General features: G+C 39.6%; 3 protein-coding genes and 1 pseudogene across 3 annotated transcripts; 1 reads left to right on the top strand and 3 right to left on the bottom strand.

Moving 5' to 3' along the window:
- Positions 1 to 20512: 20512 nt before the first annotated feature.
- Positions 20513 to 21359, bottom strand: LOC144466748 (uncharacterized). Its single transcript, XM_078174164.1, has one exon. It carries the CDS (start codon positions 21349 to 21351, stop codon positions 20563 to 20565), a length of 789 nt encoding a protein of 262 aa, XP_078030290.1. The 5' UTR covers positions 21352 to 21359; the 3' UTR covers positions 20513 to 20562.
- Positions 21360 to 37112: 15753 nt separating this feature from the next.
- On the bottom strand, positions 37113 to 43017 carry LOC144466896 (uncharacterized). The gene is made up of 6 exons (XM_078174821.1): positions 42800 to 43017; positions 39378 to 39551; positions 38835 to 38975; positions 38343 to 38498; positions 37971 to 38063; positions 37113 to 37166 (listed from the first exon to the last, which is right to left on the bottom strand). Exons 2-6 carry the CDS (start codon positions 39453 to 39455, stop codon positions 37113 to 37115), a joined length of 522 nt encoding a protein of 173 aa, XP_078030947.1. The 5' UTR covers positions 39456 to 39551; positions 42800 to 43017.
- A 12063-nt stretch (positions 43018 to 55080) lies between these two features.
- On the bottom strand, positions 55081 to 57219 carry LOC144466796 (uncharacterized; annotated as a pseudogene).
- Positions 57220 to 58966: 1747 nt separating this feature from the next.
- Positions 58967 to 61152, top strand: LOC144466914 (coiled-coil domain-containing protein 106-like). The gene is made up of 3 exons (XM_078174834.1): positions 58967 to 59180; positions 59739 to 59912; positions 60587 to 61152. Exons 2-3 carry the CDS (start codon positions 59750 to 59752, stop codon positions 60907 to 60909), a joined length of 486 nt encoding a protein of 161 aa, XP_078030960.1. The 5' UTR covers positions 58967 to 59180; positions 59739 to 59749; the 3' UTR covers positions 60910 to 61152.
- Positions 61153 to 72089: the final 10937 nt, after the last annotated feature.

Raw genomic sequence — 72089 nt, 5'->3', positions numbered from 1 at the left:
CAATGTTTCTTTCATCTTCTTCATAAGCATAAACAATATTTCTAATTTCATTGCATTTTTATACACTTTTTTCAGTCATATACCTCTGTAAATTATTTATATTCAAAGAAATACAACAAGGTTAATAAAATCCCACAAAAAAAAAAAAACAGAACAAAAAAAAGTAAAACAAAAACGGGAAAAAGAAAATAAAAACAGAAACCATACAAAGAAAATCAAACAAATAAAAAACAAAGAACAAATGAGGTGGGGGTGGGGGGACTGCAGGATCACACAATTTCTGCAAAACGTAGTGGAGCAATGGCCAACTTAGATGCCATATATCTCCACCCCCAATATGCAGTGGGCCACATATGTAAACAGGGAGAGAAGCCTAATTGTTTAAAGGTCAAAATTGCACACACTGACAACGAGAATGCACTAAGGGAAGAGGTCTGTGTTTGACTATGATTTGTACATAGGTGGCGCGACAGTAACCAACTCAAAAGCCGACAGGAGAAGAGAGTGGATTAGGGAAGGAGGGGGACTGCAGTTCATTTAGCTTCTTTGTTTACTGTTGCTACAATAAATGCAGGACACAATAATAAGTAAACACTCTTTCCTTCCATGCATTGTTTTCCTACTACTTACGTTAAATACATGATAGCAGCATGACATATTCATTCAATTTACTTTATTCTGGAACTTGTGCAAGAATGAAAAGAGCATTTTAGAACAATGTAATAACAATGAACCAGCTAAAAGTTCTTAAAATGTAAACACAGCGTGTCAGGACACCCAAATAAAAACATAAGTCCAAATAAATTTAATTAAACAATATGCATAAATAATACATGGCCATAAATTATAGCTGCCAACAAAAAGTCCAGGGGGCTTCATTTGTCAATGACTATGTCAGTGTTCACTCAGATCAAGGCTTAATGAGTGAATGGGATTTTAAAAAAAAAAAGAAAAAAAAACTTTACTTCTTCCAATAAATGTCTTTAATATGGAACCATCCGAAGGATATATGTTGAATCATGATCCAGGCTGTAATCCACCTGGCATTTTGGCTGAAGAGCTCCCTGATATTCGACGCAAGGCTACTATTGTGTCCAGCTGCTCTGTATAACCCACTAATATTTATGCAGCAGTCTTCATCCGTCACAAAACTTTCCACCAAAGTATCAAGAATATAAATTCTTGGTAGGAATGGCAGGGTTAGCTCTCTGAACAAGTTGGAAACTCTGTTGAAGGTGCCCAGCATTGTAAAATCCATCAACAGGCAATACTGGATAATGGATGACAGTACAAGCAGAAGCAAGTTAGGGCTAGCAACCAAGAGAGTGTCAGGGTCAGCATGAAAGATACATTTTGGCACTGTAGGACCTGCAGAAGAAACAACATCAGGGCCAGTGTGACATACTGTGTTGGAGTCACAATGATGGACAGAGTCAGGGTTTGAGTGGTCAGAGTCCAGGAGAAGATGACTGTTGGGGTCAGAGGGATGGGCAGAGTCAGGAACTGCATCAGAGCCAGTATTATAAACAAGCACACTCTGCTTCTCTGTTTCCTGAATTCTTTGAATGAATGGTCTGACTGATCCATCAGGGCTAACATAATGGTCCCCATGACCTTCAGCAAAATGGCCTAGAATCAGCAATGGCAGACTTTCATCATAGTGACCATGTGGGGATACTATTGCTGTTGCATCCACACCCAGTGTTGATACAATCATAAACTGCACATTGAATATGGTAGATGCTCTTTGTAGAGTCAAACGATCACCATATGTCACCAAAATAACTAGCATGGGTGCCACCTAGTGGCTCAACTTTATACACCTTACATAATAAAATGTGAGAGTGTAATTAATATTAAATAATTCTTGCTTTCACAAATTTTGTTTAATAATGCACTGAAACCCATGTCATTTGCTTTATTTGCAGCTTTAAGAGGTAAAAATGATGATAATGCAGCACTTTTCTCACAATATGAGCCATTATTACATTTTGAGCTGTTATTACATTATGAGCGGCGCCAGTAAGGCTCATAATGTAATTATTACATTATGCGCAAAGCTGTTATTACGTTATGCGCTCATGATTTTATTACATTATGAGCCGATTATTACATTATGAACTTTTATTACATTTAAGTTATTACATTATGAGCCGTTATTACATTATGAGCCATTATTACATTATGAGTTGCTACATGCTAATCAATAATGAAATCAATTCAATCAATTTTATTTATAAAGCCCAATATCACAAATCACAATTTGCCTCACAGGGCAGGGCAAATGATTCATAGCAGAGATAGGCCTATTTGTAAAATTGTAAATGCACCATTACAGCTTCATTTTAAAAGGAAATCAACATTACTTTTCAGCAGCAAAACTGCACAAATAAAATAAAATTAGGCTAAGCAGAAAAAAAACACTTGTAATTGAAATGTTAGGCCCTATGTGTAGTTTAAATTCTCATTAAAATAAAACTCTAGTGTATCCTGTTGTTGGTCTCAAAACAGCACAGCCAAATTACTCTTTCTAAATCCCATACTGATGTTTCTTTTTATAAATATGTTTGTTATTCTGTTCCCTGTAGCTTCAATAACATTGTTAAACACTGATGTCTGACCCAGTACTAAACCAGCAGCTCAGTGGTCCCTTTCTTAAGAAGTCATAATCTATTTCATCATAAAACACTGAATGCGTGGTATATGTAAAAACCCATGTGAAAAATGTAATACACACACATACTAAAAACAAAGCATATCACAACATAGAAGTTACATCATATAATTATGGCATGCCCTTCAAATTGTGGATGAGTGGCTGAAGTGATCAGACTCATAATATACAAAGGAAAGAAAAAACTCAAGAACAAGAAAGTAAGAATAGCATTAACTGCTAGCAATTATGAACAAACTGGCCTGATCTAGCTTAAAGTTAAACATTATCCGTGGTGACAAAAATGAAAACATTTTTTAAAATGTAAAAGTAGCTATTGGATAGACTCTGCATATTGACTGATAGCTAAGCCAAATAAACAGGGAAAAGTGTTGATAGTGTTGAAACTGCCTGGATCATAATTATATTAACCCTGGTAGTCTCTAATCCTCATAGCATGATGCCTGAACATAGGACTTTCACATTAGAATGTCCGTTCTGCCTTAGTTGAGGCTTGAACTCACAACTTCTGAGACTGAGGTCCGTCTTCTATCTCACTGAGCTAATTGGCAAGTGACAGTTCATGTGTGGCTTCACAAATTGACTAAGCTAAGCATCAGGGTGCCAGACAGTAGCCATCCATGCCATGGAAAAGCAAATTTCAAAGTGAAAGTTCCAAAGCTGTAGCACATATGGTTGATTTGTTATGAATTTTCAAAGTTTTGAAATTTAGAGGCTTGCTGTAGCGCCACCATCAGGACTATTGTCTTGTGTTTCCAGTTGAGGACATCTGGCATGGGACTGGACCTTTATGAAAAGTTTGGGTAGATTTCTCATATGGAAATGTTGCACAAGCTGAGGTTTGAACTCACAATCTTCAACACCAAGAACCATCCTCTCTCACTGAGCTAATTGGCAAACAGAAATGTCACATGTAGCTTTACAAATTGACTAAGCCAGTCACCTGTGTGCAAGACAGCAGCTGTTAGTGTGTAAAGGCAGATTTCAAACGGCTGTCAAAAATTCAGCTATTAAGACAAAAATCTGAAAATACACAAATTGCATCTAGACAGCATGGAGATGTTGGTAATTTGTTTTTAACAATGATTTATTTGCACCATAAGTGAAAAACTGATGTTTAAAAATGCCATTTTTGCATTGACTCCAATTGTTAGCATGAGAGCGAAATTCAAAATGCTGTAAAAAAAAATTCAGTTTTTGAGATAAAATTCTGATATTTTCCAAACATCATCTACCATGACTCCAAAATTTTGTCATTTTTTTAATGAACATTGAAAATGTATTTAGCAAGAATTTGCAAGTACATGTTTACAATACCGTTTACAGTCAAACATTTTGATGCACTTTGGGCTCAATTTTCGATAAATCAAAAATCTGTGCGGATAGTTTGTGTAGGACAGTCTGAGGATGCTCTGTAGCAAGTTTGGTGTCAATTGAGCAAAAACTGTGTTCTCAAAAACTGTAAAACTTATTAAACCTATCTCCTCCCAGAGTGATGGACTTCATAATTTCCAATAGGTTTAAATGTACAAAAGTTTCTTCAGTATTGGGGTTACATTTTTCAAAATTTTGAACTTTAGAGGCTTGCTGTAGCGCCACCATCAGGACTATTGGCCTGTTTTTGCAGCTGAGGCAATCTGGCATGGGACTGGACCTTTGTGCAAAGTTTGGTGATTTTTCACGCATGGGAAGTAGGATTTCCTCGGAAGAAGAAGAAGAAGAAAGAAGAAGATGCAGGATAACAATAGGGTCCTGGCAGCTTAGGCTGCCCGGCCCCTAATTATAGTTTTTAGTCTTTTGGCTAATATTGCTGATATTACTTTGTAATCAGTATTGAGCAGAGATAGAGGTCTATAGGAGGAACACTTTGTGGTGTCTGTCCCTTCTTTATGGATCAAGGTTATAATAGAGGATTGCCATGTTTGTGCCCAATTTCCTGTTTCTAATGCGTGATTATATGCTTTCATGAGTAATGAAGTTATTTGAACGGTAAATTTTTTATAAAATTCATTTGTGAACCCATCATCACCTGGAGATTTCCCTATTTTCAGTCCCTGTATTTGCTGATTAATTTCCTCTATAGTAATTACGTTCGTCAAATCACTATTTTTTTCCTGTTGTGTTTCTCTGGCCCTTTTTTTTGCAGATGCATATGAAATTATATGTCCCCTCATAACTGCTTCGGCTCCTTCCCATAATATACTGTAATTGGATCTATTTTTTCAGTGTCATTTATTTCTACATATTCAGTTATTATTTTTTGCATTTTTTCTACAATTTTTTTGTCTTGTAGGAGAGAGTTGTTTAATCTCCAAATTGTTTTTCTTTTTGTAATTTTAAGCATAATTGTAAGAGAGACCGCTGCATGGTCAGATATATTTATGGAACTAATTGTACAACTTTTAACATGCGATACATAATTTTTAAACATAAAAAAATAATCTAGTCTGTTGTACACTGAATGTTTCCCTGAGTAACCTGTATATTCTTTCCTATGTGGGTGAAGCATTCTCCATATGTCCACTATACCTATCTCTGTGCATACTTTCCTCAGAATGCTTGCATTTTTCTCTGCTCTATGTGCATTAGCATTAGACGAGTCTAGCTTTGGGTTCATTACCAAATTTAAGTTTCCCCCTATTATTACAGTAAAGAGAGAAATAAGGAAGGAGAGAGAGAGAGAGAGAGGAAGAGAAAACAAAAAAACATTGTTTCATTCAGTTGATTGTCTCAATCCAATTGCATCCAGTGTTTTTATATTAAGTCTATGTCGCTATAGCGAGACAAGTTAATGGGTGAAATAGTTCATTAAATAATGTTTTCATCACTTACAGCTTAATTTGTTGTCTTTGGCAAAAGTTCTTTGTTCTATTTTCTTGTTAAGATGTAGGCCTATTCCACTCTTGCGCTTTCCCCCTCTGCCTCTGTCCCTTCATCGGAGGTATAGATGCCTTTCTGCTCCAAATCCTTTCTTGCTAGCTCTACATTTCTGTAAGTCGTTGTGGAGCCATCCTCATTGAACACCAAAGGGTCTGCAGTTTCCCGGCACAGTGCAGGGTGGCGAACCCCGCGCAGAGCTAGGCCTCTAGTTTCGCAGACCGGGCGAGGCGCACCTGCGCTTCACCAACTGGGTATGGCCAGGCGGATTTTGCAAGTTTGGCACACCGTGCACGCTGGCGCAGCTACTCCTCTTTCCCACCTCTGTTCCTCCTACCTGCTCAAGTCGTAAAGAGGGAGGAGAGAAGGCATGGAGTGGGTTTTACACAGCCGATTCACATCACACCAATCAAATGAGCCCCTCTCCTCGCCCTCAAATGCGCCGCGCAAAGGCATAATAAGAATTTATTCAATTCGCCATTGCAGAAGAGAGCAGCAGCGTCAGATGGCCAAACGATGGAGAGAGGAGTAGCGCGCACGGTGTGCCAAACTTGCAAAATCCGCCTGGCCTCACCCAGTCTGCGAAACTAGAGGCCCTTAAGTCTTGCTGGAGCCAGGATGTGTGACTTGATCTGTTGCTTTCATAGTTGTTCTCACACCCCTCTGTATGCCGCTCGCCGTTGTTTCACTCTTGTCGTGAAGTCATGGTCCAACTAATGCGTGCTCCATTGAATAGGATCTCCTTCTTTGATCACGCTGCTTTAAGGACTTCTCTCTTACTATCATAGCTCACCAGGTTAACTATGATTGGTCTCATGAAACGGCCCGTTTCCTTTAGCATGCCTATTCTGTGAGCTCTGGTAATTTGGGGATCTCTTTCCATCTGTAAAACGTCTTTAAACAGTTTCTGCATGAAAGCATTAATACTGTTACCTTCACTCTGTTCAGCGACGTTGTAGATGCATACATTATTCTGCCTGGATTTATTCTCAATATAGTCCATCCGAACCCCCCTCTCAATGATGCGAGTCTTAAGATGTTTCACTGTTTTTGTTGCATTAATCGGTCATCCACCAACTCACTCACTCTGGTCTCCAGCTCCAACACTCTGGCGTTTATTGTCTCCACGTCTTGTTTAAGTTCCGTTGTTTGTTGCATTATTTTCTGAATATCCCGTTATGTGTCAGCTCGAAAATCTTCGAATTCTGCCCTGAACGCTTTAATCTCCTGTAAGATAGTTTAGCTCAAGTGTCAAGGAAGGTGGTCGGTAGGCAGACTCAGCAGACTTCTTGGCTCCACCAAAGTGTAAATTTATTTACAGTGCTCGCCATTACACGTGTAAATTAGGCAAAAACAAACAAAAACCCAAACAAAATGCCAAGCAAATAACTGAGGAAAATTAACTCATAACAAATCAAACAAAAGGGCACATGTTCACAGCAGCACGGCCTCTCCTCACAGCCTCGAACACTTCTTCTTCTTCTTTTCATTTTATGGCGGATTGCAATCTTTAGCTTTCAAGGTGCATACCGCCACCTACTATATCGGAGTATGCAGACACGGTGTTATCTATTCTATTACTGTATTTATGCAAAACAAACAAAACAAATAAACAAAAAAAAACAAAACACACTAACTACAACCTAGATCTTGTTATATATTTGTGTATTCTTCAAGAACTGTACAATGGCTTTCTGAGCACCAATTACCCCTTCTCCAGATGTCCCCAGTATTCCCTCTAGAGTCCACTCCCTTCCTGCCTCCCTAATCCTTCGCTTGAGTCCCTCCCTCTCTGCAATGTACTTATTACAATGCATGATTATATGTTCGGCATTCTCTGTGACCCTGCACTCAGAGCATTCATCTGATCGTGTCTTCCCCATCATGAACATAGTCTTGTTTAGTCCTGTATGATCAAACCTTAGCCTTGTTAATTTGACTTCCTCCCTCCAGTTTCTCATCTTTACTACACCCTTTGCATTTATGGATTTCTGTATTTTGTAATATGTTTGCCCTTTATTGGTTCCGTCCCATCTTTCCTGCCACTTCTTCATCATCTCTTTTTTAATAATTGCTTTTCCTTCTCCTTTTCCAAACGGGACATCTAGAATGTGTTCTATATCAGTTGCCCTTTTTACAATGTTATCTGCTCCCTCGTTTCCTCTAACCCCCACATGTGCAGGTACCCAACAAAATCTGATGTCTTTACTATTGTATTTAATCTGTACAGGCTCTGGTGAATTTCTAGTACTAGATGTGGTCTAATAGAACTCATTTAGAACCGTCTGTATAAATCTCTAACTGTAATATTTACTTCTGATATACTGTCCTGCTGAGAATTTCATACTCAGCCCATTCCTTCTTGAATTCCATGATTTTGAAATCTACTTCAGGTTTTGGAAAAAACCATGGAAGCATACCACTTATAGGTAGGGGTGCTGAAATTGATATTATCCAGTCCATACTTTACTGCTTTTCTTTTTGCTGTCCATCCAAATCCATTTCCTTGGATTCCATACTCCCAGCAATCCTGTATCACTCCCTTGGCTACGTTCTCTTTTCCACACCCCTGTAGCTTGATCCAGTATGACATCATCAGTTTATCCCTTCTCAGATCTACCAGTACCTCTCCAGTTTCTACTTGTACCGCATTGGTAGGAGTTGTTCTCATTGCTCCAGTGCAAATTCTTAGTGCTTTGTTTTGGACTCTGTCTACTCTGCTCAAATGTGTCTTAGCTGCACCACTGTATACAAAGCATCCATAATCGATGGCTGATCTCATTAAGGCCCTATTTATGAGTGAACCCTTATCTGCTCCCCAGTCCTGTCCAGCTATACAGCCTCAAACTCAAACCTCAACTGCCTTTATATAGAGAGACTGACTAACACTTAGACTGCCTCAGCCCCTACCAAAACAAAAGGAGGTTGCAATACACAGTAACCTTAACACAAGGAAATCAAATAAACACCTAGGACTAACTTACAAGCACATTTACATTACTAAAAGTAAATAAGCCTTAACTGGTTACTTTAAACTGCAATAAACAAAACAAATATTCCTACAAAAAGAAAACTCCTCCACTTAGTTCAGCCCAATGATGTCATTGATGACATCACTAAAACTATAAAAGACAGGAAGTGCTGGGTGGCAGCCTTTCAAACAATCCTGCATGGTGGGTCTGAACAAAGGAACAAACAGAGGTAAATACAGACAAAGGAACAAACAATTCAACTAAGTTCAAACCTGAAACACAATAAAAGTAACTGAAACCAACTTATGACTGTGTGTTTGTTTTAATTTACTCATGTGCATTGATGTTAATTGTAACAAAACAAGAACACAAACAAACCCGGGATAGTAAGTGGTGTAATGTTACGAAAGCAATGGTAATGGTAGTTATAGCAAAATAAACGTATGTAAAAGTAACATGGTATACTGTGTACAATGAGCATGTAAGGGACAAGTGGTGAGTGAAGGTGCATTCTCACCCACTTCGTCACATCTCCCCAGAAACTGAGTCCTTCAGTTCAACGATCAGCTGTTTTATCTCACTGGCGTCTGCCATTGTATGCTCCTGTGATGTTCGGGTCGAAGTTTTGTTCAGTTCAGGGTTATTTTCTCTCAAACCTCGCGGTCCTCTTCTCGAAAGCATCCCCTTTGTTTTCTTCATTACACGCTTTCTTTCGTTTTGAAAAGTTTCAAGTTTTTTCCCAAAACTTTGGATGCGCAGTGCGCACTGCACGGCTGGAGCCTGGACAACCTGATCTCAGAAATACGTGAAATGACCACTACCTCTTAACACCGCATTCCGTAGTGGCAGCATGTAATGACTTAAAATTACATGCCGGTACCACGGAAACAATGCCAATGTAAAGTCAATTAGGATCCATTGTCGTGGTGGACAAACGGATTCCCTGACTCAACAATGTCACGTCAACCTCGTTTTCCTCAATGATATCTTTAACATTCCTGTATACACACAAAAACACGAAAGTGTCCTTGATAACTCAACAATATGACAGGTTAATGTCAAGGCCATAAAATAAATGTATTTTGCCAGCGTAGGGCTTTAACAGCATTGTGCTGTGGGTGGATGGGGCGTGTTCAACTACTGTTTTGTAGCTACTGCCTGCCATCTGTGGGCTTCATTCCATTTCAAAATGCCGTCCGTCTGCCATAACCGAATCCAAACGCCACTAATAAATGAAAAAATAAGAAGAAAAAAATTAGGCTGAGCATGGAAGAACCAGAGAGGAAACACCATCACACGGAGCCGTCCACATTGGGAGGCGGCCGCCGTCCCCGGCAACCCGGCCACCCTCCACTCCACCAGGGGAGAGCGGACCCCAAGCCAGCGCCACAGAACCAGCGGCCGCCCCCCGGTGCAGATGGCTCCCACTGAGGAAACACTGGATTTTAAAACCAAACTATGATAAATGACATAAAATATTAAGATGTAGGCCTAACATAAAATAAATTTGTTATTAAATAAATGAAAATATATAGCCTACAGTAGATAAAAGTAGAACATGCTAAAAGTAAATACAATAACAGGCTAAATAGTATCTGCAATAATAAATACTGTCTAAGTTATCTATTAGGCTACTATTCCACTCTGTAAATAGATTTTAAAATTTCATTATAATTTTAATATCATTTTTGCTTATTTCATTATTGTTATAATTGGTTTCCATTTTAGTAGTATTGTATTGTCTGAGAATGACTCATTTTAAATCAGCTAGACTCTTGTCAGTGTGGAAGAAATGAAAGGGGAGCTGTGTAAGTTGTGAGTCAGTCTGGATAATGTAGATCTTTGGATTAGGATAACACTTCAAAGGTGAGTTATGACTGTTTGTTTGTTTTTTGTCTGACAGACAGTTTATTGAGCCTGCTGTGGTGTCCACAGTAATGGTACCATGATATGATATGATATATTGTGTGAGTAAACCACTTAAACAACAACAAATAAAGCAGTTGTTTTACATATTATAATCATCAAATATCTTTGGAAGACCCACAGACGACAGAATCACTGGAGTGCTGTTTCATTAATGTATCTGATATGTTTTGACATATATGCTTGGCCTTTTTCTTTTTGTATGAGATGAGACTGGTGACCAGGTGACAAGATGCACCTGCTGTTAAAAGTGTATTGTTGATTATGGGATAAGTTGTGAAGGATCCATTTGTGATCAAGTCAGAACTTTCATTAAATGATTGGTTCATCCAATATAAAGGAACACAAAACACGCTTACTCATTTAAGTTGAGTGCAGCGTAAGCAGTTTTGGTTTTACTGGTTCATGTTTGGAGATGTCTCTGAGATTTCCACCTTTACTTCCTCTACTGTATTGAGGTATAATGTAAGTTCTGACATGTAAGTTCCTGTGGCCATGTGAGGTCAGTCAGCAGTCTCACCTCACACAAGGAACACAAACTGCTAAAAAGTTTGCTGTTGTTCAGGCTGATGTTGAGACAGCTCTGAAATCCCTTTGTGTTTGTTATACATTGGCTTGATTCCTGACAGATCCTACATAATCTAGGCTCTGGTTTCAAATTAATTCAAGCTCAGGGGTCCCTCTCTGGAGTACGCCAGAGGTCCTTTGAGGCTCTTCCCTGCACTGCACCACCACATTTAGCTTCTGGGTGAGAAAGAGCCTCTACAGCTGAGGCCATTCAAAAGTTGGCTGACGCCTATTTTTGATTTCACTTAATCTGGTACAGAGGCACGATTTGCTTTCTGTTGTCAAGATCAGCTAATCTTTATCTCCACAGATCCAGGATTTAACTTCTCCTCATATTCTCTTGTCTCAACAGGCTAAGCTAGCAGCTTTCAAAAAGCCTGTGTCTATTCCCAGGAGCTCCCCCACCCTGCTGATGAGCATGAGACACATTCACACACACATGAGAACACACAAGAACAGATACAAGTGCTGCTGCATAACACAGGCAGATCCATGAACACAATCCATTCAGACAAGTTTACTGACACACAAACAGAAAGCCACAGAGCCCCTACAGTGTTACCACACTCCCTGATGGGCACATATGAAATCATTCTATGTTGGTGATTAGCATCCTTGTGGATTTGAGAAAAGAGTTGAAAATAAAACAGACTCCCTCCCAGCTTGATTTTTCAAAACTGAACGCATAATCATTGTGTGTGTGTGTGTGTGTGTGTGTGTGTGTGTGTGCGTGCGTGCGTGCGTGCGTGCGTGCGTGTGTGTAGACATATTTTATGCATTTAGACAAAATTATTCCTCATGGTTAACCAGAGCTAAGGGAAGGTGAAAGATGGTTTTGATTCAGTAACAGCTTGGGCTTCCTCTCCTCTACGGTCTCAGTCTGTTTAAGATTCTTCATTCTGGGAACATAACAACCTGAAAACAGGGTCCCTTTAGTATATCACTACATTACACTCTATGCTTGAAATCCTTTTAAGTATGGCCATAAGCACCCATTCCGGGATTCAAGCCAGCATGGACTGTTAGTAGTTGAAAGCTGTGAAGGATCAGGACCTTTCACAGTTTACAGCACCCACATTAAAGAACTAATAGGTATTATGATGAACAGACAGACACTCATTCATTTACGTTCATATCTTTTCTGGGCGATACTGTTCTTTAGCAAAAAAAATGTCCTCTAGGTAAGATTAGTCCTGTAATGATCCACAGTAAATGAGGTACAAATCGGACCTATGGAAAAAGGAAAAATAAATAAAGAATAACAACAAAGTAGAAGGATAACAACAACAAAGATGAAGAACAATAAAAAATAAGACACAGAACAACAACATCAAGAAAGAACAAAAATAAAGAAGAAGAAAAACAGCAAAGAAAAAATGAAAGAAAATGACAACACAAAGAAAGGGGGCAACAGGGAAGAAGAAGAAGAACATTAAAGCAGTACAGCAACAATAACAACACTGAAAAGGAAGAAAAATAACAATAAAGAAGAGCAAAGCCATAGAAGAACAAGAACACAACAAAAAGGTGAAGGAAAAGAACAATGAGAAAGAACAAAAACAATGAAGAAGAACAAAAAAAAGGAACAACAACAATAAGGACTACAACAATGATGAAGAAGAACAAAGAGGAGGAAGAAAAACAGCAACAAAGGTATGAAAAAGAAGATAAACAAAAAAGAAGAGTTAGTGGAGCGGATAAGTGACATAATCGTTCAGCTGGTGATACAAGCATGGAAATTGGCATGAGCAGTCTCCATGTGTCACTTGACAAGAAAATTGCCGGAACCAATTGAAATATCAAGATGACGGCCATTTTTCAAGATGGCCGCCACCTTAATGGAACAATTAAGTGATGTAATTGTTTAGTTGGTGATATAGGCAAGAAATGTGGCATGAGCAGTCTCTATGAGTCACTTAACAAGAATATTCTCCCAGCCACTTGAAATTTCAAGATGGCAACCATTTTTCAAGATGGCCATCTTTTTGGAGCAGTTATGTGGTGTAAATCTTCAGTTAATGATACAAGCATGAAAATTGGCATGAGCAGTCTCCATGGGTCACTTGACAAGAAACCGCTCACAGCCAATTGAAATTTCAAGATGGCAGCTGTTTTTCAAGATGGCTGTCACTTTAGTGGAGCAGTTAAGTGATCTAATCCTTACGCTAGTGATACAAGCATGAAAATTGGCATGTACAGTCTATATGGGTCAAATAACAAGAAACTGCTCACAGCAAATTGAAATTTCAAGATGGCAGCCATTTTTTTAAGATGGCCGCCAGGCCGCCACCTTAGTGGAGCCGTTAATATAAGTATGGAAACTGGTGTGAGCCACCTACTGGATCATCAAAAGATCCCCTTTCTCATATAAACATATTGGGTTAGGGTTAGGGTTAGCTCATACCAATTTTCACTCTTGTATCACTAACTGAACAATTTGGCCTAAAATCAACTCTTAGCCACTCCACTAAGTAGAAAAGAAGAAGAAGAAAGAGGGAAGAAGAGGAACAAACAAAAACAACAAACAAAACATGGCAAACACCACAAAAGAACAAAAAGGAATCAGAGTAAGAACAAAGGAAAGCAAAAGAACTACAATGTTGGGACCAGACCTCATGGCGGGTCACCAGTTTTCAGGAACTCATGGTTTAAAGTATCAAAATGGCTATCAAAAATAATTTATAATTATTGATAATAATTAATAATCATGTTAATTAGAGTGACTTTATTTACATTAAATCAACTCGTTAATGAATTCAGTCTCATCAAATAAAATAAACTATCAGTTTGCAACTCTGATTAATAATTGAATTAATAACTATGACCAAAATACTATATTAAAAGTAGAGATTGAGGGATTTTGAAGTTCTTGACATCTGCAAAAGTAATTTCCAGGTTTTTTAAATAGAAAAGCAAGCCTTTGTGATCCCATTTATCTCGAAAAGCATCCAAATCCTCCATTTTTACATATTATTTATATTTTAATAGTACTTGTGCTCTAACTTGACTCTTGATTAAAGAATCACACATCTGCCCATTTTCTCTTTCCTGCTTAAATAAATTGCCAACTTTGCTTGACCCAAAAGAAAGTTCAGCAGTCGACCTTTTTTTCCTCTTCTTTTTACCATAGTAAAAAACAAATATAAACATCTGTTCAGTGAAATTATCTCCAAAGGATGACAACAAAGTGCTAAGTGTTCCATATAATCACATTAAACAAGAACATTGTGTGAAACAATGAAAAATGGTCTCTTGCTGAACAAAATGGACAACCAGCTGAAACGGATGGATTTACCACTGGCACAAATGCGTTCACTGCCACAATTCCAATGTAAAATATGGCATTGAAAATCAAAAGTATTTTTGGTCCATGGTGGTTTCTAAAGCAAATTTCATACGGGTTTAACATCATGCTGGGCCTTTAAATTGTCTCTCCATGATGTGTCTACTCTATTTTTAAGTTTTTCCTCATTTAGGGCTTTGACACACCTTTGACACCCAAGAGGAGAAGCCTTCACATGTCCAGTTCAGATTTTAACAAATGACAAATCATCTGGGGTCCAGTGAGTCCCAACAACTGTTATTTCCTTATCAGCTGAGAAGGTCCAAAGACAGAGGGATATAAAATGCAATAAAGCCCTCTGAGGCAAAAAAATAAAAATTAAATTGAGTTTACTTGTTAGCATAGCCTACCTAGTTAGCTAGCTAAGTCGCTGACCCTGCAGTAGCTCACAAGGTTTTTGTTCATTGCTACTGAGGATTTTGTTCAATTGTATTAACTTCAATTTGGAAAACTAGCTTAGCTCTTAAGAAGCACAAAAGAATTTTTAAAGAAGCACAGGGGCAGCACACTGATGATGTCAGAGGGCTGTCACTGGTTGATCGCAATGTTAGTCCAGGAGTGTGATGTGGGATGTTGATCCAGGGGCATGTCCTACTTTGCAAAATCATGTTGTGCCAAAGTGGAGGCCACCATATTTTTAATAATAAGGGTACACCCCCTGTAGGACATCCACAGTAAAAGCCAATGCCATTTTTTAACCTTCCTTCCATCCTTTCCACAAGACCCTCCCAGTTTTTCATAACCTCTAAATGATCACCTAGGTGAACACCTAAATATTTCACTCCATTTCTTTCCCCATTTAAAACCACCAGGTAGCCTGGGCTCATTTCCTTGTCATTTACCTACTAACAAAGCAGTACACTTACTACAGTTTACTTTTGAGGAGGAATTTTTTCCAAAACCATCTGTAATGTGTATTCACTTTTGGGCATCACTATCATCCATTACAGCCACCATAATGTTATCAGCATATGCAGAGAGGCGAAAAGGTGAAAAGTTATCTCTCATTTTTACATTGGTTCTATGGCTAAGGTGTAAAGCATGCCAGACATTGCACAATCTTGCCAAATACTTTAATTGTAAAGGAACACTTAAACAGTGATTCATCCCTCTGCTGTTTGCAAATACACATTTTCCTGTTATGTTTGAGGATATCTGAAGAGTAAAAATTGGCATTTGTAATAAAGAAAGATGTCAATAGCACTGTAACACTAATAGGAATCACCGTCATAGTAAAGTTGGCAGTAATTATTATTATTTCAGTGGGCTACCATTTCCATCTCCTGCATTTGCATTTTGACAGGTTTATTTAAAGCCAATTAAGTAGCTTGCATCCAACAGTAAATTAATGAATAATCCTTCAAATCTAGGGCCTGCATTACGCGTGGCAGACACACCGCGAGTGTTGCAGTGTGTCACCACTGAGTAATAAAAGTAAAACTGACTAGAACTGAAAGAAATTATGAGGGAAAAGACAATAGAGAATTTCAGCAAATCAACTGCTGTCTATGCGGGATATAGATATGGGTGATTGCTGTGTGTTTTCTTTAACATTTCTAAACGCCCTTTAACATAAACTCCAGTAGGTTACTTACATTTGGAACCCATTAAGTAGATACTAAAAAGTCCTCTGGGCAATGTTCAATGGAATAGTGTCCGATCAGACGTCTCGCCCGTGCCGATGTAAGAAATAAAGAAAAACAGTCCTTGGCGTCCTGAAAGGAAAAGGTCCAGAAGAGTCTACTTTGCTGCAAACACAGCAGTCCCCAAGTGATGTGTAGGTCCACTTTAACCCCGTGTCATGAAACAGTAAGAGTCGGCTCCGGTGCCGACAGGCAAAAGAGAAGAAGAGGGAGGAGAGGACATCCAAAGCTAGTAAAAGTCAAATCTGTCCATCAACAGTTGGCCCTTTCCCTTTTTCCCAAACTATAAAAAACAGAGAAAACGTGAAGCGCTGCCGGAGTTGGTAACTGTAATATCCAATTAGCTGCTTAATCCTGGGATAGCACCTCTGGATGATGTTTCCTCAGGTAGTTTTCAGCGGCTTCAGCGGGTTGTGAAGGTGCATCTCCCTCCCTCCAGATCCACAGTAAAGGTGGTTGGATGTAGCAGCCTGAATCAATCAATCAATTTTATTTATAAAGCCCAATATCACAAATCACAATTTGCCTCACAGGGCTTTACAGCATACAGCATCCCTCTGTCCTTTGGACCCTCACTGCGGATAAGTAAAAAAATCCCCAAAAAAACCCTTTAACGGGGGAAAAACGGTAGAAACCTCAGGAAGAGCAACTGAGGAGGGATCCCTCTTCCAGGATGGACAGACATGCAATAGATGTCATACAGAACAGATCAACATAATAAATTAACAGTAATCCGTATGTCACAATGAGACAGAAAGAGAGACAGAGAAAGAGACAGAGAGAGACAGAGAGAGAGAGAGAGAGAGACGCAGGACAGACGGTAATGACAATAGCTTACAACAACATTAATGAAAGTAATAATATTATAGTTATAGTTCTGGCTACTGTGGTACAATATGTTGAAAGTATATATTAATATCTGGCAGTATACATGTGTGACAATAATCATATGTGTATAATAATAGTAGAAGTATGACTAATGACTAATGATGGCAGCAGCAGCAGGAGGCATCTGGCAGGACCACGGCAGCAGCACAACCACACACGTCACGCTATCCAGGCACTGCTGCGATATGAGTTAATCTGAGAGACAGTGGAGCACAAAGGCTCCGGAGAAGAAGCCAAGTTAGTGACATCCAGAAGATGATTCCACAGGAGAGGAGCCTGATAGCTGAAGGCTCTAGCTCCTGATCTACTTTTGGAGACTTTAGGGACCACGAGTAACCCTGCGTTCTCAGAGCGCAGTGTTCTGGTGGGATAATATGGCACTATGAGCTCACTAAGATATGATGGAGCTTGACCGTTTAGAGCTTTATAAGTTAACAGTAGGATTTTAAATTCAATTCTGGATTTTACAGGGAGCCAGTGCAGAGAAGCTAAAACAGGAGAAATATGATCTTGTTTCTTAGTTCCTGTTAGTACACGTGCTGCTGCATTCTGAATTAGCTGGAGAGTTTTTAAGGACTTACTAGAGCTACCTGATAATAGAGAGTTACAGTAATCCAGCCTAGAGGTAACAAAAGCGTGGACCAATTTTGCTGCATCTTTTCGGGTCAGGATAGGCCTAATTTTCGCAATATTACGCAGATGAAAAAATGCAGTCCGTGAGGTTTGTTTTAAATGAGAATTAAAAGACAAATCTTAATCAAATATTACTCCGAGGTTTCTTACGGTAGTGCTAGAGGCCAGAGCAATGCCATCTAGAGAAACTATGTCATCAGATAAAAAGTCTCTGAGTTGTTTGGGGCCAAGAACAATAACTTCAGTTTTGTCTGAATTTAACAACAGGAAATTGGTGCTCATCCAATTTTTTATGTCTTTAAGGTAGTTATGGAGTTTAGTTAATTGATTACTTTCTTCTGGCTTCACCGATAAATACAACTGTGTATCATCCGCATAACAATGGAAATTTATAGAGTGATTTCTAATGATGTTACCTAAAGGAATCATATATAGAGTAAATAGGATTGGTCCAAGCACAGAACCTTGCGGAACTCCAAAACAAACTTTGGTAAGTAAGGATGATTCATTATGAACGTCAACAAACTGAAAACGATCAGATAAATAAGATTTAAACCAGCTTAGTGCAGAACCTTTTAGGCCAATTAAGTGATCCAGTCTCTGCAGTAGAATTTGATGGTTAATTGTGTCAAACGCCGCACTAAGAGCTAATAAAACAAGTACAGAGACAAGTCCTTTGTCTGAAGCAATCAGAAGGTCATTTGTAATTTTAACTAGTGCTGTCTCAGTGCTATGATGCACTCTAAATCCTGACTGAAATTCATTCATTCATTCATTCATCTTCTAACCGCTTCATCCTCTTGAGGGTCGCGGGGGGGCAGAAGCTTATCCCAGCTGACATCGGGCGAGAAGCAGGGTACACCCTGAACAGGTCGCCAGACTATCGCAGGGCTGACACATAGAGACAAACAACCATTCACGCTCACATTCACACCTATGGACAATTTAGAGTTACCAATTAACCTAGTCCCCAATCTGCATGTCTTTGGACTGTGCCCGGAGAGAACATGCAAACTCCGCACAGAAGGGCTCCCACGCCTGGGATCAAACCGGCAACCCTCTTGCTGTGAGGCGAGAGTGCTAACCACCACACCAACGTGCCGACTGAAATTCCTCAAATAAATTATTATCATGGAGAAAATCACTCAGCTGGTCTGCGACTACTTTCTCAAGGATCTTTGACATAAAGGGAAGATTAGATATTGGTCTATAGTTGGCTAACACCTCTGGATCCAGGGTGGGCTTTTTTAGTAGAGGTTTAATTACAGCTACCTTAAAAGACTGTGGTACATAGCCTGTTAATAAGGATATACTGATCATATCTAATATATGAGTGTTAACTAAAGGTAGGACCTCCTTAAGTAGCCTAGTTGGGATGGGGTCTAAGAGACACGTTGATGATTTAGATGAAGAAATCACTGCGGTCAATTCTTGAAGAGAAATTGGGGAGAAGCAATCTAAGTATATATTAGGTCTTACAGCTGTGTTTGAGGTTAGATAGGTACTATCTGAGGACAGGAGGTCATGAATTTTGCCTCTAATAATTAGAATTTTGTCATTAAAAAAGCTCATAAAATCATTACTGCTAAGGGCTAATACAAGGAATACAAGGCTCAATAGAGCTTTGACTCTCAGACAGCCTGGCTACAGTGCTGAAAAGAAAACTGGGGTTGTTCTTGTTTTCTTCTATTAATGCTGAGTAATCGTTTGCTCTGGCATTGCAGAGGCCCCTCTTATAAGTTTTGAGACTGTCTGTCCAGATTAAACGAGATTCTTCCAGTTTGGTTAATTGCCAATTCCTTTCAAATGTTCGCGATATTTGTTTTAACTTACGGGTTTGAGAGTTATACCAAGGAGCGAACTTTCTTTGCTTTGTTATCTTCTTTTTAAGAGAAGCTTAACGGCGCTATCGACAAGATGATCAATTCGGGAGAGGTTAAAGTCGGTACGGGAAACCTCTGTTACTGAAGGACTTGGTATTGAATTTAACGACAGAGTAATCATTTCCTTAAATTTTGCAACAGTACTATCTGATAAACATCTAGTATAGTAACTGTTGCTGAGTGGCGTGTAATCGAGTAAAAAGAAATCAAAAGTAATCAGATGATCCGATAGCAAGGGATTCTGTGGAAAGACTGTTAGGTTATCAATTTCAATTCCATATGTCAGAACTAGATCAAGGGTATGGTTAAAACAATGAGTGGGTTCATGTACACCCTGACTGAAGCCAATGGAGTCTAATAATGAGATAAACGCGGAAGCCAGGGAGTCATTATCAACGTCGACATGAATGTTAAAATCGCCTACAATAATAACTTTATCTGATTTAAGAACTAAACTGGATAAAAACTCTGAGAATTCAGATACAAATTCAGAATACGGGCCAGGAGCACGGTACACTATAACAAATAAAAGCGGCTGCGAGGTTTTCCAGTTCGGATGTAAAAGACTAAGAACGAGGCTTTCAAATGAATTATAATCTAGTTTAGGTTTAGGGCTGATTAACAGACTAGAGTTAAAAATGGCTGCAACTCCCCCTCCTCGGCCGCTGCCTCGAGGAATGTGGGTATTATTATGACTGGGAGGAGTGGATTCATTTAGACTGACATATTCATCTTGACACAGCCAGGTTTCAGTGAGACTAATGAGAGTAAATCAATATGATTATCTGATATTAATTCGTTTACTAACACTGCTTTAGACGATAGAGACCTGATATTTAACAGTCCGCATTTAATTCTCCTGTTTTGTCTTTCTGTCACAGAAGAGGTTTTAATTTTTATGAGGTTGTTATGCATAACTCCTCTTTGTTTAATTTTAGATTTAAATAATTTAGGTGGTCGGGGGACAGACACCGTTTGTATAAAATGAAAACTATGGCTGGGTAACTGAACTAGAAGCTCAGAGAGTTGTATAGGACTGCGACTTTGAGTCCTGATCTCAACTCTGGGTTGTCAGGGATTTAAATTACTAATAAAGTTTGCCAGGTTCCTAGAAATGAGAGCAGCTCCATCCAAAGTGGGATGAATGCCGTCTCTCCTAATGAGACCAGGTTTTCCCCCAGAAAGTTTGCCAATTATTAACGAAACCCACATCGTTTGCTGGACACCACCTGGACAGCCAGCGATTAAATGATGACATGCGGCTAAACATGTCATCACTGGTCAGATTTGGGAGGGGTCCAGAGAAAACTACGGAGTCCGACATCGTTTTTGCGTATTCACACACCGAGGCAATATTAATTTTAGTGACCTCCAATTGGTGTAACCGGGTGTCATTGCCGCCGACGTGAATAACAATCTTACTGAATCTACGTTTAGCTTTAGCCAGCAGTTTTAAATTTGATTCAATGTCGCCCGCTCTGGCCCCAGGGATACATTTGACTATGACCGCTGGTGTTGCTAACTTCACGTTCCTCAGAATAGAGCTGCCAATAACCAGAGTTTTGTCCTCAGCGGGTGTGTTGCTGAGTGGGGAAAAGCGGTTGGAAACGTGAACAGGCTGGTGGTGAGCCGTGGGCTTCGGCTTGGAGCTATGCCTCTGGCGAACGGTTACCCAACCTCTCGGCTGAACAGGCGTTACCGGAGGACTGCTAGCAGAGGCTAAGGCTATGCTATGTGGCTCCGCACCGGCTACAGGGGGCTGGCTAACTACCGCAGCTACTGAATGGTTTTCCATGGTGCGGAGCCGCGCTTCTAATTCACTAAGCCTTGCCTCCAACGCAGCAAATAAGCTACACTTATTACAATTACCACTGTCGCTAAAGGAGGCAGAGGCATAACTGAACATTTGGCACACCGAGCAAGAAAGAGCAGAGGGAGAAGCCATCGCTAACTGTAAAGCTAATGTAGCTAAATGTGATGCTCTTTTCTTTAAGTTTATTTTTGAGTGGAGGGAAGGCTTTCCTCTTTTTGTATAGGGCTGTAGACATATCCCTGAAAATCATGGTAGTTGAATTGCCGTATTGTTTCAGATTTTTGCTCCGGGCGGCATCAATAATCTTGACAGTGTCGGAGAATCAGAGGAGCCGTGTGACAATGGCAAGGGGTCTGGCGCTGCTTACTGGGTGCTGTAGCATGATCTGTGTGCCCACTCAACTTCAAAAGTTTCCCCTTCTAAATCAAGTATCTTGAGCAGCCATTCCTGTATGAATGCCATTGTGTTTTCTCCTTCAACTCCTTCTGGAAAGCCGACAAGCCTCAGATTATTTCTACGGGTTCTGTTCTCTTTGTCATCCAACTGTTCTCGCAGCTCTCTTAGCTCGTCATCTGCTGCTTTTTTGTAGACGTCGAGGTCGTGCTGCATGGCGGACAGGGGGTCATCAAACTTGTACTGTTTCCCCTCGATGCCTTTTACTCTGTGACCTATGGCTTTGTTGTCTCTGACAACTATCTCCAGTGTTTCAGAAAGCTTAGATAAACGTATTCTCAATCCTCTGTATTCCTTTTTCCATCTCAGTTATGAACCACTGTGGAGGCTCATCAGGTCTGTCGCCGCTGCAGCTAGCTTGGGGTAGCGATAGCTGTTTATTTTTGTCGTCCTTTGTTGTTGTAGCCTCAGTCTTTTTTGATGGCATGATTCGGTTTTCAGTGTTCCTTCTTCTTAAAGCCAGGTGTGTAGGCCACCACCCTCCTAATGAGGGAGGCGACTAATTAAATTAATAACTCCGTAAACCAATTAATAATCAGTCAGCATGCTTATCAATAATGAATCAATCTCAGTATCTGGGTTATGAATCCTCTATACAGGGATCTCAGCTCCTGTCCAAAAGATATACACAGACAACGACTTGGCGATAAATGAAGATTTATTTAAGCTAAATATGTAACAACTGAATAAATGAATAGCAAGTAATAATTAATAACACAACACAAAGTCAACAGTATATAAATGGAATGAAATGAGAGGTAACACTCGTGTGAGTTATTTAGTTTGGCAATAGTGGGACAGAGTATGTTAAGATATATATAAATTAGGAATGCAGGGATGCGCAAAACCTTTCACCTAATGAAACCTAAATCAAAATCAGGATACTTAACTAAGCCTCCTGCTCAACCTCATTCTTCACCGTACAGCGGCCTACTCAAGTTATGGAAGTTCTTTGCCTATTTTTTAGCTGCTGGGATCAAAGGTGAAGCTCCTCTTGGGGCCCTGGACTGTCGCTTCACAGCTCCCGCACTTTCCAGCAGAATGAAACCGGTTAGCACACTGTGGAGGGAGAGCGGTTGAGCCTGTTATATCCTGTGAGTGCCCCAACGTTGGTTGTCTTACGCTGCAGAAACCCTTTGGGTTTGGCACAAGAACCACCGTGGTAAGTGGCTGGCAGCCGCTGGTTCTGATGAATCTGGGGCGAAGAGGTCGGTCGGCAGGTGCTGGTCTACTCCGTTATGATTACTCATTTATAATAATGGTGAAAACACAACCTGATCTCACAGAAATATGTCAAATGACCATGACCTCTTAACACCGTATGGCAGCACGTAATGGGTTGAAATTACGTGCCGGTACCACGATAACAATGCCAATGTAAAGTCAATTAGGATCCATTGTCGTGGTGTACACACGAATTCCCTGATTCAACAATGTCACGTCAACCTCTTTTCCTCAATGATATCCTTGTTGGGAATCAACATATATTTACCTCACATGGTGGCACCAAATATGTTGGGGTCAACATATATTTACCTCACTCGGTGGCACCATAAATGTTGGGGTCAACACACTAGGTTTCACACGGAGGCACCAAATATGTTGGGATTTAACTGGCTATCAGAAATTAATAATTATGATTAATAATCAATTATTATGTTAATTAATGTGATTTAATTAACATTAAATCACCTCGTGGGGCACCATTCCTGTAAAGGGAAAAATGATAGCCAGTTAAAGATATCAGTCTCATAAAATACGCTAAAGTATTCATTTGGAGTTTTGATTAATAATTAAATTAATGACAACAACCAAAATTAACAGTAACGCCTGAAGGATTTCGGAGTTCTTGACGCAGCAGAGGTTGACTATTCATTCACTCTTGTGCAACATTAAACAGACAGCAGGTATGATTCCAAAGAATTATATTTATTCACAAATTAGCAAAGCAAACCAAAACACACAAATTCTAACTAACTATATACAAGCTTGGTGTGTGTGTGTGTGTGTGTGTGTGTGTGTGAGAGAGAGAGAGAGAGAAAGAAGAGAAAGGCAAAGGTGGGTGTGGTGATCATGTAGCCGTTTGGCCTACAAAACAAAATGGCTGACAACAGAGAACTACCAAAATGGCCGAATCAAGGCTGCTTCAGTTTCGGGGGAAGTGTTTGTCTGACTGTGTGGTCAGGACAAAGACAAGGGAAAAGAAGCAGGAACTTAGAGATGCCTGGTTGGGGTAGCTCTGTTGAAAGCCTATTTGTTAATGAGTCTATGTCAATGTGACGTGTGTTGCAAACGGTCTGGATTAGTGCAGAGATTGTTTAGTTGTGTGCAAGAATCTGTTTGTGAACAGTATTAGCAAAGTAAACACTTAGCTTTGGCGAAGCCAACTAATCAATGACCTGACTGCAATCTATCACAACAATACTCAGTAAACAGCATCAAATCACATACAACAAGTTAAACAGTCTTGCTTAGCCTGTAAAGCTGTGATAAGCTATGCCCAGTTGTTACATTACCAATCCTTGAATGGATCGAGGAAAGAGTCACTCGGTGGTGTACTGCTGTTAGCTGGCAGAAGAAGGCTGGGAAGATGGTTCCAGCTGCAGTCTTTGTTGGGTCCTTTGTTCCAAAGGTTCTGATCCGAGGAAGCTGGTCGCTTGGGGTCCTTGCAGAGTTAGACGCTGGGTGCTGACTCACTTAGTTCCTTGTTGCTGGAAAGCTAGTTGCAATGGCCTTGTGTTTGCAACAGAGTATGTGATCAGTTGTCCTCCCTTTAGTGGTTTGGGCCTCTGGAGCAGGGGTTGGGCCTCTGGGCTGTTCCAAGCCCAGCCGGAGAGCAGTGTGAGCTGTTGAAGCTCCTGGAGCAGGAAGAGGAAGAAAACTGTTGGAAGGGAGCAGATCTACAGATGCCTGTGACATCAGAGGCACATGTCACTGTAAAAGGTCTTGTCCAATCAAGTTTTGGGACTTGTGTCTCACTGAGGTGTGAGGTGAGACCTCCTGTGGAGATGGGTGTCACCTAGGTCTCTTTGTTTGAAGACAAAGAGCATGCAGAGGAAAAAGCCTTGAAATCAGTGATGATTTTACCAAATGATAAATCATCTGTGGTCCTGTGAATCCCAACAGTTATATATATTAATGTGCAAAAATGTTGAAAACACTGGAGATAAAAGAAAACTGGATAAGCAAAATTTAAAAGTTTAAAATAACTTTGATCGTGAGCACAAAAGAGTTACATAGGAACCAAACGTAACTGGTTAAAAACATAAGATACAGCAAAAGCAAGTAGATAAAGTAAAAACTAAAGAGTGTACGCAAAACATAAAAGCAAGAGACTAAAATGAAGAAGAGCGCAACAAGAGAGTAACAGAAAACGAGTGAGCAAGAGAGCGGAAAAATACAAGCAGACGGAAAATACAAGAAGCAAAAAAAAGGCGAGCCACGCCGAGCGCACTCGTATCTGGCCAAAGTGAGCGGATTTGATAAGGTGGCCTGTCTAGTTGAAAAATAGTCTTACTATCTCACTAGTCTCACTCTACTTAATGCTTTTCTTATACGAGGCTGTATTCTTTGATATGTTATGCGCGATGGACACATACTCTCCATTATGGTCAAAATTGATTCTTAACATCCAATTAAAAATACAAATTAACATTAAATCAAAATACAATTATTATGCCGCGTATATAAGCAGAGTACTGTAAAAACTAGGCTACTTCAAATACATACATTCTAGACTAACCTATAGTTGCAATTTATAATTAAAAACAAAATGAAGAAGCACATATTCATGCAAACAAGTAAGTTTATATCTAAATTCGAACTATAAAGTTGACTTCCTTACAGGAACTCTGCTTAACTAACCCCCTAACCCCCTAACCCTAAAAACCTTCTTTTGTTGCCTAAACCTAACCACATGCTTTTGTGGCCTAACCCTAACCACATGATTTTTTTTTAACTAAACCTAACCGTACACATTTTTTGCTTAAACCTAACCGCATGATTTTTTTGACTAAACCTAACCATACACATTCTTTGCTTAAACCTAACTACATGCTTTTTTTGCCTAAACCTAACCACACGCTTTTGTGGCCGAAAACTAACCACATGCTTTTGTTGCCTAAACCTAACCACACGCTTTTTGATATTCAAAATGAAAAATGTTTCTGACATTGTGTGTGTATGTGCATCAATATGTGGATGAATGAGCACATGGGGCTGCAGCTTGCTGATAAAGGAATGGCACTGCTTACCACCTTGAGGAATTGACCTGTTGGCGGTCAAGTTGCATTGTTGGTAATGTAGTCACCATGTTTAGGCCAGAACAAGGAAGAAGTGCATTTTATAAAAATATCAATTCTCTGGTTCTGCTGCATCGATTTGGTCTGCTAAGAACAGTCCATTGCAAGTCTAACAATGTCAAAGGAATACAATGCTAAATAGAACCAAGTAGTTTTTGTGTCTACACCAAACCAAACCTTAACAACAGAGTGTTATTTGCCAGAGCATCCCCTTTTAGAAGGTGGCCTTATCAGGGTTGCCAACTTTGGTCAGAGGGCCGGATTGAGATTTTACCTTGTGACGTAATATCTGCTTGTGCGTGCGCGGTCATAAACATACGTGGACATGGTGGCACATTTTTTCTTTACCTTAAAAGAGTTAATATGCACACATGGCAAACACAAGAAATGAGTGTATATTAACTCTTTTAAGGTAAAAAGAGTTAATATGCACACATGGCAAACACAAGAAATTAGTGTATGTTTACATATTCATATCTATAGGCCTAAGCCCCACATAGGTCCATAGACGCTCAATATTTGTTTTACGGCGCAGGTCAAGGTCAATTTCATCACACAACGAAATTCATTCAATTTTATACAGAAATACATAAATTCAAGGACTTTCAATGACCTGTGGACATTTAAGCATATTTTCAAAAACTTTCCAGGGCCTTGATTTTTTCAAATTCACAAACTTTTACGGATTTCAAGGGCCTGTGGGAATCCTGTTGATTTATCATGTTTTATGTGACCTTTGGAGAGCCCGTCAGAAAACATGGTAAATGTTTAGCATCTGTGAGCCCCAGGAGAAAAATGTAGGCCTTAGACCTACAGATAAATTGAATTAAGAAAACCCAATGTAAACTGCCCTTTATTTCTTCTGCTAAAGAATGTAATTTAAGGCCAGCAATGATCATGGCATGTTACTATACATGGGCAGTTCATTACCTGGAGTTTTCATTTGAAACAACCCAGTGTATGCATTTTATGCAATCCCATATAATAAGGTCATGCCATAACTCAGCATAAACCAGTTAGTGTAAAATTATATGCTGTTCCCATGTTTGTCCACTAGATGGCTGTAGAAGGCAATGAGTGAACTTAAAGCGATACTCCGGTGTTATTCAATCCATAGCTCTGTTACCTTAGGTCACAGAATGCTGTCTATAGAAAAAAACGAGAAAATTTGTAGGAGGCTAGGGGAAGGAGGAAGTAGCATGAAGTTAAGGGTAGTCCTACGAGACCTAAACTTTCTTTCTGAGAATAGTATGTAGTCCGGTCAAGTCACACAATGGCTGGATGTAAAAAAAAAAAAAAAAAAAGGACTCTGCGACGGTGGAGTGAAATTTCTTAAATGGGCGTGAGAGAGTGAAATTGATGGTGAAAGAGTGAGTCACACCAGATGCGTGAAAGTTGGCAACCTTGCCTTATGGGTAGTGTGTGTGACGTAGCCTTGTAGTTGTCCTGTGTAGGCGCTAAGAGTGAAGTATGTATTGCTCCCCCTCCGGTGTACTGAATGAGAAGGAATGGCAGCTATAACATCTGTGGGTGTACAGTCAGAACGATAAAGCCCTGTGCTACAGTTATGAAAACAGCCTGTAATGCTGGAAGGAAGAGTGAAGCCAAAAAAATGCCAACTCTTATCTCTACTCCTCCTCTGTGTGTGGGATTAACCCTGCTAGTTGGCTAGTTGGCACATTTACGCACGAGACACAGCAGCCTAACTTCATTAATTATCTGGATCTAATGTATCAGGATCCAATGTTAATTAATGTTCTGTGCTCTTCTACACATCCAAAAGGTCACACACAGGGCTCTAGTTTCGCAGACCGGGCGAGGCGGGGGCGAGGCGGGGGCGCAGCGCACCTGCGCTTCGCCAACTGGGTGTGGCTAGGCGGATTTTGCAAGTTTGGCACACCGTGCGCCTGCCGCAGCTACTCCTCTTTCCCACCTTTGTCCCTCCTACCTGCGCAAGTCGGAAAGAGGGAGGAGAGAAGGCATGGAGTGGGTTTTACACACATCACACCAATCAAATGAGCCCCTCTCCTCGCCCTTAAATGCGCCGCGCAAAGGCGTAATGAGAGTTTACTCAATTCGCCATGGCAGAAGAGAGCAGCAGCGTCAGACGGCCAAACTTCTCCCAGGAGGAAACTGATGTTTTGGTCCGGGAGGTCCAAGCTCGCAGTGTCCGAATATACGGAACTGTGAGCAGACCTCCACGGGCTGATGATGCAAAGGTAGCCTGGGAGGAGGTCACCACAACTGTAAATCAATGTTGAGTTTCTCTCGTGCGCGCACACGCTCTCTCTTTCTCTCTCACAGTCTCACTCTGTTTCTTTTCTTTTGACTTTTCTAAGATGACAGATGCTGAATATATACTCCCTATCTGATACTGTGGCTGTTTATGGTTGGCTGAAAGGGATGTGAACTCATTAGTTTGCAGCTGTTTAATCAAATCAGGTTGGGTTTCCATTACGCGTGCCAAACGTGCCAAACGGTGCCAATCCCCTTTGATCTGACATCAGATGTGACGGGACAGTTGGTATAGAGATACATTTATATGCTGATTGCAGATAGTTGCATTGAATAGTGTTTTTTGGGTATTTATTGCATCGTTAATGTGCCTGACATTCTGGAAACCTGCCTGTGAGGTTTTGGTGACGTGTGTGCACTGTCTGCTGGTCAGCCAAACTTCGGCTTACACCGGCTGCGCTCCCCCTGCGCTGACAGTAGACCTGGTTTCAGATGGCGAGCTTTTAGCGCACCTTCGGCGAAGCCTTTTGGCATGAAACTGTCACTGCGCCAAGCTGGATCTGGTGACACATCCCCCTGCTGCGCCACCACACCCATCTCAGCGCACCTCGGTCTGCCAAACTACCAAACTGAGCGCGCCTCGGGTTGTGCTGCTTGAAATAAGCTCTGCGCGGGGTTCGCCACCCTGCACTGCACCGGGAAACTAGAGCCCACAAAGTCCAGGTTCATACAGTGGAATTGTTTGGAGTAAAGCAGCATCCTCATGATAAATCCTGAGCTCCATCAGAACTGTCTAAATAAAATACTTCAGAAGCTAAAAGTTTAATTTCATGTTTCATAACACGGATGGTTGGTTTAAATATCATAATATAATGTCCTTTATGAAATTAAGACTGTGTAACGAGTTACTATACTGTACAGGTCCGGCAGAAAATATAACAGTACTTAGAGCTTAGATTCTCTGCCCGAGCCCGAGCCCGGCCCGGCCCGCGGGCCCAAGCCAGGTCGGGCCGGGACCCCCCACCCCTCTGACCTGGTCAGATATGACAGAGAGAGAGAGAGAGAGAGAGAGAGAGAGAGAGGGTGTCAGATATGACAGAGAGAGAGAAATGGCTACAGGTTGGGGGTTGCAATTCACACATACAGAAAGAGAGAGAGAGAGAGGGGGGTGGTAGAGATAAGTGGGAGGGACAGCAGCTTTCCGTGCCTCCAAAAAATATGCCCTATTCATTCAGTGCTTACCCAACATGCTCAATACATGGACATGCAATTACAAATTGTCATTAACTTATTACGTTATAAAAAATGATGAAAATATGGACTTACCCATGTTTAAAATGACCTGTTGAAGTGAAAAAACGAGCACTGACAGGAACAGACGAGTGGAGTTGATGTTTAACCGGCGCGGAGAGGACAGGAGAAATGCACTGCCTGTGTGGCCAGTCAAGTGCCTGCGAGTACACTCACAGGACTTCCGCGGCACTAACGTGCTCGGTGTGTCCTTAGCGTTAATTCTAACAGCCAACTTATTGAAAAATGTCGGGTTTAAATCGGGCTCAGGCCCATAATTACAGTTAATTGGACGGGCCAGGCTGGTCCCGGACATAACGTGCACGTGAATTTTTTGGGCCCGATCTAAGCTCTAACAGTACTGCTAATTTTCAAACCGTTTCAGTTGGACACTGCATCTCAACTGCTCACATGTGCCACCTGCTGGTTGTTGTTGCGCACTGCAGCTACTCCTGGATCAATTATTTCACCCCCTTCACTGTGGCCGTGGCATTGAAATGAGTAACATCTTTATGTGAAATGGTTAACAACAGTTTGGTAACACATGGGAACGTCTGCTTGTCACTTCTGTGAGGCTATTAATTCACACTACGCAACTAAATAATATATCACACATTTTTTGGATAAAATATATTTCATATGCATAGCATATGTAGGCCCATTTATTTATTTTATAAAATCTTGTGCTTGCATAATATTGGGTGTTAAAATCATTAATATAATGGCCATTCTACCCTCTTGGATTTTATTTTGATGTTTTTACACTTCACTTCTGCTTCCTGTCTGTTCACCGCTCTACTGTCTGTCCCAAATGAGAAATGAAAAAAAAGGAATTTGCAAAAACCAAAATTGCACAGTCTTTCGAATTTGGTTTTCTGGTTTTTTGTTTGGAAACAAAAAAGGAATAGATCGTTTTTGGTTTAAAATGAAAAAAGGGGAAAAAACATGTGACTTCCGTTTTTGGTTTCAAACACGAAAACGAATTGGCTGAATGTCCGCAGACCTGTTCAATTTTCAATCCAAAAAGGAATAACGATAAAACGAATCGACAAAAAACAAAAACGGGCCAGGTTTGATTGGTTTTTCATTACTTGATTCTGACACCAAAAACGGTTTTCCGTGTTTTGTTTTGAATCAAATAACAGATTTACCGTTTTTTGTTTTTCGAATTACAAATGAATTACGAATTATCCAATGATACCCTGACCTAGTTGCCAGGACCCAACTAGCCAAGCTAATGCAAAACGTGACTTACGTACTATGGTTAGGAACCACTCAAAAAGCAGATATATCATTTATTCTTTATTTGTAATGTTTTTAGAAGGCTCTGATCTTCAGTCTGATATCAGAAAACACTAATATGATTAACAACAATGACAACTGACAGACTACATTTAGCTTGGAAGACTCATCTGAAACATCGCACAGGCATACATACTGACAGTGCATGTCATCAGCTCTCAGGTTCAGTATACCACTGACTCAACTACAGACTACTGAATGCTTCTGTTCCTTGCTTAAGGGCACAAAAACAGTTTGGTGGAACTTTAATCACAGGATGCCCTCAGCTGAACATCACCAGCAGCCAAAGTTAAATGTTAACAAACTGTCTCTCACTCAACTTTGCGTAAATGTCATTTTGACACATTCGACCAAGCAGTGCAACATGCCGCAGGCCAAGGCTGCAGCACGTTAAGACATCAAACACAGCCTCATGCTAGAAGCCAGTCCTTGGTGTATGTTTGTGTGTGTGTGTGTGTGTGTGTGTGTGTATGTATGTGTGCGTGCGTGCGTGCAAAAACAGATAGTTGAAGAATGTGGCAAGAAGATCTAAAACAATATATTCTGAATGAATTAAAACCTAAACTTAACATGTTGATGGGGTACAAAATGACCATATGCTATTCAGCAAAGTGAATAATTCCAATTTTCTTTGTAATTCTAACACCAACACTTTTGGTTTTGGACAGAGGGTGAGTGCAGGACAGCAGTTCTTCATTGATTTAGTAGCCAGAAAACAATTGCTACAGTTGACATGTAAGATCACACACATTCTGCTGACATATTGTTGAAAGGTGTAAATGAAAATGGACTGAGGTCAGTCTGGCCTGCAGCTGCTCGTCTGCTCAGCTGTGGTCAAGTCTAGAGGCTTGATGTGACACAAACAGACACTGCAGTTTGAAACACCCATTATACTGTGAAAGTCAAGAACCAAGTAATGCTACTGTTTAATCTTAATGGGAAACATGATCAAATAAAAATGTAAATCACAAAATACTGATAAACACTGAAATATTGAAATTCACACTGCAGAAAGAAATTAGATGTTTGGTGTGGCAGAGGTGGAAAGGACGTATAGCAAATTTTGTTCCACTTCTTGTGTCCACTTTGTGGTGCTAGGGAACACACAGTTATGTACATCATGTTGCTGTATATAAATTGTAGACCACACCATGTAAATTTTATGTACATCACATTATAATGTCACACAAGGCTTACTTTCTGTTGCCAGTAGGTGGCGCCTGATTGGCATGTTGATTTCTTAAGACATGGACTCTTATGGAACATGTGAAATTTTGGGCAGATTGGATAATTAAATGTACATTCAAGTTTAATCAACTTCCTGTTTTATGGTGAATAAGGCATCACCTGGGCAATGGTGTTCAATGAAGACTCATAATCTTCACAAGGAAGTATCATCAAGGCTTGAAGGCTTTTCTTACCAAATTTGAGCCACATGTGGTCAACCCACTGTCAAAGTAAAAAACATGTCATTTCCTGTTGCCATTAGGTGGAGCTATGACTATTAGTCGATTTTGCCACGTAGATGTCATTAGGCCAGGACTCTTTCTTACAAAGCATGTTAAATTTCAGGTAATCTGGACAATCCATGCTCAAGTTACAACAACTTCCTGTTTTATGGTGAAATGTGCAAAATGGCCACCATGCCATGGCAACACCTTTCAACGAAAACTCACAGTTTTCAACAGAAAGCATCATCAAGATCCCAAGGCTTTGCAGATTAAATTTAAGGTGGATCTGGTGCACCTGCTAGGAGGAGGAGAGCAAATCATAAAAGATTCCATTTCCTGTTGCCAGTTACGAAGTGCTGCCTATTTCACTGCAAAACGTTGAAAACTGATGCCTTGCCATGGGCACACAGTTCAACAAAAACTCAAGCTTTTAACCACTGTTAATGTCAAAAATCTTTAGATAGTACGGACAAAGTTTGTAGTTGATCTGATTAAATCCGTAAGAGAAATTTGATTAAGTATGATCCGTGTAAATGGCCAAAAATGCACAAAAATTACACAGTAAATTCAAAATAGCTGACTTCCTGTTGGCTTTAGGATATGGCTCCAAGATAATTTTTTGTAAGTCTGGACATGATACATGTGCACACCAAATATTTAAATGCAGATAAAACATAATGCAGGGGCTATTTTAGTTGAAGTTTTATAGGGGGTGCTAGTGAGACATTTTTTACAGTTGTAGTATCAGCTTAAGCTAATTGGTTAGGTAACATACTCAAAAGCATACATTGTTACTTTGTTGTTGACGGCAGTGTTTCCGCTCCCTCTTCAAGCATAGGTGTGCTCTGTTGTAGCTTGTTTACAGTTAGCAGCAGTTTCTCTGCTCAAGCTAACTTACTTTATGTTGTGGCAACTTATAGTTGTACCTGTTTTGGTTAATAGTTTACAGAGGCAAGCTACCTTTGTTGATAATGACGACCTGTTGGTGATGGCAGTGTTTTCGTTCCCTCTCTCAGCATAGGTGTGTTAAACCTTGCTTAGCAACAGTGCTTTCACTTAGGCTAACTTGATTTATTTTGACTATCGACCTGGTCGTACCTGTGCTGTTGTTTACATTACGGCATTCCTTATTTGGATTAGATTTAGATTTTTTTCAGTCAGTAGCAGTACTTTCATTTTAGCTAACTGCATTATTCTGGTAATGACTTGGTCGTACCTAGGCCATTTTTGGTAGCACTTTATTTTACAGTACGCTGATTAGACGTAATAAGCCGAATTTTGTATCAAATTAGAAAAAAACTACACCTAGTATAATCTTTATTAGACAGTAAAATAGACAACGTTGCTCTAATAAGACGTAACAATCCGTAGTTTGTACCAAATTAGGTAGAAATATGTTCGCAATTTAAAAAGAGACACTAAAGAAAAACAATTATATCCTAATAAGAGCTAACAAGATGTACTTTGAAACAAATTAGACAAAAACTAACACGATTATATCCTAATTAGGACTAACAAGACGTGCTTTGCAACAAATTAGCAAAAAAATAGAGGTAATTATATTTTATTAGATGTTAAACAAACACAATTATATCCTAATAAGAGCAAACAAGATGTACTTTGGAACAAATTACACTCACAGAAATATTTAACCCTAACTTTTAAGATTTATGTAAAATAATTACATGACAAAGTTCCATTTAATTTTTTGAACATAAACCTACCTAATAAACTTTACATGATGCATATGCATCAGTGTAATAAAGCCTATTCACTTGAAATGCATATTTACCAGGTTTATGTATTCAGTATTAATATAATTTATTGAATTTAAATACATATTAATCAGATTATGTATTCAGAATACATTAAGTATATTTGTTTGAATTACATAATAATTAGGTTACCTATTCAAGATGAATAATGTGTATTTGTTTGAAATGCATAATAATTAAGCTTAAATTCAATCAAATTCATTAGATTTATGTATTTTTATGATTAAGATCCAATGATTTTTTTCTATTAGGTTACTTTTTCAAGATGATTAATGTGTATTTGTTTGAAATACATAATAATTAAGCTTAAATTCAATCAAAATGGATTAAATTTATATATTTTTATGATTAATATTCAATGAGTTTTTTCTATTTTCCATTCCACAACATCTCAATGATGCATACAATCAGACAACCTTGTTGATTCAACAAATTTATTGACATTATAGAACTCTTCTCTTCACCCAGACACAGGCACAGACAGTACTCAGCAGGTAGTGTAGCTCTTCAACCCTCATCTACTGCTGTAGACGGAATCAAGTATCTGCTGCAACGATCGCAGTAATGGGGTAATATTGAAAGGACCTGCTCTTTTTCTTATCAAGAACAAACTCTATTGGCTCAATAAAATTTAACACTTTTTTAAAGTATTCTTTTCTCTTATAAGCTGAAGCAAGTGCACCACCTTCCCCCATTGCATTCACAAAAGGATTAGACTTACACAGTAAATCAGCTAATTAATTAACAATGACACAATCAACCTCAATGTCTTTGTTTTTGAAAAAATCTGAAAGACTGCTACAAGTTATCGGCACAGACAGTACTCAGCAGGTAGTGTAGCTCTTCAACCCTCATCTACTGCTGTAGACAAAACATGAAAAATGTTTTCTAACTTTAATAGAACAGAGGCAGGTTAAGAAGGTTAAACAAAGTTTTAACTCATCACCTGGCAGGAAAGGGTTTTCCTTGACGTATACACCATCTCTTATGGAGCGATACTGCTGGTTTTCAAGCTGGTCAGTGTTACTGTCCTGTGTTCTGTGGCTATCAAAAACTCTATTCAACAATTCAGTAGAAACAAGTATCTGCTGCAACAATCGCAGTAATGGGATATATTGAAAGGACCTGCTCTTTTTTTTGTTATCAAGAATAAACTCTATTGGCTCAACAACATTTAACACTCTTTTAAAGTATTCTTTTTGACATGAGAACATAGAAAGCTAGAAACAGCAGGTGCTCAGTCAACTGTGTGTTCGATATGTGTGCATCTTCCAGGTCGTGAACAAGAACACTATGGTTATCGGCATGTATGGCCGGTCTCTTCCTCAACTTCCTCCTTCCATCCCCGCCCCACCCCAAAAAAAGAGTCAAATGAGCAATTTGAGTTTCAGTGCTCTTACTTTGGTGGAAAGTTTGGTCGATTCCAGGTCCATCAGGATCTTTTGGTATGCTTCAAATGTATTCTTCAAGCTTTTAGGATAGCTTAGATTAAGTGCATAAATCAACCCATAAAACATCACGCATGCATGGTTGACACTCTGGAGGTTGTGAAGAACTTCGACGCCTTCCAGGACCACACCAACATCTGCAAAGCGTCCACCAGGACCATCAGGACCATCACCCTCAGCTCGAACAGTGTAGATTGCCATGGTCGTCCCTGCGACGTCTGCCTCGGCCTCACTGCATTCAATGTCCTAAAAGATGGAGGGAACAAAGAACAATGAGCTTTGTCACTCTAACCTTGACCTTTGACCACCAAAATCTAAGCAGCTCATCATTGAGGCCAAGTGCATGTTAATTTGACTAAATCCCCTTAAGGCACTGGAGACATAGTGTTCATGAGAATGAAATGGACACAAGTTCAAGGTCACAATGACCTCAAGATCTTTGACCCCCTAAAAGCCTGAAAAACAAAACAAAAAGTCAAAAAGTTACATTATGTATAAATTGAGTTAGTACATTCAATAATCATCAACAATTTAAATATGATAAAAAGTAGTGTTTGAGCACAACGTTGTTCTAGAAGTGAATTCCACTATAAAGATCTAACAATTATAGCTCCTCTGTGTTAGTAGAACCAGACCAACTGCTAAATGAGCGAGGAGGATTTCCGGAGCCCTGCGAGACACATTTCGACACAGTATGCAAGTGTGACTCGCTGGACCCCGAATGTGTTATCAGACTTTCTGAGGGAGCTGAAATTAAGCAGATTGCATCAAGTGTGAGAGCGAATTAGCCCACATCATGACAGTATTTTATCATGTTGTTGATCACAATGAGGGTCACATTAAAGAATCTCGATGCCATTCTTTACCGTGTTTGTGGGTACTCCGTGCCATTTCGTTACGTTGTCAAACACGGTAAAAAACGGCATGTCGTGTCTCATTGCTTAAAAGTAATACTCTTAATCCTTTAATTTTGTGAATTTTTAATGGTGCACATGAAACATAACATAGTAACTTACATGTTCATAGGTTAGTCCTCCTCTGAGGGTAAGGTTCCGTGCTTCTTGAAGACACAAGGATGTCCGGGGAGACAGAAGAGACTGCACTTTATCCAATGAAGCCTTTGACCTGCCACAATAAAAATGGAGTCAACAGAACATCCCAACTTAAATGTAAAAAAAGAAAAAATACAACACCAGGAACCCATCTTATTCAGAGATCCGTGAAGTAAATGAAAACCTTCTCAAAAGTAGCTAATATCTGAAAGAGCCAAATAAGAAACTGTTGACACAAGGTAGGGGAGAAAGGACAGTAGGAAAGAGGCAAACCTCTTCTGTCCACCCCCAGCTCCCTTACTCCTACCCTCCGCCATCTCTCCTCACCTCCTCTCTCCTAATCTCCTCACATAGGGTAAGGTTTACTCCACCCTCCTATCTAACCCTCTCCAAACCTCTCTCGTGCTGTTCTCCCTCTCTCCTTACCTCCTTCTGTTTCCTGTTAGGAAATAGAAGGAACTAACCTTTCCCTGTCCTGACCTTCTGTCCCCTAACCCCTCAACCCTTGGAAATGTCCCCTTCTACTAAATAGAATCAGTCCCAACAGCCAAAACAAAGTATGCTTACAACTACACTGTTTTATGACTTACCTCTTGACATCCGGCTTTGGCTTTACTGACTGCCTCAGATCCTCAGCTGCCTTTTGACAGAAAAACAATAATTATACCATATACCACTACAAGGTATGGTAAAGGAGGAAGACAGGAATGGCATTATGTTTGTAAACTACATTGTAGAAAAAATTGAGAATTAACACATTTAGCCCAACCTTTACACCTTTTTAAAAGATGAGGAGAGAGAGCAGTTGATCAGTCTTGTGTTGGTTATATATTTAGTCAACATGTCCACTCACTTCCAATAACTTCAAGGAAGTCAAGAAAGCTTCCTTCTGTCTGATGTTCTCAATGCGTTGGAGTTCATAAGCAGACAGTCCACAACATGCACCCTAGTGAACCCCCCCCCACACACACACACACACACACACACACAGAGGAGAATCACGCAGATCACACATAATATGACATAATATGAAAGGCCTTTCTTACTGAATAACATGTCCAAAACAGGTGTCAATTTTATGATAACTGCTGCCTTATGAGAACTATCAAGTGTCTGTGTCCTCACCTTCTTGTTTGGGGCGGAATTGTTGTCACTGGCATATTGGAGGCGCTTAGGTGCCAGGACCCGACCCTTAACCTCAGGCTCCTCCGGACCATGTGGATTTACTTCCTACAAGTGACAGCACTACCACCATTGCCTTGAAGGAATTTCTTACTCAAAACAAACAACCCATTGGACTCAATGACAAATTATTGGTGGTCAAAGTTCAAGGTCAATGTGACCTCATGTCCATCCCATTCTCATGAACGCCACATGTTATCAGGCACACCTGGAGGGAAACTAATAACATCTGGCACAAAGGACAGAAGGATGACATACTTACCACGTATTCTTTAACCAGTGGGTCCAGGTCTTCATTGAGGTAGATGCTCAGACAGCTCAGCACACAATCACGCCTCACGTTGATGTCTTCATTCTGAAACAAACATTACATGATTCCATGCTGGTCAGTGTCAGAAGCATACTAACACGCATGTGCTGAGGCCAGCCAAGCCACTGACATTTCCCTCCTTGACCATCCTGAACTCACCTGGTTTCACCCCACTCAGTTAAAGCTCACACAGGTCTGAGCCCGTTCACTACACAGTATTTTTGAAAATGGCTATCCTTTTCCAGACCGTTAACAAAGGAACTTTCCCATATGGCTGAGTCAAACAAACCATATGTGTATTAGGTCAGACCAAAAAATACTTACATTATCCATCTCTGCCATCACGTCTCTGATCTTTTTTCCTGCAACTCCACCTTTGGTATGGAAAACCTTGATCAGGTCGTCAGTCAGGCGGTCCAGTTCTCCAAGGAATTTGGAGGTCAGAGGTACAGTTGTCAGCCGCATAAACTCCAAGTTGATCTGTAAAAGACAACACAGACAGGATACAGACTTAAACAGGGGCGGCTGTAGCTCAGTTGGTAGAGGGGTCATTCATAGACCGAAGGTCAGTGGTTCGATTCCGGGCTCTGAGTGTCCACATGTCAAAGTGTCCTTGAGCAAGGCTAGCACCCTGCACAGCAGCTGGCTGCCGCCATTGAATTGTGAATGTGTGAATTGGGTGAATGAGAAAAAGCCATTGTAAAGCGCTTAGGGTTGGGTGCATAAAAGCGCTATTTAAGTGCAGACCATTTACCAGATATGTGACAATGTGTGACACTGAATACATGAGTTACTACACTTCAGATTCACACTTACCTCACTGACGTCAAAGAGTGTTGGCCATTTGTTTAGGAACTCTGGAATATTTGGCTCCTGGAGAATCTCCTGTCTCCTAAGCGAGAAGGTACGGTGCATCTTCTCCTTGATCATGGCCTCGTCCCTTTTCTTCTTTTTTACCTGAAATGGAATGAAACGTCATTGTCATTATACAGTACAGATACATTTATAATGAAATTTGGTAAGAAACTCTCCGCAAGGGTAAACAATACAATTGAGAAACAGATAAAAGAAAGGGAAATACTAAGCTAGATGCTAGACAATATGATTAGGGAGTAAAAAAATTATATAAACTGAGTGTAATAGATAAAGAAAAATTAACTGTGCAAAGTAACCAGAAAACAGCTAAAGTTACCAGTGCTGTCCAAAATGAACTGTTGGGCTGCTTGAGCTGAGCTGGACAGGAAGTATAGTGCAAAAAACATGACGCGTGAAAAGCTGTGATCATGTACATACTGGCCATGCTGTGAACATACTGCAACCATGGATAGGTAAGACAGAATTAAGTATTGCACATTATACCTCTGTCAGTAGAGTGACCCTTTCCACCTCCAAACTGTCTCGTTTCACAACTAGGGATGTTTGGACAGAAATTAACATCTCTTCCTGGGCTTCTTGATGTTGGCTGCTGGAGTCTGCTGGCCTCTTTGCTTGTTTTTCAGCGAGTTGATGGCAACCTCGGGGTGTCCAGCTCGGCTGAGGAGAAGAATAATTATATTTTTCAGCACATTTCACTGACCAGGATCACAAATTCCTTCACAATTTAAACACAATGGGCTCTATTTTGGTTTTGTTCTAAGCGCCATGTCCTCAATACATTTATGCTGGCGCAAAGTGGCACAAGACCTTACCTTGCGCTGGCACAAATATATGTTAAAGCATAAGCCTTTGCGCTTAGGACACAAACACAAACCTCAGCTTGGTGCGGAAGTTCATCATTTTTATTTTCAGGTAATGCTTCCAGCCACAGTACCCGGTTCGTGTTGCTTTTTCCAATAAACATGGATGTGACTGTGTCAGAGCCTTTGCCACTTCTTCTAACTGCTCATCCCTCGGGTAAGCTGTGTACTTTATTATTTCCTCAGCAAGGCCTTCAAGAATATCTGAGTGCACTTTTGGCATAGGAGACAGGAAATTTCAGCTATCGGGCTCCTCTCCTGTGGAATCATCTTCCTGTTACGGTCCGGGAGGCAGACACTGTCTCCACATTTAAGACTAGACTTAAGACTTTCCTCTTTGATAAAGCTTATAGTTAGGGCTGGCTCAGGCTTGCCCTGTACCAGCCCCTAGTTAGGCTGACTTAGGCCTAGTCTGCCGGAGGACCCCCCTATAATACACCGGGCACCTTCTCTCCTTCTCTCTCTCTCTCGTATCCTATTACTGCATCTTGCTAACTCGGCCATTCTGGATGTCACTAACTCGGCTTCTTCTCCGGAGCCTTTGTGCTCCACTGTCTCTCAGGTTAACTCATATCGCAGCGGTGCCTGGACAGCGTGATGTGTGTGGTTGTGCTGCTGCCGTGGTCCTGCCAGATGCCTCCTGCTGCTGCTGCCATCATTAGTCATTAGTCATACTTCTACTGTTATTATACACATATGACTATTGTCACACATGTATACTGCCAGATATTAATACATACTTTCAACATATTGTACCACAGTAGCCAGAACTATAACTATAATATTATTACTTTCAATAATGTTGTTGTAAGCTATTGTCATTACCTGCATCTCTCTCTCTCTCTCTCTCTCTCTCTCTGTCTCATTGTGTCATGCAGATTACTGTTAATTTATTATGCTGATCTGTTCTGTACGACATCTATTGCACGTCTGTCCGTCCTGGAAGAGGGATCCCTCCTCAGTTGCTCTTCCTGAGGTTTCTACCATTTTTTTTCCCCGTTAAAGGGGTTTTTTGGGGGAGTTTTTCCTTATCCGCTGCGAGGGTCATAAGGACAGAGGGATGTCGTATGCTGTAAAGCCCTGTGAGGCAAATTGTGATTTGTGATATTGGGCTTTATAAATAAAATTGACTGATTGATTTCCGTGTGCCTTGAACTCATCATTTCCTGTCTGGAGCATAATCTCGGCACAGGATGAGAAGCGGGCACGACAAAGGGTTTAGGCCAAGAGCAGGACCGGGTCTCTGGCAATGACAAGATGATGCTATCATTGCTGGCGTAGGAGTCTGAATCACTTGATTCTTGTGATGAAGAACCGGCATTGGAAGGAGTACCTGGGATTGTGGAGCAGGTATCTTCTGTGACTGGAGCGGACCTGTTTGTCTCACAAAGTACAGTACAGGCCAAAAGTTTGGACACACCTTCTCATTCAATGCGTTTTCTTTATTTTCATGACTATTTACATTGTAGATTCTCACTGAAGGCATCAAAACTATGAATGAACACATGTGGAGTTATGTACTTAACAAAAAAAGGTGAAATAACTGAAAACATGTTTTATATTCTAGTTTCTTCAAAATAGCCACCCTTTGCTCTGATTACTGCTTTGCACACTCTTGGCATTCTCTCCATGAGCTTCAAGAGGTAGTCACCTGAAATGGTTTCCACTTCACAGGTGTGCCTTATCAGGGTTAATTAGTGGAATTTCTTGCTTTATCAATGGGGTTGGGACCATCAGTTGTGTTGTGCAGAAGTCAGGTTAATACACAGCCGACAGCCCTATTGGACAACTGTTAAAATTCATATTATGGCAAGAACCAATCAGCTAACTAAAGAAAAACAAGTAGCCATCATTACTTTAAGAAATGAAGGTCAGTCAGTCCGGAAAATTGCAAAAACTTTAAATGTGTCCCCAAGTGGAGTCGCAAAAACCATCAAGCGCTACAACGAAACTGGCACACATGAGGACCGACCCAGGAAAGGAAGACCAAGAGTCACCTCTGCTTCTGAGGATAAGTTCATCCGAGTCACCAGCCTCAGAAATCGCAAGTTAACAGCAGCTCAGATCACAGACCAGATGAATGCCACACAGAGTTCTAGCAGCAGACCCATCTCTAGAACAACTGTTAAGAGGAGACTGCGCGAATCAGGCCTTCATGGTCAAATAGCTGCTAGGAAACCACTGCTAAGGAGAGGCAACAAGCAGAAGAGATTTGTTTGGGCCAAGAAACACAAGGAATGGACATTAGACCAGTGGAAATCTGTGCTTTGGTCTGATGAGTCCAAATTTGAGATCTTTGGTTCCAACCGCCGTGTCTTTGTGAGACGCAGAAAAGGTGAACGGATGGATTCCACATGCCTGGTTCCCACTGTGAAGCATGGAGGAGGAGGTGTGATGGTGTGGGGGTGTTTTGCTGGTGACACTGTTGGGGATTTATTCAAAATTGAAGGCACACTGAACCAGCATGGCTACCACAGCATCCTGCAGCGACATGCCATCCCATCCGGTTTGCGTTTAGTTGGACGATCATTTATTTTTCAACAGGACAATGACCCCAAACACACCTCCAGGCTGTGTAAGGGCTATTTGACCAAGAAGGAGAGTGATGGAGTGCTGCGGCAGATGACCTGGCCTCCACAGTCACCGGACCTGAACCCAATCGAGATGGTTTGGGGTGAGCTGGACCGCAGAGTGAAGGCAAAGGGGCCAACAAGTGCTAAACACCTCTGGGAACTCCTTCAAGACAGTTGGAAAACCATTTAAGGTGACTACCTCTTGAAGCTCATGGAGAGAATGCCAAGAGTGTGCAAAGCAGTAATCAGAGCAAAGGGTGGCTATTTTGAAGAAACTAGAATATAAAACATGTTTTCAGTTATTTCACCTTTTTTTGTTAAGTACATAACTCCACATGTGTTCATTCATAGTTTTGATGCCTTCAGTGAGAATCTACAATGTAAATAGTCATGAAAATAAAGAAAAAGCATTGAATGAGAAGGTGTGTCCAAACTTTTGGCCTGTACTGTATGTACACCACTTTCAAAGTACCTTTATCTTCAAGTTCTGATGTTGACAAGAGATTCATGAACTGATCATCCATGTCTTTGTCATACTGAATTCTGAACTGCGCAGTCACTTGAAAGAAAGTCTTGATTTTAAGAGCCAAGTCCTCCACAGTTCTTGGTATTCCGGATTCAATGATGAGTTTTCTTGCATCGTCTTCACCTCCAAAGAGGACTCTGAAGGTTACTCGTCCTGCCATCCTGCTTAGCTAATCTAAGGTGGAGACACAAACACAGAGTAGACAGGTATTAGTCTTGTTATTCAAATACTCAATTGCTCAGGCAGAATACATGGTCAGGACACAGTCATTGCCTAGATCTGATGAGGCTAGGACAGTGAGGAGGAGGGTAAGAGAGGTTAGTAGAGCAAGGGCTCAGAGAGCAAGAAGGAGGGTAAAAGAGGAGGTTAGTAGTGAGGAGGGTAAAGGAGACTAGGAGAGTGAGGAGTTTAGTAAAGAGCGGAGGCGGGAGAGGTTAGTAGAGAGCAGGCATTAGTACAGAGAGGTACCCACAAAGGTTATGTGGTCGACAAAAAATAAGTTTATTACTAAAGAATTTTACATGGCACTGTAACTTACAAAAATCAAACCTCTGATGACAATGTGTCTCTTCAGGGTCACCATACGTCTGGATCCGACCGTGTAGGCCACAAGTGGATAGCAATCTGTCAGCTCCTCAAGCTTTCTGTGTGTTCGATATATGTGACTCAAAAGGTACAAGGACATATACATATGGATATCTGCATGTGTGACTATGGTGGAAATGTCTCAGCCTAAAATGTTTTATCAACTCATACCTGGAAGATAGTGAACTGTCACACAATTTGCATGGCCACATTCACACAGCACCTGTGAATGAATACAAAGAACAATAAATCGGTCTTGTTATTAGTAACATGCAACAAGCTCCCACTTTAGCCACTGTTGGCTACAGAAACATCAGTTTTCAAAGTGCATGTATAATCTACAACACTACTGAAAAACCCACACATCCAACCGTCTGCAAGATCAGAAATTTTAGGCCATTTGAATTTTCTGTTGTCAATGTATTTATCCTACTGAATTTTTAGCTTTAATATCTTAAGCAATTTTAAAATTACATGAACTGTCAGTCAATATGAACCAAATTTTAATTGTGCTACATTTTTGTGTGTGCATCTTATCATAAGGCAGCCATCTAGCTAACATTAGCTAGCTAGTTAGCCAGCTATTTAACATAAGCTACCCACCACTACACGTCAGGATGAACAAGGCAGTTAGCCAATGTTACCCTGCCTATGGCATGGCAAACAATACTGTGTGGAACTTTGTCCGATGTCTGTGTGAAAAGGCAGCTAGGTAGCAAGTTAGCTGGTTGCATTTAGCTTGTACATTCTGACTGTGAAGACCACCAAACAAGTTTTTAAGTTTTTTTTTCCGCTGACACAGACAGAGTCGTGGGCAGCTGCTTCGCCATGTTTAAGGCGAATGTTTGTACGCGACAATACCGCGGGAAGCCTGAGACGGTGCCACTCTGGCCTGTTCAGGGGTGATGACGTTTAATGTCCCCGACAGGGTTTGTAGTCATATTGAGCAACTTGTTAGCAACCGCCTTTTTTGTGACATGTAAAAGCTTCCAAATTCACAAGCAGGGTATTTACTGACGTATTTTATGTCGTAGATCAAAACCTGAAACCCGCTTAAAGGTTCATTCTCAGTGCCACAATACGGAAATGCGGGACGGATTTGCGGAATATTCGCGCAGCACCTTTCCGCGTTTAAACCATACACACAGGCGCGGTACGGACGCTGTGCGAAATTTCGCGTTGTTGTGTTCCAAGTCCGCGCTGCGTGAAAGGGTGTGGATGAACATGGACGAGAGTAGCAGCAGCAGCGGCAGCGAGCTAGCAAGCTAATGTTTAACAAGTGTCAACATCAACTTTCTTTAGCACTTACCACCATAGACATATATACATAGACGCCGCATCGACTGCCTGAGCGCGTCCTCGTCGGCCGCCATCTTGGATGGGTCTCGCTTCGCCTCCACAGTGCATTCACTTCTATTGAGGAAGGAGCTGAATGCACAAGTAAAATAGAATAACTCACTGAATTTTCAACTGATTTTCACGTGGTTTGGTTTGTTACAAACGGCACACATGTAGTTATGATACAGGATGCATTCGTACATTAAAAATGCGGGATTTCATGCTTTAATACTTTCTGCAGATAGCAACAGCATGTTATTTAGGTCACAACACAGTTATTTTATTCACCTCAACCCCAGAGTGGGATATATGTATATATATATATATATATATATATATATATATATATATATATATATACACATATATATATAGAGATAGATATAGATATACACACACATATACTGCACTGCTGCCGTGGTCCTGCCAGATGCCTCCTGCTGCTGCTGCCATCATTAGTCATTAGTCATACTTCTACTGTTATTATACACATATGATTACTGTCACACATGTATACTGCCAGATATTAATATTTACTTTCAACATATTGTACCACAGTAGCCAGAACTATAACTATAATATTATTACTTTCATTAATCTAAGTGAATGAATCTAAGTTACTGTCATTGCCGTCTGTCCTGCATCTCTCTCTCTGTCTCTCTCTCTCTGTCTCTCTCTCTCTGTCTCATTGTGTCATACGGATTACTATTAATTTATTATGCTCATCTGTTCTGTACGACATCTATTGCACGTCTGTCCGTCCTGGAAGTGGGATCCCTCCTCAGTTGCTCTTCCTGAGGTTTCTACCGTTTTTTATCCCCCGTTAAAGGGTTTTTTTGGGGAGTTTTTCCTTATCCGCTGTGAGGGTCCAAAGGACAGAGGGATGTTGTATGCTGTAAAGCCCTGTGAGGCAAATTGTGATTTGTGATATTGGGCTTTATAAATAAAATTGATTGAATTGATTGATATACACACACATATATAGGCTATACTGTACTGTATAAACACAATATACACAATACAAAACATAGTATAGCATATTAATAAATGTATTAATATATTTTAATAAAGAAAAAGCTTGATTGTTGATTGAGTTTATTTCTCACACACACTCTCTTTTATACCCACAGCCATCAGACTTAATAATTCTTTGTTAAATAGATGATCTTACAGACTTCTTTGAAATTTTCTTTTCGGGGATTAATAAAGTTTTTCTTATTCTTATTACACTGACTGCTGTGATCCCTCAAAAGTAGTAAAAAACATTTTCAGTATTTACATAAACACTGAAATTAATTTTGGCATTGGTATTATAACTATGGAAATGGGACTGTGGTCAAGATAATTTGAAAAAGATACAGAAGGATGAGCAGCAGGGGATATTTGCAGCACAGCTGGTGGAAAAGTGAATATGTGCACAAAGGTGTGCTATACATAATATGCTATACTGTGTTTTGTATTGTGTATATTGTGTTTATACAATATATAAATACTGTGTATATATATATATATATGTACTGTATATATATATATATATATATATATATACACACATATATCCCACTCTGGGGTTGAGGCGAATAAAAGAACTGTGTTATGACCTAAATAACATGCTGTTGCTATCTGCAGAAAGTATTAAAGCATGAAATCCCGCATTTTTAATGTACGAAAGCATCCTGTATCATAACTACATGTGTGCCATTTGTAACAAACCAAACCACGTGAAAATCAGTTGAAAATTCAGTGAGTTATTCTATTTTACTTGTGCATACAGCTCCTTCCTCAATAGAAGTGAATGCACTGTGGAGGCGAAGCGAGACCCATCCAAGATGGCGGCCGGCGAGGACGTCGGCTTTGATAGGCAGCGGCAGTCAATGCGGCGTCTATGTATCCACCTTATTTTTCACGGAAACACGGAGGCAAAACAGAACGCAGCCAATATCCGTTTTTTTGTGCGACACTTCCGGTCCAGCACTCTTACCACTGTGTAAATGGGAATCGCCTTGTTGTTTACCTTGCTGAGTTTAGCTATATATATGTATATATCACATTTTTCACGTCACTATATCACCGTTTAGACTAATCTGATGTTTGTAAAGACTATAAACACAATGACTGAACAAACATTAGTATTTTCTCTGTGTGTAATTAATAACATGATTATCGTAGATTAGCTGGGCTAACCGTTAGCTGTTAGCTGTTAGCTGTGTCTGTAATAACTCACTAAACTCACAAAGTGGCCCGTGAAAAAATTATTTTCTCCAGCGGATGTCTTAGTTACAACATGATTGAGCTAACTGGAGTAGTTTCATGTCGTATCCGACAACGGGAGGCTTTTAACGGATGACAATCCTGATGTTAGCTTTGCTGCTGCTGTTAACGTTAGCTGTCCCTGTCAGCTGCAGCCACTGATGCTTTCTAGACATCCTGATTTCCCAAAACTGAATAAATACCACACATAGCAACACAAAACTGCTTTGCTAGCTCAATCATGTTGTAACGGCTGGATGGTTGATGCGTACATGCTGATTCAGGTGCTATCAGAGCCGATCCGCGCATCACTATGGCTTAATAATCAACTCAGTCAATAAAAACAACCCGTCCTGTGTTAGGAGTGTATGTCGCTGACAGAAAGAAAGAAAGAAAAGGGAAAAAAAGATAGAAAAGCAGCGTACACCTCACATATTTATTTCTCACAGTTGCGCACACATGTGGCTGGCATGCAGACGCACCGTCTGTGTGTCTGTGTGTCGAGGGTGCGAGCCGCAGCTTCAGCTGCTCAGGTAGAGAGGCTGTGTAGCCCGGTGTGTTTTTTCGCTGATTCGGTTCTGCAGGTTCTCTGCTGGTACACTGGAGATGGGGATCAAGCAGTTTGTCTCACTCGGGATAGATTGTGCTTTTTTGGTTCATAGTTTATGATTGATGTGCGATTTTTTCGCGTTTAGAGGGAATAAATTTCCGTTATAACGGAAACGTGGGCACAGTTATCTAACGTTATACAAAATACACAGACTAACTAACTAACTAACTAACTGATTGACTAACATAAACAACTGAAAACTGAAAAAAAAATAGCTTGCACCGAAAGTCACGCACAAAAAAACAGAAGTTGATCACTATTTACTTCCTTGTTTGAAAATAAGGTGGATATATGTCTATGCTTACCACTCTCACCGCAGCCACCAAGCTGGACAATGGACTGCCAGACGTTGTCCTTTAATTCATTATTCATAAAATCATCCCGTCTTTTATCAAAAAGGACGGGGTGCTGTGAAATTATCAACCTTTCTCCCATACTGTCCTGCCTGACTGGATTTCGGACTCTCCCGGTCTGCGCGACTATAAACAAACAATTTCATTGGCCCAGCTGTGTAGTTCTGCCGGTGAATTCCACGGGGGGTCAAAGTCTGGGCGGAAACTTTTTTCACCGCACGAAAGTTCCGCCCCGGTGTGCAAACTTCCATAAGAACCCATGAAATCAACTTTTATATTTTTCCGCGAGAACAATCCGCGCAGATATTCGCCCTCAGTGAGAATGGACTTTAAGCTTTTGTTAACCACAGACCTTATTTGAGGTATTTTACCAAAATCCCATTCAAAAAACGTATTGACTTTTAGACGAGGGAACCGGAAGTGCTAAAGGCGCTAACGGTTCAGCGCATTGCTAGCTAACGTTAGCTTGCGAGCGCCAGTACACACGACGTAGTAAAGATAAAACTGCTTACAATCATCACAAATCATCACAAACTATTTACAACAGGTGGATGTAAATAGACAAAGGATGACTCGGATTACTCACCATTAAACCTGAGTCACCACGGGCCGTAGAATGATCAGCAAGATGGTGTCCAGTGGAAAATAAGGATGTCATTTCCGGTTTCCCGATTTCACTTCCCCTAAGTTGTATGTAAACCTGATGTAAACCAATCACATACATTTTAAATAAAAGAATCTTGTTTGTTTCACAGCTTTGATTATAAATAATTTCAATACATAAATTTAAAAAATGAGTATTTAAATAAAATTAAATAGATTCATATGCTTAAAATTAAACTCTACCATGATTCATTTCTACGGAAGACGAGAACGGCCATGTATTTTTCTTTTTTTTGTGCAGTGTTATCTTGTGATAACGAGTTATTAATTCGTTATCTCGAGGTAACAAAGACTGTTATCTCGTGATAACGAATTAATTAATTCGTTATTTCGAGATAACAAAGATTGTTTTCTCGAGATAACGAATTAATTAATTCATAATAACGACTTATTCATTCGTTATCTCGAGATAACAAAGATTGTTTTCTTGTGATAATTGTCAAGTCTGATGATTGCGCGCTGGTTAGTGTGATCATCCTGATTTCAGCCTACAAGAGCTGCCACTGGCTGGTCCAGGTGTCCCAGGGAGGTGAAAATGGCAGCTCACATTATTGATCAACGCATCAGGGTGTAGTTTAATCAAGGTCTAACACAGACAGAAATTGCACTGTGTCTTTCTGTCAGAGATGGCTTTCAGATTAGTCCTCATCATCTAAGGAGAAGACTAGCGCGGTTGGGACTTCACAGGCGACGGTTAAGTGATCCTGCTGAGATTATTAACTTCATTAGCTACCAGATAAGAGGACCGGGTCGTCTTCATGGTTACCGAATGATGCACGAGAGGTGCAGATTGGCTGGACTGCGCGTTACTCGAGACATGGTTCAGGAGGTCTAGTCACAACTTGACCAAGAGGGCGTACAGCAACGGAGAGAAACAAGACTGCGGAGAAGATCTTATAGTGTCCCAGGGCCCAATTATTTATGGCATATGGATTCCTATGACAAGCTGACCCCTTTTGGCATTGGAATAAACGGATGCATTGATGGGTTTTCGCGTCATATAATCTGGATGCAAGCAAACTCTTCCAATAGTAACCCCAAAGTCATCGCAGCGTACTTCATTTATGCAGTCACAGAACTTGGGGGGTGGCCAAAGATAATACGATCTGATTTGGGAACTGAAAATGTCCATGCTAACAGGCTACAACACTTCTTCCGAGAAGATGAGACTGGCGTTGTGCATGGGCCGTGTGTGTTCCAAGGACGCAGTACAGCAAACCAACAGATCGAAAGTTGGTGGGGGATCTACAGGAGACAGAACACAAGCTATTGGAGGGAAGTCTTCCAGGAGTTCCAGGCAACTGGAAGACTTTAATGGGGATTTCATAGACAAGGGTCTCATTCAGTTTTGCTTTCTTAAGATTATCCAAGTAAGTCCTCCACTGTCCATATCTTCAATTGTACATCTCAAGACTGTATTTCGTGTTGTTTTGATATGAAAGCTGAACCAGCTTTCATATCAATTTGCCGCCTGCTCCACTTGTCTGTATACCTGTCTGTAGACTCCACCTGTCAATGAGATAAACATGAAAGAAGACGTGCAATTTATTGTGTTTCACCGGCGAGGAGCTGTCATTACGCACGACTATTACGCACCGCTGCGCTCTTTATAGCGTCCATAATTCCTCACTTGAACCTCGTCGCTCATATCAAATCCAACTTTACAAGCTGTGTCACAACTAAGGATAAATCAATCAAATCAAAATGTCGATGAATCACACGATTCATCAGCATTACGTTTATAAATGCGCCTTTGATTGACAGTGTACAGATCTCTGTGTAAACGCAACCAAAAATAATTAGTGCAGCTGTGATCAACCTAAACTGACCATGTTTTACTAAAATATTATGTCTTTCACCTTATATTTTACCTCCACCTCATCACATCACCCTCTGATCGCTTTAGAAAAACATGCCTAGTAGTCAGTGTGAGGTGCGCAGATCTCACCGCACAGTGTTTGTAAACCTGTTTACCAGTTTATTTGCGGGCAATGTTAGTATTTATGTGTACACATCATTTATGAATCTGGCCCTTGGTCTTTGTGGATGTGCAGGAAAAGCAAGTTAAGCCATTTCTCATTGTAGATTGATGTTAGAGTAGCGATCGCTATGAACATACTTAGAAGTTACCACTAACTCCTGAAAGTGACAAAATGTCTTGTCCTGTCCTGTGATGTAGCATATGCGTGTGACTGAATTGGATGATGTCAAACTGCAAAATCTCTCATACAGAAAGTAATAACACAGTCAGGCCGACATCTCTTATCATCTCTTATCAGTTTAAATGTTGTAAATGTTTGACTGTCTATCCTGTTTTATAGCCTATCAATTAAAAGGAGTGTCAATCCTGATATCCTGGTGTGCACTTGTTATCATAGATCACACTTAGATTGCAACATGATTTTATTTTTAACTGTAGGGGGGTCCCTGCTCTGTTTCTCTATCAACCAAGGGGTTGAAGACCCCTGACATAAACATTATGCTTCCATTATTATTATTTTTTAACATAGAACTACACAATGTTAACATAGAGTTTAAATAGGTTCACATAGGCCTACATGGGATTTTGTATTTTTGACACTACAGCATTTGACCCACAGATATGATGTAACTAAATGATGAAGCTGAAGTGGAGCTGTCCAGGGTTTTGATATAGACTATTGTTTAGTGTTCACATGCAGTAGCTTGTTTTCCTTTCCCTCCATCCAATTGATGACTAGCTACTTGGAGTCAAATGTAGCTACATATTTCAGAAAAGAAGAAGAAGAAACCAAAAGCACTCCTCTGGCAAAAAAAGTCTTTATTAAGATGGCTATTTCATCATGAAATATTTAACCCTCCTGTTGTCCTCAGGTCAAGCATGAAAGGGAGGAAGGAAAGACAGAGGAAGGAAGGAAGGAAGGAAGGAAGGAAGGAAAAGAGTTAGGATGGAGAGAGGAAGGGAAAAAGAAAGGAAAGAATGATGGAGGAAAGAAGGAAGAAGGAAGGAAGGAAGGAAGGAAGGGAGTAAAGAAAGGAGGAAGAAAGGAAAGAAGAACAGAGGAAAGAAGGAAGGGAGGAAGGAAAGAAGGAAGGGAGGAGGGAGGAAGAAAGAGAGAAGGAGGGGAAGAAGGAAGGAAAAAAGAAAGAAGGAGGAAGGAGGGAAGGAAGGAAAGAAGGAAGGAAGGAAGGAAGGAAGGAAAGAAGTAACAGTCAAAACAGATGGGGTCAATTTGACCCAGGAGGACAATACGATGGTTAAAAACAGACAATGAACTCACACATAAAAGCACAAGGTCTCACCAGTAGATGGCTCTTCAATATGTAAGAAAAGATATACATAAGTGAAAAAATGTGGAAAAAAATAAAGAAAGAAATAGACAAAACAATAATGATAAATCAGTGTACAAGCAACAAAATCTCTCCAGAGCAACACAGGCATCAGACCACAAATACAAGAAAAACTATTAAAAAAAGGACTGACATCAGTTTCCTCATTGAGTCCTGGATATACTCTGGTCTGCATTTGGTATATGTAATAAGTTTCTCTCTGCAATAATAATTTGATTTGATCACCACAAATATTCTTTTGGATTGTTTATAGGTCTTGGTTTCCTCTTCTTTTTTGAATTTTTGTGTCCCCCACCAAAGAGCACCCTCATCACATGTGTCTAAACTTCTGAGCTCTCTGGACTTTTTTTCTCTCTGTAGCTACATATTTCTTCACTCCAAGCCTATTTGGCATGAATATGTAGGCTTTTTTGTCCTGGGGTCAATACTCTTGTCTTCATTATGTAGGCTATGGCTGAGTGCAAGAAGCTGGAGGGAGCTTGAGCACAGTATTATTCTGCTGATAACTCCATCATAGCATAAAACAATACTGCATTTCCCCATTATGGTGCTATAATGATATATAATAAATAAATACAGTGTAAGGCAGCTAAGGTGGCTTCTTCCATGTACTAATTTTCAAAAGAAGTCATCATATGTATTGAAATTCTCATGTTTTTGTGTTGCAGAACGAGCTAGACACCGTTGTGACAATGTGGGACAACCATCGCATTCGACCAGGTGGAAATGGACACCCTTTGTATCATGGAAAACCATGTCTGATGTACTATGTACCTGAGCTCTATCATGCACAAGATTATTTGCATCCACTACAGTATGAAAGAGTGGGGATTGTTCTCCAAGAGGACATCTGTCTGTGGAAAACAGACATTCCCTGCGACCATGACCTGCATGAGCTCTGTTTGATGGTGATGGAAGAGAACAACATAGCACAGTGTCATAATGCTGCAGAGGCAATACGACTTTACAAAGACCTGAGGCCTTTAATAAGAGCACTCCTGCCAGAGCTTCATCACTAATGTTGTAGCATACAGACAGATGCACTGTCCATGGTTCTAATAATGATGATGATGGCATCTCCAGCAATGAGGCCTCTCCAAAAGTTTACATTTCTCAAGTATCGTTGGCCTTTGCGTCAGTTGATGCTGTGTTGAAATGTTTTACTAAGATAATGTGAGTTCTGTGTAGTAGGCCAGGTTGATAATGTTGGGTCTTGGGACCAGCAGGGGCACTTGAGGGTTTTCCACTCATGAAATTCTGGACAAAATCATAGCTTTAATACAAATATTCTCAGATTCTCAAAAAGAGACAAATTTACATAAATTGAGGGTCAGTGCCCCTAAAGTGTAACAAATGTGGGGTCAATGCTATAAAAATGTTGAAAATCACTGTAACGTAGGGCTGTCCTCGACTAAAGAAATTCGGTAACCCTTCCTTTTACAGTCCGGTAATTACCAGGTAATTACCTGGTAATAAGATGTATTTACTAAGTAATAACCAAGTAATTAAATGTAATTACCTGGTAATTACCAAGTACTTTCCATGTAATTACCCAGTATTTACCATGTAAATACCCAGTATTTACAAGATATTTTTCTGACTACTACCAGGCATTTACCCAACAATTACCTGGTAGATATGCAGTAATTGTATATTGTAGATTTTAAACCTGGTAGTTAAAAATATTTACCTGATATTTATCTGGTAAATACCAACACGTTACCTGGTATTTACTAGATATTTTCCTGACAACTACCAGGTATTTACCCAATAATTACCTGGTAGATATCCTGCAATTGCATATTGAAGACTATAAACCCACTGAATGTGTCTATATGTGACTTTGTTAGGGTGATAATAACTGAGATATTTACCTGGTAATTACCAGGTATTTACTCAAAAATGATCACATATTTACCTGGTAACTACCACTTATTTACCTGGTACTTACCTGATATTTACCTGGTAAATACTAGAACTAGTTACCTGGTATTTACTAGATATATACTGAAAACTACCAGGTATTTATCCAGGAATTATAGATTATGTATTACCAATCAACCTGTGTAGTGACAGTGAGGGTAGTAATGACTCTGATATTTACCTGGTAATTACCCAGTATTTACCTGATAACTTGCAACTATTTACTAAGTAATTACCTTCTAATTACCCAGTAGTTACAATTTACCCATTAACCCCCATGTATTTATGCAGATATTAACTGGTATTTACCCAGTAATTAAAAATGTGTACCACGTACATTCCAAAACATTACCAGGTAAAACCTTGTGAATTACCCTGTAAGAAAGGTGGAACTGTACTGTAAAAGGAAGCGTGGTTTGTTTCAATGATATTACCATGTACTTTCCTGGTAATTGTAGATTATAATCATCTTCCACCCATCAGGGTGTGTAGTTTTGAACATGGTACCTGGCAAAAACTCCCATATCTCCCTGATAATTATCAGGTAAATATCGGGGTGATATCAGAGTTTTACAGAGAAGTTACCCTGTAAGAAAGGTGGAACTGTACTGTAAAAGGAAGCGTGGTTTGTTTCAATGGTATTACCATGTACTTTCCTGGTAATTAGTAGTGGTGTTACAGGTACGGTAGTTTTTACCGTGTCAGTGTTACCTGGCAATAATTCATACTTCCCCAGTAATTACCAGGTATTTACCCAGTATTTAGTAGATTATTGGTATTTACCCAGTAATTAGGAACTTGTACCACAGACATTCCAAAACATCATCAAGTAAAACCTTGCAAGTTACCCAGTAAGTAAGGTGTAACTGTACTGTAAAAGGAAGCCTTGTTTGTTTCTGTACTATTACCATGTTCTTACAATATCCTTTGGAATAAATCTGCTTTTTGAAAATGTTCTGCAATCTTACCAGGTAAGACCAGGAAAGTCTACAATTTATAGAGTAAGTAGAAGCTGTACAATAAAAGAAAGCCTTTGAGCCTTTGCACCATAAAGAATATACAAATTTCCCCACGGGATCAATAAAGTAAACTTAACAACTTAACTAGTGTTTTATTCAATCGGACAATGATGACAGCAGAGGTGAACACAATGCGGTACAGTACTTCATCACTGGTTACACTTTGTAAAATGCTCTTATGTCTTTAAATAAGCGTCCAAGAATGCCCTTCCTATGCTCTTTCCCGAGCCAGTGGTTCCACTCAATGAACCTTAAGTTCATCTTCAAGGCCTTCTCTGTCAGGTTCCCCCTGTACCTGTAGATGTCCTCCTTATAAGTCCGCCATGCCCGTTCAATGTGCTGGGTATGAGCACCAGTCCCAGGGTGGACAAAATACCTCTGGTGATTTACCTGGTAGTGTATGTAGCCGTCATGGGACAACAGGTTGTAGGAACGCCAGCAATCACTAATGATTTCACTTCCAGGTCTAACATATTTTCTAATGATTGGGAGCAATCTCCTCTTGGATCGAGTTTCAACCAGTTTTAAAACAGGGCGTCTACGGGACCGCCTGACTTCCATCATCCCAAAGACCCACGAGCGACGTTGCCAGGTTTTTCCAAATCGTCCAAGTCCATACTGAAAATAAACAAAATGTCATGCTTAAAGGCAGTCCGACTTAAATGCATCATTTGAGAATGTTAAAGTCACAATCACTTTGGTGCTTGTTGATCAACCTCCATGACTTTCAAGGACTTTCAAGGGCCTTTTCTCCAAATTCACTACCCCCGCATGGCATAGTTTGAGACATAGATAAGGTAACGGTAAGGTGTCTTTATTGTCATTGTACAATGGAATGTACAATGAAATTGCGAGGATCAAGGCAGTATAGAAATTTAGCCAGTGGTCAAAAAAAGCTTCCAAGAAATCCCAGAATGCCCATAAAGTAAAGATCATCATCCAGGGACAAAAAATGTTCCCAATATTTTTATCATTTTATTTTCATTAAAATAATTAATTTCCATCTCTAACACACACTCAGCACCTGCAAGTTGTTTTCCAGAAGAAAACACTAAAGACCAGGCTTGCACAAAAAACATTGTTGTTCGTTTCAGCAACTTTATGCACTAATTAATATTTTTTAACATGCTACCCAGGTTTTAGACAGTGGGTCCAAAAGTTATCCCCTAAATGTATATATATTTTTTAATTTCCTCACGACGTATTAATCTCGCGAGATCTCATCCCACCCCTAAGTTTAACCTCTTATAGATTGTAGATGTTTTTGAGTGGACTATCCCTTTCATTTCTTTAAAACCTATTTTCCTTGCTTTAACAGCTACTTAATACTGCACTGTACAACACAAAACAGAAATTGACATTTTATGAACAAAATACAAGCTTACCTTTCTTTTGTGTTTGAACTTGCTCTCATCTATGGCTACGAAAGCTCTTCTCCCTCCAATTCGCATTTCCCTTTTTCTCTCCAGTCGTCTGACTGCTGCACAGCAAATTTCATGCAGAAGTGTAGTCACCCTAGTCAGTGATTTGCTGCTCCCACATACTCCATCCTCTAGCATATCCACGTCTTCTCCTCAAACCCTGTGACAAACTGAGCCAAAAAAGAGGACAACTACGTATTAGCAACAAGGATGGGAGAGTTTTGGAGTCAGGGAGGGGTAATTATAGTTAGGTTGGTGCCTATGATAGCCATTCAGCCGTTGTACATGTTGGGATGGATGAACATGTGTGATTTCTTGGATTTTTTGGACTATGTAATATGTGTGTATGCATTTGGCTATTTATATTAAGACACACTGTGTGCATGTGGTATCTGCATGTACAGTATCAGGTCAGCCTGATTGGAATAGTCTTTAAGATAAAATGAAATTAACTAAGATGCAAAAAAAAAAAGCCAATGTTGATTTAATCAGCTCTCACTGGGCATTATTATTGCGTAACAAAACACATTTATGCATCTTGAGAGAGAGCATAAGAGATAAATGTTTAACTTGTCAAAATATGTAGTGTTACATCATGCCTACAAAGCCATTTGAATTGAAGTGAGAGGGAGAGAGAGAGAGCAACCAACCTGTGCATAATTTTCATCCATGATGATAATGACATGTGAGACCGGGAGAATATTGAGCCATCTCTGATGGACCTTGTGATACTCCTGCCCCTGTGAATTGATTTTCTACAGCTCCTGTAACATAACATACATTGCCACAATTGAAACAAGCCCCAGGCTTTTTGTGCTAAACTTTTGCAAAAAAAAAAAAAAAAAAAAATTGACTTTTTTGCAACATTTTTGACCTTTTTGTTGCAGCCTAATTTGTTGGCCTCTAGTGCTGAAGAGGTTAACATTAATTGTTAAATTGTATTTGCTGTACTATTCTCGCAATCTTGTCAAAAAAAGTATTTCAATCATTCATTCAACATAGCAGGTATGCGCTGTAAAGATAGTTAGAAGGAGTAACATACATTATGATAGTACATTAGATTGTCAATATGGTCATTTTTTAGGGGGAAAACACATGCAACTTGCCATTGACTTCAATATATAATAATAATAATGATAATAATAATAATAATAATAATAATAATAATAATAATAATGAGGATGTGTGGCAATGATGCTCATCCCTTACCACCGATAGCCATCCTTGGTCGTGTTTGTTCTTTTGAATTTCATTTTGTTGTTGCAAACAGGGCATCTTTTTTTCTTTGCCAATAGCCTCTCCTCCTGGAGCCATCCTATCAACTGTTTACCTCCTTGCACTGTCCTCTCAAGTAATCTTCTTATCAAAGTCATATTACGCTTTGAGTAGTCTGTCTCAAACTGCACAGAGCATCTCCGAGGAAGTTGTGCTCTTCGCGGGCATTCAACGGAGCATATGTAATGACGCAATGACGCATGATACGTAGCACACGGAATAACATGAGGGGGCAGGGGGAAAAAAACTTGGATGCAAGTTGGAGTCAGACGACCACCCACGGATCTTCTGCAATACCTCCACCTTGATAAGAAAGACATGCGACCCCCTTGCGGTGGCGGTCAGCTCTGGGTCCGAAGCTAAGTAGTCCGGGCGATGCGCCGGGGCCACCGCTGTCAGCACGGGGCTCTCTCCCGAGCCGAGTTAACTAGTCCCGGCTAACGGGGCTAGCGTTAGCCGGCGAGCCGCGTTATCAGGGCTAGTAGAGACTCGTGAGCTGACGGCAGTGGCCCCAGCACCTCACCGGACTTATTTACTTTCCCTCACTGCTAAATGTTTATCCGAAATATTCACAATCAGAGCGGGACTCAGACTCAGACTTCAGGATGAATGAATCCATACATCCATGTATGTTCCATACATCCTGTCATCCTGTCGGTGTTTATTTCTCCATAACAACCTCTGAACTATACATTATCCCTTACATATTATTACATTCTAGAGATACATTAAGCCTATGACTTCTCAGAGAGACTTTTTTTTATCATAGCTGAGAATTTTCTATTCATACAGAAGAGACATTAAATACACACATGCATTGTGAACTTTTCACTACTACTTAAAAGTGGAGGTTTTTTTGATGAAATTCTCTTGACAATGTTTACAAATGTCTTTTTACTTTCTGAAAAATTTATCTTAATTTACGCAAAACCAAAAGAAAGCAGCACACCGCACCAGAGGAGAACCCTGCATTGTTGATCCAGTCTGACAATGACCAGGTGATCCAGTCTGACAATGATGGTAAGATAAACCATTTTAAGTTTTCCCCATAGCCAGTCGTAACCATAAACTAACGGCTTTTTATTCAGTCTTTGTTGTACATACAGTGGTCTTGCATGGCGCCAGGCTGTCAGGAACTCTATTCTTAAAGATAAGCTAAACCCCCTAAATGGTTTTTATCTTAATTTTAGTTCACATACTTGGGTATTCAGGGACCTACAAAGCTTAGAAGTGTAAATGAAATAGAACAGCTTATGACTGAACACAAATTTGGGAGTGAACACGGTGAAATAATAAGATAATATTAACATAAGTATTTAATACATCTTTTTGCAGTATTTGTAGATGAAGAGATTCAACAAAATGCACCAAAAAAAGCACCAACAAAGGCACCAACCATAGCAAAGTTAAAGGGTGACTTTCAAAAATTAAAAGGGGAGAACCAGCTACTGAAGGAAGAAATCCCTCTCTTGAAAGAGGAGAACCGATTCCTAAAAGAGCAGCGTGACTTCAACCAAGAGAAGGCTCTCCACACAGAGGTCGGCCACACAACATCAAAAGGTATCTATACTGTTCCTCCCAAAACCAACATGGAAGGCTGTAACTACAATCTAAAGGAGTCTTGATTAGTTAAAGGAACATCCAGCAATGTTTTCGTGTTTCCCATTCAGCCAGTCAGCGTTTCAAAATAACAGCGAGAACGTCTTTTCCGTCAAGAAACTCAACAAGTGCTGACTCTTGCTCTTGTTTACTGCTGTTAGTGACTGTATTTCAGTATTAACTTCACTTATTGCTGTTTTTAGGCTAACGTTAACGTTACTGCTAGATAGCTCCGCCATGTTTGTTGTGGTAAGAGTCGCGCAGTGTAGTGACGTTATCATCCGGGGCTTTGCACCAGTCGGTCCCTGATTGGCCAACGTGCTGTGTCAATCACAGAAATCTGAGCGGCGACGCTGATTGGCTTGGCCTTCTGAGGGTTTCAGGCCATGAATGAGGCCAGACTCTCCCTGTGAAATGAAATGAAATGTATTTCCGGGGGAGGCTGGTTTACGAGGCTAAACTCATACACAAACTCATAGATTTGCTAACTTCTAACATTTTATTTTTTTTAAATTTGAGGGCAACGCAAAATGAGGAATGAGGATTCCTCTGACTCTTCTGACTCAGATGACTCTTATGAGGATCGGAAGAGGAAGTGTAAGAAGAAACACAAAAAACATGGGTCTTCAGACTCCTCTGATGATGACTGGAAGAAGAGCAAATCCAAAAAACCTTCATCATTTGGAAAGAGAGGTAACCCATCATCTGGAAAAAAGATGGCTCACATTTCTATTGCTTCTGGAACAATGCACATACAAACAGCACTGTTGTTTACATTACACTTCAGCAATATTATGCACCATTTATTTATTTATTTATTTAAATGCCCCCAAAATTTGGTAAATGTACCCTGTTTTATACATTGAAGGCAAAAGTTTAATTTGTTTTATTTATTTTGATCACATTACATTGAAGCTAGATGACCTGGGAGCTAATGGCTTTTTGCATAGAGCTTTCAGACTCCTGTCACATGGACCTAGCAAGGTTACGGAAGATGTTCATGTTAGTGGAAGCATCTTTTATTGTGACACTGCAGTCACATTTCCATCATAATTTCAGTGTAGCATGCTCATGTATTGATTTTTTTTTATGTGGCATAATGCTAAGGTAACACTCTCCCCTCCACCCAAACACAATCTTATACAGGCTATATTTACCAGAGTCAAGGCTGGCCCTATTACCAAACAGCTATGTAGAGAGTATCCACAACTGTATCAATTTAACCATGGAGTGAAGAAGAGTACTGCACTGCAGACACAAGATGACTGGTTTAACCCCTGATCTTCATGTCATGTCAGGATTATGAATATATTTGGAATTATTACACAGTGTTAATTTATATTTTCTTTTGATGATCTGTTTTGTAGTTCTGAGCCCAGAGGACGTTGTCCACCGCTACAAAGTGGTCCTAAAAGTCTTCAGGCGAAACCGCAGCATGACCAACACCTGTGAAGAACTCGGAGTGGACAGGAACACCATTGCAGGGACTGCGGTCATTGCAGATGTCATGATAGCCACAGAGGGCGCAGACTTTGGGGAGCTGCCCCTCTTCAAAGAAAAACAGACTTTAGCGAACTACGCAAAATTATGCAAGGCATTTGTAGATGCCAACAAACCCCTGCAGGAAAAAATCGAAAAAATGAGGAAGGCCACAGAGCTGCTCCCTATCAAATATAAAATGCCAAAGTGAGGGATCAAGCTCTAAAGTGCAGTAATTTCAATGTCGTTTAAAAAAAATTACATTTATTTTAATGTATTACTGCACTGTCTTTTTGTTTTATCTGGTGGGGATTCAACCAAATTTCTTGTATCCAAAAACCTTTTAGTGGGTAGTTGGACCCTGGTTTCTTTTCTCCAAAGATCTTTTATCTTTGCCCCTAGAGTTTGATATCGTTCAATAACCGTTGACTAGCCACTCCCTGCCATTTCCACTAGGATGTTGTCAGCCTTACTTGTTTTATTTTGTAGTAGGCATTGTCAGTTACCTCTAACTACCTCTTCTGACCCTGACACTTTTTTTGGTGTTAGATTCCATACAAGATGCAACTGCACTTTGCAGTTTTTTGCACTTTTTTATAACATGTCCTACTTATTTTGAAATATAAGTACACTTGAAAGCTATGCCACTGTTTTACACTTTAAGAGTATTGAAGTTACTCTCTTCAAGTTCACTGTTTTGCAGATTAAGAGGATTAAAGTTAGTCTCTTTGACAGTTCACCTGTTTTTGCTTATTTGTCACAGGTTATGTGAAGGAGTGTAACAAAATGCATTGTATCTTTATGTAAAGGAAAGTTCAGGGTAATACCATGGAAACAAACCACGCTTCCTTTTACAGTACAGTTCCACCTTTCTTACAGGGTAACTACTCTGTAAAACTCCGATATCACCCCAATATTTACCTGATAATTATCAGGGAGATATGGGAGTTTTTGCCAGGTACCATGTTCAAAACTACACACCCTGATGGGTGGAAGATGATTATAATCTACAATTACCAGGAAAGTACATGGTAATATCATTGAAACAAACCACGCTTCCTTTTACAGTACAGTTCCACCTTTCTTACAGGGTAACTACTCTGTAAAACTCTGATATCACCCCAATATTTACCTGATAATTATCAGGGAGATATGGGAGTTTTTGCCAGGTACCATGTTCAAAACTACATACCCTGATGGATGGAAGAGGATTATAATCTATAGTTACCAGGAAAGTACATGGTAATATCATTGAAACAAACCACGCTTCCTTTTACAGTACAGTTCCACCTTCCTTACAGGGTAATTCACAAGGTTTTACCTGGTAATGTTTTGGAATGTACGTGGTACACATTTTTAATTACTGGGTAAATACCAGTTAATATCTGCATAAATACATGGGGGTTAATGGGTAAATTGTAACTACTGGGTAATTAGAAGGTAATTACTTAGTAAATAGTTGCAAGTTATCAGGTAAATACTGGGTAATTCCAGGTAAATATCAGAGTCATTACTACCCTCACTGTCACTACACAGGTTGATTGGTAATACATAATCTATAATTCCTGGATAAATACCTGGTAGTTTTCAGTATATATCTAGTAAATACCAGGTAACTAGTTCTAGTATTTACCAGGTAAATATCAGGTAAGTACCAGACAAATAAGTGGTAGTTACCAGGTAAATATGTGATCATTTTTGAGTAAATACCTGGTAATTGCCAGGTAAATATCTCAGTTATTATCACCCTAACAAAGTCACATATAGACACATTCAGTGGGTTTATAGTCTTCAATACTCAAAGGTTTATAGTCTTCAAAACTCAAAGGTTTCATCAAGGGAACACGTTTTCCGGACGTGGAACCATCAAGAGGGCCATGACGATGGAGCTGCAGAGAATCCCGGGAGAATCCTTCCAGGAGTGCATGGAAGCGGAGAAGGATGGGAAAGTGTGTTAGATTCAAGGGGGATTATTTTGAAGGGGAAAACTTGTAGTTTGTAGTTTAGATTTGAAATAAATTTTTTGTGACCCCAGTACTGTTTCTTTTCTGAAGCACCTCATATGTAAAGTCATCGACAAGACCACCACCACCTAATAACCACTATTCCTAGGTGTCAGGCTCCTCATTCTCTCCCATTCATTTTGAGGGCCTAGTCTAAATATCATACTTCTGAATTATAAGCAAGCAATACAGCAATATTCTGTGTAATATTTTTTCTGAATCAAAGGAAGAGAATGAGGGGCCTGACACCCGGGAGGAATGGTGGTGTTGGCAGCAGACAGGGACAGCAGTGGTCACTAGCTTATTTGTATAACTTTAGATAGAGGTAAGGCTGCTGAAACTTGATAAGTTCTATTAAAGTCAAATATCCCTTTAAGTGTGGTTAGAACAAAAAAATATAGCACTTTGAATTTGACACTGACAACATACAACAGTACTGGCAATAATAACTCTTCTAGGTTTGAAGATCTGCATAGCATTACAAACACTGTAATTTATGAACTATGTTTAGATTTAATTTTAACAAGAATGGAAAAATATCAACCACAAACAGCTGGCCAGTTTTAAGATACAACATTTCCAAGAATACAGTGTCACATTTCTATTTCTTGTAAATAAATTGTCTTCATTGAAATATTAACTCGTGTGACTTTTTTTCCCCAGTGCCTTCAGCTGTCATATTTGAATTTTAAAGAGATCATAAATTGAAAAGAAAAATCTACCTCCTTCTACTACAACGATACATCTGCCCTCCACATATAGAACTTGTGGATTATATAAAAGATGACACTGCAAAACTTCCGAATGTGTGTGTGTGTAGTTTTCATTTGCTGTTTAAGCAAACAAAGCCTTTTTAGGACAAATCCATCAACCACACTCCACTCTTCAACACAGAGATGAATTCTGTTCTGAAATCTGCATAGTCTTTGTAGTTAGATGCCAGTTCCAAAGAACAACTACAGGTGTGAGCCAAAGGCGCCCTTGCGAACTGTGACTGTTCTGCTGTGAATGTGACGTTAATAGTCTTATATAGGAACAAGTCAGACCCTGTGCAGTACCTGAGGAATAGGCCAAGCTCCTTCTCATCTCTTTCTCTAACGAATCTCAAGAGATGATTCGAAGTAGTTTGTTCTTCCAGTGACATAGATCCTGGGAACTTGATGGATTTGGTAATGTTTCTCGCCTTGGGTTTGAGATCATCCAGAATCTTCTTCAGTCCTTCACTACTCATGGATTGTCCAGTAGACCTAAGAATTGGCTTCCAACACTTTATAATGAATGATGGTTCTTGTACCATCTCTTTGTGGGATATTTCCTCCACCAGGCTTGGCAGATTTTCTTCAGTTGGGAGTACACAGCAGTTGTGACTGCTGAGTATGCTGAGGAGTTCATCCATATCTGCCCCTCCGAAGTTGCTGAGTGCCTCAGTTAGCACATCCTTCTCAGTTGCACTGATATAGTTGAAGAAAGCCTCCAGTAGATTAGTGTCTGAACAGGAGAGAGATAGAGCCTCTGTAAGGAATGGAGGGGCAAGTTGGACTGGAAAGAACTGAAATTTCTGCCATCCAAAGGCCAAGATGCGAGCAACAGCAGTCCACTCTTTCTCTTGGAATGTGTGGTGCAAAATTGGGATCTTGTAGTTGGTTCCACAAGACTTTGTTGCATAAAACATATCCCAGAAATCAGTGAGGCAGTCTCTGGTAACCCCACTCCCAACTCCAGCCTCAACCTCGCCACGTTCAAGCACACGCCTGATTGAAATATTAGCATCCAGTATGCAGTTGTCTGTAAATGCTTCAATCATGTCCACAAGACAGTGTGCTTTGCGGATCACAATAACTTGCTTCTCCACTATATTCTCTGGATTTGCAAAGAAATCAATGGCCATTGTGCTGGTGGAAGCCTGGTCAAAAGCCACCGGCTGGTGGAAGCCTGGTCAGAAGCCACTGCGCTGGTGGAAGCCTGCTCAGAAGCCATTGTGCTGGTGGAAGCCTGCTCAGAAGCCACAATGTGAATAACATGTTCTTCCATCTCAGCTACCACTCTTGCTTCCATTTGATTTTCAAAGACTGTGTTTGTGCCGCTTTCTTGTTGGCTGTTAACTGGCCAGGAATCTGGACTTACTGTGTTCTTGACATGTAGAGGTGAGTATATCAGAGTGTCAGCAAGACCATCAACAAGTTCACAAGGCATGTTTGTGTCATATCCAAGTACAATAACTTCATCATCACTGGATATATCTATAAGAGGCTGGCCTGATGTTTGAAAAGCAAGAGTAGCTTGGAGTGTTGAGGCAGTATTGGGACTGTTCCAAGAGGAAGGCCTACTGCTGTACCGAGGTCTTTTGACAGGAGTGGGGGAGAGCAGTGATGGGCTGGATGAGGATGGAGATGCATGTGTAGCTGGCCCATGTGTGTTGGATGTATCAGGTGAAAAGGGCATGTCTGTTGTTGCATCACTAAGCTCAGAATCACTACAATCTTTTGGCTTTGTACAGACGTATAATCTGAGGATCTTGTAATTAGTTTGCTCAAACAAACTTCCAACTGTGACACTACCCTCAAGGGGCTCCTCAGAACCAATGACAGAAAGCATGCACTCAGAGTCCTCTAATTTGCTTTTTGTTGATGTACCATTGGGGAAAAAAAGTGTTTTCCCTTTTTCCAGAATGCTGGATACAGTATCATCTTTGCTTACAACTATCTCTCTTGTTCCACCCCCAGTAGACCTTCTTACTTGTTTGCACATAGAATCTTGGTAGTTCAACCAGCCAAGTTCTATTTTCCTTGTCCTCTTTTCAGCATTCTTATTTCCACGAAGTGTAGGCTTAGAGTTACAGCTGCTGGTTGCTGTGGCTGAGGCAGTGGATGGAAGTTTCATCTTCTCTCTTAGTCTGTTTATTAAAGTTTGTTTCCTTTGCTCTGTATCCTTTATCCTTTCACGTGGGGATAACTCCTTCCAGTTTCTGGCAAAGACACGGTCTCCATATCGAGGAATGAAGGTAGAGAGTTTTTCTTCTCCCAGGAACTTTACAATGTCTTGATCGATCTAAAACACAAAAGCAGGTATAATGTCATTATTCATCTACTGGTAACCATCACACTCAGAAAAAGAAGGCTCTAAAAGGGCTCTTCACAGAGATATTGAGTTCTACGTATAAACATTTGACTCTAGAGAACACTTTTCTCTTGGCACTTTTCTCCCAAATATCCAGAGGTGGGTAGTAATGAGTTACATTTACTCTGTTACATTTACTTGAGTTACTTTTTGGATATGATTTTGTACTTTTAATGCAAATATGTTTTACTTTTACTTGAGTAATATTGTTCTAAACTAACAATACTCTTACTTTTGTACAATTTTTTGGCTACTCTACCACCTCTGCCTATATCAAGAACCTTTCTATTTAAAAAACACTGAAAGAACCTTTTGGAAGGAAAAATAGTCATTTTATACTTGTATATGAGTCAATATTGCCACCTTGTGACCAAAATCAGCAACAACATGTTACTGTGCCGCTCACTTAAAATCTGCTTCACATTTTACTTATTTCACAACAATGTTACACTCAAAAGAAAACAAAGAACACATTAGACAACTTTGAGAACTATCTCACACCAGTGGAAAATTAAATTTAAATGAATGAACTACATGGCTACATATATTTGAGTAATGCGTGTTTTGAGTTTCTGTTTATTTCTGTGAGTGAGAATGTAATGTATGTATGTATATTATTATTATGTAATTATGGGTGTTTTACATGGTATATTTTTGTTATTCTTTTTGTAGAAAACCCACACTCATCACTGTAAGCTCCAACTGTTATGCCTGTGTGCTGCTGAAAAGGAAAGGAAAGAAAACTGAAAGCATATCAACCTCTCTAAGCCTTTTATTACCCCACGTAGTCTGAATTGTGGCCTCAAGTGGTGTTCTGGCCAACACACCGGCGTGAACCTGGTGATAAACCCTGAACTAGTGCACAGTCTGAACATTACTAGTAGTTTCTCCACTACACCCAGAATGACATTAGCTGATTTAAGCTGGACGCTGAGGAAAGCCAAGTGCTGAAACGCGTCTGTTTTTGACACTGCTGTGTACTATTAAAAGACTGATACATATGATATTTGTGAGTGCTGACATTTTGATTTATTAAGCTGGACACCAACTGAGCTTCCAGTTCAATCAGCTTGATACCAACTACATTACAGATCATAAAACCTCTTACAATAAATTAAGATAAATTTCTGTTACCCTTTGGTTTCAGACAAATAAAGTTCCTATTCTATTCTATTCTATTCTGTTCTATTCTATTCTATTCTATTCTTACACTGGCCATAGCTGTTTTGTTTATTTGTTTTTAACAGCAAGGGTGTGTGTCCAACCTTTGCTGCAATGTAGTAGTTACCAGTATTAACTTAAGTCATATAAATCATTTTATGTCCATCTTGTGCAGGTAAATACAGGTATTATGCCATTATCATGTCCAAATAGATTATATTTTTGATTCTACAGACTCACAACAACCAAATTGGACCAAAATAGTTCTTTACTTTAGCATTAGCAGGCAATGCCTTTGAATATTGAATTAGATTATGTACTTCACCTTGTCCTCTGCCATTCTTGCCAGGTTCTCCTCAGGAACACCCCTTTCTCTCAAGGCTGAGAGAAACTGGTCTATGGTGATCTGTAGGATTCAACAGTAAATGTAGTCACACTTGTTAGCAGCTGCAACAAAGTTGTTCAACTCTTGACTGCTGGCCCTTATACAAAAGGGTTGTCATAGTAAACACGACACACATCAAAGCACTATTAAATGAATTAACATTAATAAACGTTTAATTACGTTTCACATTGCATCTTGCTAAGTTATCGTTAGCCTACACGTATGTTACCTTGAAGCAGCCGGATAGATAGGAGTTTGTCAGCCTCTCATCTGCTAACCGGTAGCCTCTAAACAAGCCCAGTCAAGTAAACAAACTAACGTAAAGTGTAACTTACCGGAAAACTATCATAGCTGTATAAAGAGCTACAGCTACAGCCAGTGGCTATGGAAGCCGTTCGTGGCAGCTCTTGTAGGCTGAAATCAGGACGATCACATTAACCAGCGCACAATCATCACTTGACAATTATCACGAGAAAACAATCTTTGTTATCTTGAGATAACGAATTAATAAGTCGTTATCACGAGATAACAGTCTTTGTTATCTCGAGATAACGAATTATTTAATTGGTTATCACGAGATAACAGTCTTTGTTATCTCGAGATAACAAATTAAAAGGTTGTTATCACGAGATAACGAATTAATAAGTCGTTATCACGAGATAACAGTGCACAAAAAAAAAAGAATAATACATGGCCGTTCTTGTCTTCTGTACATTTCTGTGAGAGTAGACAAAAACTAGAGGTAATTTTATTTCATTAGATATTAAACAAACACAATTATATCCTAATTAAGAGCAAACAAGACGTACTTTGCAACAAATGAGACAAAAACTAGAGGTAATTATATTTTATTAGATATTAAACAAACACAATTATATCCTAATAAGAGCAAACAAGACGTGCTTTGCAACAAATTAGCAAAAAACTAGAGGTAATTATATTTATTAGATATTAAACAAACACAATTATATTCTAATAAGAGCAAACAAGACGTACTTTGCAACAAATTAGACAAAAACTAGAGGTAATTATATTTTATTAGATACTAAACAAACACAATTATATCCTAATAAGAGCAAACAAGACGTACTTTGCAACAAATTTGACAAAAACAAGAGGTAATTATATTTTATTAGACATTAAACAAACGCCAACAAATCCCTTGTTGCCTGGATGGCTCATTCTCTGGAGTCCCATTTGTAGGTAGTAATACATAGCGACCCTTAGTCAACCTGAACTAGATCTTACTAGAGGCTAAATAGGTATAAATTACAGCAAAACCCTACTCTAAATTAAAGTCTGCACCGTTCCGCCTTATTCAACCTGAACTAGATCTTATTAAAGGCTAATTAGGTATAAATTGTAAATGTAAAAAAAAACTGTACTGTACACTGAAGTGTATTATTCAAAGTTTTTAACAAATACAACAACCAATAAAAATTTCTGGGTAAGGGTTACACAGAAAGGTGCAACACTCCTTGACGCAGGGGCTCCAGGGATGAAGAGTTAATGTTGCCCCCCGTCCTCTTCTTGCTGTAGTATGTTTTAGGTGTTCAGCTGCATGTCTTCGGACATTATCTGTTCCCTCTTTAAATGACTTCAGGACGGCATCTGTAAAAGTTGGAAGAGAAAAAACGTTAGCAATGCATAAGCAATCTGTAAGCCATGCACTTGAGCACACTGTCTGCATAAATATATAGCTCCATTTGCTGCATAACAAAGCTAGAGAAACTACATTATACTACCTCAGTCAAATACACATCTTGAAAAGTGCTGCAACCAGCAAAAGAACATCTAAGATACTTGTATGTCAGGGTTCAATATAACATTTCTTCCCTACTTCCCTACTATTTTCACTGGCCTGGCCGCTAAAAAAATTAAAATAACTTTTATAAAGTTTTATTAATTTATTGATTTCATCTTACATTAATTTCATTGAAATGAATTCACATCAATTGTACACATTTCAGATAATAACAGATAACTAACAGACTAATTATAATTTATCAGGGAAGAGAATTTTGGTGCCTGTATAAAAAGCAGGCTATATTAGTTTTTCAGATATTTGCTTTAGCTAATGCTGGCTAACGCTAGCTAATGCTAACGTAGTTAATTCCAGTTGTCACAGCTTCGTCTTAAAACCTTAAAAATGGATGAGACCCTGGACTTAAAATTAGTGATGGTGAGATGAAGCCTCATGAAGCATTCCAGCAAATTGGTTCAGAAAAGGGTTCATTTCTCGAGGCTTCATGTGCACACGAAACCACCTGCTGGCCAAAGTTTGTAAGACAGGCAGCTGCGATCTTAACCATGTAATCTGTGATACACGGTATTTTGTGTCAGTAATGGGTGTTGGGAATGACTGTTATTAATAATAATAATAATGATGATGACGACGCCGACGGCGACGATGATAATAATAACAATAATGATATATACTACTAATAATAATAAATATAATAAAAATATATGACCATATAACTTTATTTTTATCAATATAGTGTATTTTCTAGTGAGTATATCAGGACTATACTGTGTCAAATACATGTACAATAAACTGTTATTGTTTTGTGAATGCATCCTATGTGTATAAACCAATAATTTGGCCAAAAATTGTATTGTGGTGTACTGTCATATAATATAATAATGGCAAAAGGGGTAATATTCGTGTTCTGTGTCACTTCTGTGCAGACCTCACACCAAGATCTGAACTGCTGCCCGAAGCAGTCAGATGGTACAGCCGGGCAGCAAGGCTTCGGACGTTATCAATGACGTCATTCGTCTGAAACGCTACAAGCCTTGATACGCGCATCGCGGAAACTCTTCCTGGATTACTCGACACACGCTTCGAAGCATCGGCACACCACGTAACATCACTACTTAAAATCAAACCTCATCATTGGTGAATGACAAAAGCCACGGACACGTGAGCTCGTGCAAACGAGAAGTACACAGCTTGTCTGTTTTTTTAAACTTTATTTCAGCTTGGCTACTAACACAGAAGCTAACTGATGTCATCACGTGATACGTGCCTCTCCCAGAGCATTCTGGGTAGTGAAGTCCCTGCATTTTACTTGTCGCGGCATTTTACTTGGAAATAAACTTGTGTACTTATTACCTCAAACTCAAATACTGAAATGAAATGCATAGTCTTCTTTTAACAAAATATTTACCACATTAACTGAACATGAATATTAACAATCCTTACAAATAAAATGTTTCTTCAAAATAATTCTCAAGTGTCGTACACCGAAAAACACAGATCATACAAGCCCAGAATGTCTACTTAGTTACATTAATGAATAAGATGAGATGCAAAATGTTGTTGTAATAAGAATAAGAGTAATATAGATAATGAAAATGATGATGATGATGATGATGATGATAGTAATAATAATAAAGAAGATAATAATAATTAGAAAGCAAATATCTGAAAATTTAATATAGCCTGCTTTTTATACAGGCACACTATGTATATTTCAGCTTCAACAGTCCAAAATTCTCTTCTCTGATAAATTATAATTAGTCTGTTAGTTATCTGTTATTATCTGAAATGTGTACAATTGATGTGAATTCATTTCAATGAAATTAATGTAAGATGAAATCAATAAATTAATAAAACTTAGGTAAAAAAAAAAGTTATTTTCATTTTTTTAGCAGCCGGGCCAGTGAAAATAGTAGGGAAGTAGGGAAGAAATGTTATATTGAACCCTGACATACAAAGTATCTTAGATGTTCTTTTGCTGGTTGCAGCACTTTTCAAGATGTGTATTTGACTGAGGTAGTATAATGTAGTTTCTCTAGCTTTGTTATACAGCAAATGGAGCTATATATTTATGCAGACAGTGTGCTCAAGTGCATGGCTTACAGATTGCTTATGCATTGCTAACACTTTTTGTCTTCCAACTATTACAGACGCCGTCCTGAAGTAATTTAAAGAGGGAACAGGTAATGTCCGAAGACATGCAGCTGAACACCTAAAACATACTACAGCAAGAAGAGGACGGGGGCAACATTAACTCTTCATCCCTGGAGCCCCTGCGCCAAGGGGTGTTGCACCTTCCTGTGTAACCCTTACCCAGAAATTTTTATTGGTTGTTGTATTTATTAAAAACTTTGAATAATACACTTCAGTGTACAGTACAGTTTTGCTGTAATTTATACCTAATTAGCCTCTAATAAGATCTAGTTCAGGTTGAATAAGGCAGAACAGTGCAGACTTTAATTTAGAGTACAGTTTTGCTGTAGTTTATATCTAATTAGCCTCTAATAAGATCTAGTTCAGGTTGAATAGGGCAGAACGGTGCAGACTTTAATTTAGAGTACGGTTTTGCTGTAATTTATACCTAATTAGCCTCTAATAAGATCTAGTTCAGGTTGACTAAGGGTTGCTATGTATTACTACCTATCAATGGGACTCCAGAGAATGAGCCATCCAGGCAACAAGGGATTTGTTGGTGTTTGTTTAATATCTAATAAAATATTTTACCTCTTGTTTTTGTCAAATTTGTTGCAAAGTACATCTTGTTTGCTCTTATTAGGATATAACTGTGCTTGTTTATTATCTAATAAAATATAATTATCTCTAGTTTTTGTCTAATTTGTTCCAAAGTACGTCTTGTTTGCTCTTATTAGGGTATAACTGTGTTTGTTTAATATCTAATAAAATATAATTACCTCTAGTTTTTGTCTAACACACACACACACACACACACACGGCACTTA

Source organism: Epinephelus lanceolatus, chromosome 14 (genome assembly GCF_041903045.1).
Source record: "Epinephelus lanceolatus isolate andai-2023 chromosome 14, ASM4190304v1, whole genome shotgun sequence".
Taxonomy (NCBI): Eukaryota; Metazoa; Chordata; class Actinopteri; order Perciformes; family Serranidae; genus Epinephelus; species Epinephelus lanceolatus.
This window is presented reverse-complemented; position numbering and strand designations above follow the sequence as displayed.

Bases quoted from the DNA above. Each gene is read 5' to 3' on its own strand.
- LOC144466896 (XM_078174821.1), bottom strand. From the start codon at position 39,455: ATGTTAATTTCTGTCCAAACATCCCTAGTTGTGAAACGAGACAGTTTG. The intron at 38,976-39,377 runs GTATAATGTGCA...ATTCCATTTCAG, and splicing joins GGGTCACTCTACTGACAGAG to GTAAAAAAGAAGAAAAGGGA. The intron at 38,499-38,834 runs GTAAGTGTGAAT...TGTCTTTTACAG, and splicing joins CACTCTTTGACGTCAGTGAG to ATCAACTTGGAGTTTATGCG.
- LOC144466914 (XM_078174834.1), top strand. From the start codon at position 59,750: ATGAGGAATGAGGATTCCTCTGACTCTTCTGACTCAGATGACTCTTAT. The intron at 59,913-60,586 runs GTAACCCATCAT...TCTGTTTTGTAG, and splicing joins TTCATCATTTGGAAAGAGAG to TTCTGAGCCCAGAGGACGTT.
- LOC144466748 (XM_078174164.1), bottom strand. From the start codon at position 21,351: ATGGCTTCTCCCTCTGCTCTTTCTTGCTCGGTGTGCCAAATGTTCAGT.